A 72,089-nucleotide genomic window follows, 5' to 3' on the forward strand; every position below is an offset into this window, starting at 1 on the left:
CCTACTACTACGTGCAGCCCGCTGACGACGACCAGGAGTAGCTTAGGAGGATCCCAGGCAGGAGGCCTGCGCCTCCTTCGATCTGTATCCCAGTTTGTGCTAGCCTTCTTAAGGCAAACTTGTTTAACTTATGTCTGTGCTTAGATATTGTTGCTTCCGCTGACTCGTCTATGATCGAGCACTTGTATTCGAGACCTCGAGGCCCCTGGCTTGTATTATGATGCTTGTATGACTTATTTATGTTTTAGAGTTGTGTTGTGATATCCTCCCGTGAGTCCCTGATCTTGAGCATACACATTTGCGTGCATGATTAGTGTACGATTAAATCGGGGCGTCACAAAATGGTATGACCCATTGTTGGGGAACGTATCATGCAGTTTCAAAAAATTTCCTACGATCACGCAAAATCTATCTAGGAGATGCATAACAAGGAGACACGGAGAGTGTGTCCACATACCCTCGTGGACCGAAAGCGGAAGCGTTATGTTAACGCGGTTGATGTAGTCGAACGTCTTCACGATCCAACCGATCCAAGTACCGAACATACAGCACCTCTGTGTTCAGCACACGTTCAGCTCGATGACGTCCCTCGAGCTCTTGATCCAGTAGAGGGCCGAGGGATAGTTCCGTCAGCATGACGGTGTGGCGACGGTGTTGGTGATGTGATCCGCGTAGGGCTTCACCTAAGCACTATGACGCTATGACCGAGGTGGTAAACTGTGGAGGGGGGCACCGCACACGGCTAAGGAACAATTGATATGTCTCCAAGGGGTGCCCTGCCCACGTATATAAAGGAGGGAGAGGGAGCAGGCCGGCCCTAGAGGGCACACCATAAGGGGGAAGTCCTACTAGGACTCCTAGTCCTAGTAGGATTCCCCCCCTCCCTCTTTTCCTTCTCATGGAGGTGGAAAGGGAGAAGGAGAGGGATTAGGAGAAGGAAAGGGGGGTGACGCCCCCTTCCCTAAACCAATTGGCCTCCTCCCTTGTGTGTGTGTGGGGGGGCGCACCAGCCCCTTGTGGGCTGGTTAGCCTCCCTCCTATGGCCCATATGGCCCATATCTTTCCCCGGGGGGTTCCGGTAACCCCTCCAGTACTCCGGTATGTACCCGATACACTCCGGAACCCTTTCGGTGTCCGAATACTACCTTCCAATATATCAATCTTTACCTCTTGATCATTTCGAGACTCCTCGTCATGTCCGTGATCTCATCTAGGACTCCGAACAATCTTTGGTCACCAAAACACATAACTCATAATACAAATCGTCATCGAACGTTAAGCGTGCGGACCCTATGAGTTCGTGAACTATGTAGACATGACCGAGACACATCTCCGGTCAATAACCAATAGTGGAACCTTGATGCTCATATTGGCTCCTACATATTCTACGAAGATCTTTATTGGTCAAACCGCATAACAACATACATCATTCCCTTTGCCATCGGTATGTTACTTGCCCGAGATTCGATCGTCGGTATCATCATACCTAGTTCAATCTCGTTACCGGCAAGTCTCTTTACTCGTTTAGAAATGCATCATCCCGTAACTAACTCATTAGTCACATTGCTTGCAAGGCTTATAGTGATGTGCATTACCGAGAGGGCCCAGAGACACCTCTCCAATACACGGAGTGACAAATCCTAATCTTGATCTATGCCAACTCAATAAACACTTTCGGAGACACCTATAGAGCATCTTTATAATCACCCAGTTATGTTGTGACGTTTGATAGCACACAAAGTGTTCCTTGGTATTCGGGAGTTGCATAATCTCATAGTCATACATTCTTATGGAAAAGATAGTGACAAGCATTAAGCATAGCAAAGTCATAGCAACATTAATCTTAGAACATAGTGGATACTAGGCATCAAGCCCTAACAAAACTAACTTGATTACATGATATATCTCATCCAACCCATTGACGTGGCTTAGGCTGTGTCGGTATTTCCCCAAAGAGGGAGGGATGATGCAGCACAGCTACGGTAAGTATTTCCCTCAGTTATGAAACCAAGGTTATCAATCCAGTAGGAGAACCAAGCAACACTATGTAAACGGTACCTGCACACAAAGAACAAGTACTTGCAACCCGACGCGCAAGAGGGGTTGTCAATCCCTCTACGGTAAAAAGATAGATTTAATTGTATGAGATTGGATAAATAGATCTAGCAAAAACAAAAAATAAAATAATTAAAGAAAAGGTGCAGCAAGGTATTTTTAGGTTTTGGGAATAATAGATTTGAAAACAATATGATAAAATATAGACCCGGGGGCCGTAGATTTCACTAGTGGCTTCTCTCGAGAAAATAGCATACAGTGAATAAACAAATTACTGTTGGACAATTGATAGAAGAACAAATAGTTATGACGATATCCAAGGCAATGATCATGTATATAGGCATCACGCCCAAGATTAGTAGACCGACTCCTGCCTGCATCTAATACTATTACTCCACAGATCGACCGCTATCCAGCGTGCATCTAGTGTATTAAGTTCATGGAGAAACGAAGTAGTGCAATAAGAAAGATGACATGATGTAGACAAGACCTATTCATGTAGGAATAGACCCCATCTTTTTATCCTTAATAGCAGCGATGCGTATGTGCCTTGCTACCCCTTCTATCATTGGGTGATGACACTTCAAGATCGAACCCATCACAAAGCACCATTTCCCATTGCAAGAAAAATCGATCCAGTTGGCCTAATTGAACCAAAGATTCAGAGAAGAAATACGAGGCTATAACAATCATGTACATAAGAGATCAAAGAAAACTCTAATAATATTCATGGACAGATCTTATCATAAACTCGAACTTCATCGGATCCCAACAAACACACCGCAAAAAGTCATTACAACAAGTAGATCTCCAAGAAACATCGAGGAGAACATTGTATTGAGAATCAAAAAGAGAGAAGAAGCCATCTAGCTACTGCTTACGGACCGATAGGTCTATGGTGAACTACTCACGCATCATCGGAGGAACACCAATGAGGATAATGAACCCCTCCGTGATTGTGTTCCCCTCCGGCAGAGTGCCCGAATAGGGCTCTAGATTGGATCTCATGATTCTGGAACTTGAAGTGGCTGGAATTGTGTTTCGATCGCTCCCCTAGGGTTTTTGGAATATTGGGGTATTTATAGAGCTGAGAGGCAGTGGAGGACCTCCATGGGCGCCACCACCAATCAGGGCGCACAAGGGACCTCTAGCGCCCTGGTGGGTGGTGGGCCCCATGGGCCTCCCCCAGGTGCTTCCTTGGCTCCCAACTTGCCTTCTGGTCCAAAAAAATCTCCAAAAAGTTTCATGGCATTTGGACTTTATTTTCTACTGATATTCTGCGAAGTAAAAAACAACAACTGACACTAGGCACTATTTCAATAGGTTAGTCCCAAAAAATGATATAAAGTTGCTATAAAATGATTGTAAAACATCCAAGAATGATAATATAATAGCATGGGACAATAAAAATTTATAGATACGTCGAGACGTATCAGCATCCACAAGCTTAACTCCTGCTCGTCCTTGAGTAGGTAAATGATAAAGACATAATTTTGGATGTGGAGTGCTGCCTAACATGTTCATCACATATTCTTTTATTTTGTAGCATGGACATTTGGACTTTTAGATGGTTCAAAGCAATAGTCTATATTTGACATGAAGACTTCAATACTAGAGCATATCAACGAGCAACCATGTCTTTCAAAATATCAACACTAAAGAAAGCTATCCATAGCCCATCATGCTCAATCATTGATCCATTCACGAAACACACTCGAATATTAGTTACATCCAATGCACAAGTATGATCATAGTGCTCCCTAGTTGGTGCTTTATAAGAGAAGATGGAGACTGGAATAAAAATAAAAAATTGCATAAAGTAAATAGATAAGCCCTTCGCAGAGGGAAGCAGAGATTTGTGGAGGTGCCAGAGCTCAAAGCTTAAATTGAGAGATAAAATAATTTTGGGAGGCATACTTTTCCCGTCAACGAAAACGACCGAGTAGTTCCCAATACTTTCCATGCTAGATACATAATAGGAGGTTCCCAAACATAAAATAAAGTGTATTCCTTTTTCACCATTCTTTCACAATCCATGGCTAGCCGTATCCACGTGTGCCTTTCCTATCAACACTTTCCAAGGAATTTATTATTTGACAACATAAAGTAAATTTCTTTTTCATTTTGGGACTGGGCATCCCTATTACCGCCACAATCTCGTGCAATGACAAGTGAATAAACACTCATCTTTAGAATAACACATCTAGCATGGAAAAATATTGGCCACCCCCTGCTGCTTCATGAGCGGTACGTGCACACAAAAAGGAAATTCACTTTGAAAATTAGAGTTGGCACATACAAATTTACTTAGAACGGCACGGAAATATGGCATATAGCTAGGTATGGTGGACTCATATGGCAAAACTGGGTTTAAGGACTGTGGATGCACAAGTAGTATTTCCACTTAGTACAAGGAAAGGCTAGCAAATAGATTGAGAAGCAACCAACCAAGAAACCAAAATTCTCATAAACGAGCATTGAGCATCACTAACATCGAATAATGCACCACAAGTAGGATGTAATTTCATTGCATAACTATTGAATTTTGTGCTTGCACAGGGAATCACAAACCTTAACACCAATATTCTTACTAAAGCATAATTACTCACCAACATGGCTCATATATTACTATCATCATATCTCAAAACTATTACAAAGAATCAAGTTTATTTTGTCCAATGATCTTCATGAAAGTTTTTATTATATCCCTCTTGAATATCTATTACTTCAGGACTAATTTCATATATTGCAATTGCTTTTGACAAGCTCAAACAAATTTAAGTGAAGAACATGAGCATAAAGATTTTCATCTCTCAAAATAATATAAGTGAAGCATGAGAAAATTTCTTTTAAAATTTTACCAACTCTCAAATTAATCTAAGTGAAGCATGAGAGAAGTTTTTTTTCAAAAATTTAAAGCACACCGTGCTCAAAAAGATATAAGTGAAGCATTAGAGCAATTTCATAGCTCAAATAATTTAAGTGAAGCACATAGAGCAATTCTAACAAATCATAGCACAATTTTAGCTCTCTCAAATAGGTGTGTCCAGCAAGGATAATTGCTACAAACTAAATGCAAAATAAGCAAAGACTCATATAATACAAGACGCTCCAAGCAAAACTCATAATATGTGACGAATAAAAATATAGCTCCAAGTAAAATTACCAATGGTTGATAGAAGAAAGAGGGGATGCCTTCCGGGCATCCCAAGCTTAGTTGCTTCGTTCTCCTTGAATATTAACTTGGGGTGCCATGGGCATCCCCAATATTAGGCTATTTTCACATCTTATTCCTTCAACCATCGTGATCTCACCCAAAACTTGAAAACTTCAATCACACAAAACTTAACAAAACCTTTGTGAGATCTGTTAGTATAATAAAGCAAACACCACTCTAAGTATTGTTGCAAACCCCTTCATATTTTATTATTGCATTATACTGATACGTCTCCAACGTATTTACTTTTCCTAACACTTTTCCTCTTGTTTTGGACTCTAATTTGCATGATTTGAATGAAACTAACCCTAGACTGATGCTGTTTTCAATAGAACTACCATGGTGTTGTTTTTGTGCAGAAATAAAAGTTGTTGGAATGGAACGAAACTTTGTGAGGATTTTTGATACAATAAATAAGAATTTCTTGAGCCAAGATCCACTGGATGGGGGCACCTAGGTGGGCACAACCCACCAGGGCACCCCCCTCCTGGCACGCCCAGGTGGGTTTTCCCCACCTGGTGGCCCTATAGACCCTGAAACCGATGCTATAAAATCCTGTTTTTCCAGAAAAATTCAAGGGAGAAAGAATTATCGTGATCTACGAGATGGGGCCGCCGTCACCTCCTGTTCTTCATCGGGAGGCCAGATCTGGAGTCTATTTAGGGCTCCAAAGAGGGGGATCTTCGTTCTTCGTCATCACAAACCCTTCTCCATCGCCAATTCCATGATGCTCCCCACCGGGAGTGAGTAATTCCTTCATAGGCTCGCTGGTCGGTGGGGAGTTGGATGAGATTCATCATATAATCGAGTTAGTTTTGTCAGGGCTTGATCCCTAGTATCCACTATGTTCTAAGATTGATGTTGCTATGACTTTGCCATGCTTAATACTTGTCACTTTGGGCTCGGGTGCCATGAATTCAGATCTGAACCACTTATGTTATCACCATTATATCCATGTTCTAGATCCAATCTTGCAAGTTATAGTCACCTACTACGTGTTATGATCCGGCAACCCCGGAGTGACAATAGTCGGGACCACTCCCGGTGATGACCGTAGTTTGAGGAGTTCATGTATTCACCCTGTGTTAATGCTTTGTTCCGGTTCTCTATTAAAAGGAGGCCTTAATATCCCTTAGTTTCCAATTGGACCCCGCTGCCACGGGAGGGTAGGACAAAATATGTCATGCAAGTTCTTTCCATAAGCACTATGACTATTTACGGAATACATGCCTACATTATATTGATGAACTGGAGCTAGTGCCATATCGCCCTAGGTTATAACTGTCTCATGATGAATATCATCCAACAAGTCACTGATCCAATGCCTACGAATTTATCTTATATTGTTCTTGCTAAGTTACTACTGCTATCGTTACTATTGCTGCTGTCACTACTATCAAAACTACCATATTAATTTGCTACTGATCACGTTGCTGTAGATAATTAATCTCCAAGTGTGGTTGAATTGACAACTCAGCTGCTAATACCCTCAAATATTCTTTGACTCCCCTTGTGTTGAATCTATAAATTTGGGTTGAATACTCTACCCTAGAAAACTGTTGCGATCCCCTATACTTGTGGGTTACCAAGACCTTTTTCCGGCGTCGTTGCTGGGGAGCATAGCTATATTTGTTGAGTCACTTGGGATTATTATCAATTATTCACTATGAAGAATCTGAAGGATGCTAAGACTAAGATTTTTCCCTCAAAGACGAGGGGAGGTAAGGAAGTGCCATCCAGTTCTGCTTTAGATTCACCTTCTGTTATAAGTAAACTTGCAACATCACCACATGCTATCATTTCTGATATGTCGCAAGTTATTAATGATGCTACTTTTGCTATGGATAATGCTTATGATGATGCTAGTACCTTGCTTGATAATGATGATGTGCCACTTGGTGATTTTCTTGATGAACCAATAAAAGGCAAAAATTAAATTTATTCATTGGGTTGCCTCCCAACAAGCGTTATCATTTTACGCCCTTAGCTAGTTATAGATTCAAGTATTGTCATCTTTGGTTTTCGGCCCATAGGTTTCCCTCATGATTGATTCATATGGTGGCTTAATTCTTGTTCTAGGGAAGTGTCTCATACCCTTTATTAGTGGAAATTGAAATTTAATATTCCCTTCTTTCATATCTATCAAGCATTGTCAACTTGTCCTCATGATTTTAATGTTCAATTTGGTTATGTCAATCAAGTATCTCATGATAGTTATTTTTTTTGAGTTACTCCCACTACAATTAATGAGAATAAATTTGCTTATGTGGAGAGTAATAAAATGTCTATGCTTGTGGATCATGAAAAGAATGCTTTATGTGATAGCTATATTGTTGAATTCATTCATGATGCTACTGAAAATTATTATGAGAGAGGAACATGTGCTTTTTCATATCTCAATAATACCAAGTTTCCTCTCTATGTGTTGAAAGTTTTGAAGTATTGCTTGTTTTGCCTTCCTATGCTAGTTGATTCTTGCTCCCATGAATTGTTTTCTCACAAAATCCCTATGCATAGGAAGTGGGTTAGGCTTAAATGTGATAGTCATATGTTTCATGATGCTCCCATTATGTTTCAATTCTTATCTTTTATGTGAGCATCAATGAAATCACCATGCGTAGCTAAAAAGGCATTAAAGAAAAGCGCTTGTTAGGAGACAACCCAATATCTTTACCTAGTTTTTTGTGTGTTCACATGATTAAGCTAGTGTAGTAATCATGTTTTATAGCTTCTGTTTCAATAAAGTGCCAAGTAAGGCCTTTGGGATAGTGTGGATGATAGTTGGCTTGATTCTGTGCAAAAACAGAAACTTTTGCTCCCAGTTCGGGAATTACCATAATTCACTGCGATGTGATAAAATTCTGAATTTTTTACACCTGATTGATATACAAATTGCATACATTTTCCTAATTGTTCAGAATTTTTGGACTTACAAAAGTATGGTGATTGTTCAGATTATTACTGTTTGTTCTATTTATGACATATTCTGTTTTCGATGCATAGTTTGCTTGTTTTACAGTTTCTATGGCTTATATTGGCCAATATAAATCATACATATGATAGAGTATAGTAATCATTATGTAAGAACAATTATGAATCTTGTATTGACAGTACCAAAGTGAATGATTTGCTCTTTATCATACTAACCTATCTCACGAAGTTCGGTTAAGTTTTGTGTGATTGAAGTTTTCTACTTTTGGGTGAGATATCAATATGGGGAGAATAAGAAGTGGCAAGACCCTAAGCTTGGGGATGCTAAAGGCACCCCAATGTAATATTCAAGGAATACCCAAGCAGCTAAGCTTGGGGATACCCCAGAAGGCGTCCCCTCTTTTGTCTTTAACATTATGAGTAACCTCACTTGCACTACAGGAATCAGGAACTTTTATTCGTCACATGATATGTGTTTTGCTTGGAGCGTCATTTTTTTGTTGAGATTTGCTTGTTGTTATTAAGGATAATGTTTTGTATCTTTTATTTCAATAAAATTGTCAAGTATAGCCTTTACCATGCTTATTTTGCAAGTCTATATGTTGTTGTTTGAAACTAGAGATTTCTATTATTGTCTAAATTCTTCAGAAAAGTCAGAACATGATAAAATCTTGAAATTTTTATGCAGTAAGATATGATAAATTTTCTACAGTGTGGTTATTTTTCAGAATTTTTGGAGTTAAAGAAGTATGACTCTTCTTCTATCCTTTACAGACTATTCTGTTTAGACAAGTTGATGTTATGTTTGCATATGTTTGCTTGTTTAATGATTCTATTTGAGGATAGGAGTATTAAATATACAGAGGCATTTAGTATGCAATTTTAAATAATAATTTTAGTAATTTTTTACCATAGAGAATGATAAGATTTTGAATTGATTTATACTAACTTATCTCACGAGTTCTTGTTGAGTTTTTTGTGGATGAAGTTTTAAGATTTAGGGAAACTGTGATATGAGAGGAATTAAGGAGACACAAAGCTCAAGCTTGGGGATGCCCAAGGCATCCGAAGTTAATATTCCAGGAAGTCTCAAGCATCTAAGCTTGGGGATGCCCCGGTAGGCATCCCACCTTTCTTCATCAACAATTAGCGGTTAGTCTCGGTTGAGCCTAAGTTTTTTGCTTCTTCGCATGAGATGTACTATCCTTGGATTGTCATTTCATTTTGTTTTGTTTGTTGTTTGAATTAAATACTTAAGACCTGAAATATTTAAAAGAGAGAGAGCCCTCACGTGCTACTCAATTATTTAACTACTCATTTGATCTTCACTTATACCCTTTTTGAGTAGTTTGTCCTATGAGTAAATTGTTGAATGAATTGAATATCATAGAGTTGAAATTATATGTGCTTCATATGTTTGTATCATGCCTAGTAGTAGTTTCACAATGGGTTTAGAAAGTAAAATCTATTGAAGTTTGACAATCACATTATTGGTCATACAAGCAATTCATAAATGATTAGTATATGAAAGAGAACTTTCACGCATAAGTATATTATCTTGGAAATCTTTTATAATTGTGAATACCCATTAATTATTTTCAAACTAAGAAAATTAGTTGAAGTTGGACAAGGAAGACAACGTAATGAGTTATGGTTGTGTGTATTTATATAGAAGTTATATTGTTATGGATCCTCCAACATGTGGTGCTTGTTTAGAATCTTTTGCCAGCCAAAATTTCTGTACTAAGCGGGAATACTGCTTGTGTATCCAAATCCTTGAGCCAAGTTTCTTCCATGAGTGTCCACCATACCTACCTATATACGGTACTACCCTGCCAGTCCAAGTAAATTTGCAAATGCCATATCTAAATCTTCAAATAAGCATCTATTTTGTGTGCCCGTAGCGCTCATGAAGCAGTAGGGGGTGGTCAGTATCTTCCATGCTAAGCGGATTATTCTCACGATGGGTGTTTATTCACTTGTCATTGCACGAGAGAGGCTGGTAATTGGAATGCCCAGTCCCATGATCAAAATGAAAAATAATGAAACAAACTCCCCCCGAAAGGTGATTGTATGAAGGGCACACCCGAGGATTCGTCTAGCCATGGCTTGTGTTTGAATGGTTGAGGGGGAGTAAACTTTACCTTTCGGCTTGGGAACTGATATGTCTCCAACGTATCTATAATTTTTTATTGTTCCATGGTATTATAATATCAATCTTGGATGTCTTCTATACACTCACAAGCAATTATATATCATTTTTGGGACTAACCTATTAACTTAGTGCCCAATGCCAGCTGTTTTTTTGTGCCTATTTTTGGTTTTCCAGAATATCAGTACCAAACGAAGTCGAGATGCCACAAAACTTTTAGGAGATTTTTTTGACATAAGAGACCATGGAAGCTTCGGGGCGGGACGAGAAGATGGAGCAGTGGCCCATGAGGCACCAAGGCGCGCCTAGGGGGTAGGGCGCGTCCTGGTGGCTCGTGGGGCCCAAGTGGCTCCGCTTGACCTAATTGTGCCTCTATAAATCCTCTAAAATCATGAAACCAACAGAGGAGTCCACGAAATAATTTTTGTGCTGCTGCAAGTTCCTGTTCTCGAGAGATCCCATCTGGAGGCCTTTTCCGGCACTCTGCCGGAGGGGGATTCGATCATGGAGGGGCTCTACATCAACCTTGCTTCCCTTACGATGATGCGTGAGTAGTTTACCACATACCTACGGGGTCCATAGTTAGTATCTAGATGGCTTCTTCTCCCTATTTTATCTTCAATACAATGTTCTCCTCGATGTTCTTGGAGTTCTATCCGATGTAATCACTTTTTGCGGTGTGTTTGCTGGGATCTGATGAATTGTGAGTTTATGGTCAGATTATCCATGAATATTATTTGAGTTCTCTCTAAACTCTTTTATGCATAATTGTTATAGCTTCGCATTTCTCTCTGATCTATTGATTTGGTTTGGACAACTAGATTGATTTATCTTGTAATAGGAGAGGTGCTTTGTAATGGGTTTGATCCTGCGGTGCTCAATCCCAGTGATAGTAGGGGACATGACGTGCATTGTATCGTTGCTATTAAGGATAAAAAGATGGGGGTTATTCATGCGTGAGTTTAATTTGTCTACATTCATGTCATCTTACTTAAGGCGTTACTCCGTTCTTTATGAACTTAATACTCTAAATGCATGCTGGATAGCGGTTGATGTGCAGAGTAATAGTAGTAGATGCAGGCAGGAGTCTGGCGGCATGGAACTTGCGATCTATGGGGCAGGGCAGCCCCTTTGCTGGTTCGGCAAGGGGTGGCGATCAACGCAAAGAGCAAACACAACAAGGAGCACACGATTTTACCCAGGTTCGGGCCGCCCGGAGGCGTAAAACCCTGCTCCTACCTTTGGGTGTATTGATGGTGCTGGGCGCAAGTACACGGAGCGCTCCCCTCGGCAAGAGGTGGGAAGAGAGCAGCTACACGAGTGCCTATGCGTGAGGATTGCAAAGATTCGAACCCCTTCTAGTGTTGCCCTGGCCCTCCTTTTATAGCTCAAGGGTTACCACAGTGGCAAAAAGGTCATTACGGGGGTGATTAGACTGATACAGAGCTATCATACCTAACTCTGGCAGTTAGGACAAGATGCATTAAATGCACTGCTAGGTGTCATGTGGAGAGGTAGCCCTACCAAGGTTGTTGTGCCTCTTAACCAACTACCTCCTATTAGCGCGACACGCCATCAGGAAAGGTGCCATTGAAGGTGAATTATCCTTTCAGCAAGCTGACATGCATGGGTTATGTCCACCTAAGCACCTGCGGGCTCGGCACCTCACTAATCAGCAGCCACCTGGTGAGAGAGGCAAAGCATTGGTGTTGGCGGGGAACCCATGCCCGAAGGGCTTGCCGGGGCCTGATTTGCCGACTCACCCCTGCCAGAGTTGGATGCTTTATGGAATTCGTGTCTTGTTCCAATGCTTGGTCTCCCTAATGCTCTCATTGATCTCATGAAGAGCGGCTTCTCTGGCTTAGTTGCGTATGAGACTTGGTACTTGACACAAGGATTTGCAACGCGCCTGTGCATAAGTCACGGCGGCAAACACTCATGTTTGTTGCACCGATAGGAGCCCCCAGGCCTGGCCCATACGTGCCGCGGGGTGCTACTTCTTGAGCTTGCGTCGATTTTTTTCCTTGAAGAGGAAAAGGTGATGCAGCAAAGTAGAGATAAGTATTTCTCTCAGTTAAGAACCAAGGTATCAATCCAGTAGGAGGCACAAGCAAGTTTCCAATATATGCACCTGCACAAACTAATAAACACTTGCACACAACGCGAAAAAGGGGTTGTAAATCCCTTCATGGTCACGAACAAGAGTGAGATCTAATAGAGATAGGTATAAAAGATAATCAAAAGAGCAAACTAAAGTAAATATAAATAAATTGCAGGAAGATATTTTTGGTTTTTTTTGGTTTATAGATCTGGAAATATATGATGCAAAATAGACCCCGGGGCCTTATGTTTTAATAGAGGCTTCTCTCTTGAAGATATCATACAGTGGGTAAACAAATTACTGTTGAGCAATTGATAGAAAAGCGCATAATTGTGACGATATCTAAGGCAATGATCATGAATATAGGCATCACGTCCGTGACAAGTAGACCGACTCCTGCCTGCATCTACTACTATTACTCCACACATCGACCGCTATCCAGCATGCATCTAGAGTATTAAGTTAATAAGAACAGAGTAACGCCTTAAGTAAGATGACATGATGTAGAGGGATAAACTCAAACAATATGATATAAACCCCATCTTTTTATCCTTGATGGCAACAATACAATACATGCCTTGCTACCCCTTCTATCACTGGGTGAGGACACCGCAAGATTGAACCCAAAACTAAGCACCTCTCCCATTGCAAGAAAAAACCAATCTAGTTGGCCAGACCAAACTGATAGTTTGAAGAGAAAGATAAAGATATCTTAATCATGCATAAAAGAGTTCAGAGAAGACTCAAATAATATTCATAGATAATATGATCATAAATACACAATTCATCGGATCTCAACAAACGCACCGCAAAAGAAGATTACATCGAATAGATCTCCAAGAACATCGAGGAGAACATTGTATTGAAGATCAAAGAGAGAGAAGAAACGATCTAGCTACTAGCTATGGACTCGTCGGTCTGTGGTAAACTACTCACGCATCATCGGAAGGGTAGCAAGGTTGATGTATAGGCCCTCCGTGATCGAATCCCCCTCTGGCAGAGTGCTGGAAAGGCCCTGAGATGGGATCTCACGGGAACAGAGGCTTGGGCGGCGGAGAAGTATTTTGGTGGACGCTTATGATGTTTGGGGAATATTTGAGAATATATAGAGGCGAAGTTAGGGTTAGGGGACTCCCGAGGGGCCCACAAGCCTGAGCCCCCCTGAGGTGCGCCCTGAGGGCTTGTGGCCTCCTCGGGACTCCTTTGGCCCTCCCCCCAAGTCTTCTGGGTGTCTTCTGGTCCAAGAAAAATAGATCCATCAAAGACCAACATCGACCGAATCCTGCGAGGTAGAATGGACATACACCACCACCCATCCATTTTGACGATGCTAGATGCACCATCAGGGCTGGGAGACACTATACCTACCAGGGGACATCATCGCTGTCATACAACCCCAACCGAGACGATGAACCAAACAAGAACGAGAGCGGGGGCCCTCCCGCTGACAAGGGGTTGGGGTCCTCCGCACCTCCACGATCCAAAAGCCATCAAAGGTGGGGCATATGGACGACGACGCTAAGGGGAGGAGGGGAAACCCTAGTCACCTGTGAGTAGTTTCTCGGGGAGGGAGATGCACTAAGCTTTTAGACCACTAGTGAAACATATTTCATATCCCTTGGGTATTGGAGCATATAGTTCTATAGACATTAGAAGAAGATTTAAATTAGCAAGGTATTCCATTGACTCTTTCATGCCCTTAGTGGCATTTGGTTTGAGGGAAGGAAGGGGTTGGCTAGGGATACCCTCAGCCAGATGGCTAGGGATATCCTCATTCTTGCTTGGTTGTAAGGATTAGAGATCGATGGGTTAGTCAAATATTTTTGTTTAGTTGGAGGGATAAGAACTAGATGGGTTGTTGTGAAAACCTTTTCCCATTAGATGGTAACATTACCTGCACATAATCAATTTTTGTCCAAACTAGATGGTTTCGGGCCATGACTGGCCCTGCCGCCCCGTGCGACCTGGCTGGCCCTATCGCAGCGCCATGGTTGGATCTGCCACCCAACGCGCCCTGCCATTGTGTTGTGGCTCGCTCCTGGAGGCATCTACTACTCCCGTAGGAGTTGTTGGGATTCCCCTAAAAGGAAGGGTGATGTAGAATAGAAGCAAAGCATTTCCCTTAGTTAAGAATCAAGGTTTAATCGAACCAGTAGAGTCAACTAGCTAATAAGATAAACGTCGCCTGCACACAAACAAGATAAAAAATTGCACCCAACGTGGCAAGAGGGTTGTCAAGTCCCTTGTCTTGCTAGTTACAAGATTAAAACAAATAGAGTTAGATAGTGGTAGTATAGTGAAACAAAAAAATAAAAATAAGCAGTTTTGTAATAAAGTATTGATGGAGAATGGACCCGGGGGCCATAGGTTCACTAGTGACATCTCTCTCGAAAACAGGCGAATGACATGGTAAACAAATTACACTTGGGCAATTGAAAAGATTGCAATATTTATGACTATGATCATCCATGGCATAATCTCATATGGGCATTACGTCTATGATATATAAACGTTAATCCAACTGCATCTACTACTAACACTCCACCCTAAAACCGCTACTCAGCATGCATCTCAAGGTATTGAGTTTGCAAGAAATAAAGTATCACAATAAGAAAGATGCCATAATGTAGACACGAAGAAGTCGATCAATATGACAAAACCCCACCGTTTTATCCTTAGTATGGCAACAATATAATACTTGTCTTGGCCCATATTGTCACTGGGTTAGAGCACCACAAGATTGAACCAACTATAAGGCACTAGTCTCACTGAAGATAAATCAATCAAACTTGGCCAAAGAAGATAGATAGACCGAAGAGCATTACAAAGCTATTTAATTATGCAACAAGAAAACCCAAATAGATTCAGTTGAATTTAGTGAACGATCTGATCATAAAGTGACAATTGATCATGTCCCAACAAACACACCACCGATAAAATCAATTAGATCTCAATCAAGAACGAGAACATTGTACTGAATATCCAAAAGAGAGAGAACGATCTAGCTATTACTATGGACCCGTAGGTCTTAAAGGAACTACTCACACATGGTCATGGAGGCAACAAGGTTGATGAAGATCCCTCCGGCAATGGATGCCCCCTCCGGCATGCTCTGGATGGGATTTTTCGGAACAAAGGCTTGCAACAACGATAAAATTCTTCTAGAGGTACCACAAATGGTTTTGATATTTACAAGGAATTATGGCGGTGGAATCAGGTCAAGGCGGTTGATGTGGACCCACCCCTAGGCTGCGCCACCTGCCCTTGTGGGCCCCTCGTGGCTCGTCTCAATCTCTCCCGAAGCTTCCTGCATTTCTCGTCGCCCAAAAATGTGTTAAATTGGCAACGTATCTTGACCTCCGTAGATATTGATTACGTGCGAAAACAAAAAATAAGCAGAAGACAAGAACTGACACTGGACACTACATTAATAGGTTAGTTCATAAAAAATTGCTATAAAAGTATATAAAAATTGATAATATAATAACATGAAACAATAAAAAAATTATAGACACGTTTGAGACATATTGGCATCCATCACTGCTCAAAGTCTAGCCACCACTCTCGCGCTTGATCTGCCAGTGTCATCGCTCTGGGTCCTACCACCATCACACATGTTCTGTTCGGCCGCACCACATGAGGGGATGGAACCAAATTGATGAGGACATCAATACCATTGTTACACCCACAACCCCTACTGCTACATATATTGGACCAATTACTAGAGCTCGCGCACGCCAATTAAATTATCAGGTACTTCTGTTTCTTGGTAATGATTCTAATGTTCATGAGAATATGATGCTACCTAAATTGGATACATTTGTTTTGCTTACAAATGAAGGGCCTAGCTTGGAGAAGGATGGACATTGGAGCACGAACAAGCATGGAGATGATGGCATGCGCAAGGGGAACAAGAACGGAGTTACAAGTGATGATTTCAGGACTTTGAAGCCACCATAATGGGTGCATGAAGCCTTGGACGAAATATACAAGATGCCACTTCATAAATTTCGTCCCGAGGCTATTCTAGGTGCCACGTCACCTTATTATTGGGTCAGGCCCCTGTAATTTCGAAATACATAAGTATAGGCTATTTTTAGAGTCCGTATGTGTGGGGAAACAAGAGATAGGGTTGATTTCGGACCCCTCCACCAAGGGCCACGAAATTCCCCCCCTCTTCCTCCATATATATAGCCCTTAGGGCACCGTTTAGACTTTGGGTTTTGTTTAGATTAAAAGTTCGCCATAGCTGCAACTTCGCGTACTTCGTTTGTGTTCAACGACCAAACAAAGGCGTCACAGAACCCCACCTTGATCAATAAAGCTTTCATCTTATATTCGCAATATCTAGATTGCAATCTCAGTTTCTTGCTTGTTCTTCGTTTGCTCGCAGGAAACAGACCCTCGTGGTCAGGTTGATCGTGCTCCGGCGTGGTCAATAACCTCTCGGAGTTGGTTTAGCGATTGCTAAGGCGCGACGTTCTCGCACATTCGTAGTTGGATCGTCAAAGTCGACTTCCACCAAAGCGAAATCCATCATCTCATCGAAAGACGGGACACCTTTGCCTCTATCACAAATGGGGAAAATAGAGGTGAGAGAGAGATGCAAAAAATGATTTGCAACTGAAGGTAGTGGCTCATGTGTTGGTGGTTGGCCATATTCGCGAGATTTTTGCGGATGTGCTCAACCGCATTTTGAGGGGATACTGTAGAATCTTCGCTGCCCATGGCCCTGGTTATCCCTAAACCAAACATCCGACGATCATCTAAAAAGTAGCGATCCCTTAACCACCTTAGGGATAGCCAGCTAACCAAACACCCTTTTATATTTGTGTTTATAATGTTTTTTTTAAAAAATTCAATCTATTCATCTTCAATCACGGCAGTACAACAGACATCAAAAATATAAACATTACATTCAGATTCATGGACCACTTAGCGACGACTACAAGCATTGAAGTGAGACGAAAGCGCGTCGCCGTCATCGGTCCTTCCTCACTGGAGCCGGGCAAAATCTTGTTGTAGTAGACAGTTGGGAAGTCATTGTGCTAAGACCCCATAGGACCAACGCAACAGAACAACAACCATCGTAGATGAAGAGTAGTGTTGATCGAAAGGATCCAACCTGAAGACACACGAGCGTAGACGAACTACGACCAGATCCTAGCAAATCTACCAAGGACAGATCCATCGGAGACACACCTCCACACGCCACTGACGATGCTGGACACACCACTGGGATGAGGGCTAAGCGGGGAGAACCTTGTTTCATCTTCAGGGAGTCGCCGACGCCTCGTCTTCATGAGTAGGACACGAACCCTAACAGAACCCGAAGTAAACATCTAAAAATAAAGCCCTCCCGTCGGAAAGGACCGGGAACCACTACGCTGCCTTGGATCTAAGGCCGATCGGCGCCGGCGCGGGTGGGAGGCAAAGAAACCTTAGACTTTTCTTAGGGAAGGAGGCGTTCACTATTCATACAAATATGAATATGAATGTTAAATCGCGAGTGTGTCCTAATCCTGAACTCAAATGCTCCCGCATTGAACAATAAAAATACACAAAATAGAAGAATTAAAAAAATCTATTTTTTTGCAAGAAACATTGCTTAGTTTTTTTTATGACTGCAAATTTTCGTAATGAAATCACATTTTTGGAGGTCTGGGCAAAAATAACAAAATCAGCGCCCCAAAATACTTTTAAAGAAATCTTTTTGGAGCATCAAATTTGTTTCTTCGCGCAGGGCATTAGGTATGCTTTTTCTTCACAGACATCTGCAAATATGTAGAACATTCAACAATGTCTGTTGCAAATACAAATCAGTCTTTTTTATGATTTTATTACTGCCCATGAGGTCGATTTGAGCTCGGGAGCAGTAAATACTCCCCAAATCCTCTCTTTTGGTTCTCGTCCCCTTCCCCTCTCCTTCCCCCGCAAGCTCCCCCCTCGTACCCCCGACCCCTCCTCCATCTCCCCCTCCGGCCGCCGCAATGCCGGTCTACCGCATCCGCGGCGTGGACGTCGACTTCCCCTACGATGCCTACGATTGCCAGATCACCTACATGGACCGCGTTCTCCAGTCACTGCAACAGGTGGCTAACCAATCCCAAAAACCCCAGCACCAAACCCTACCCCGCGCCGCCCATTCCTCCATTTCTTCTTACTCGTTTTCACTTCATCTCCTTATCGATGTACAGGGTAATAACGCGCTGCTCGAGAGCCCGACGGGGACGGGGAAGACGCTCTGCCTGCTCTGCTCCACGCTCGCTTGGCGGCGCACCTTCGGGGAGTTTCTGCGGGGCGGTGGCGGCGGTGGGGGCGGGGGAGGCAGCCAGCCATCAGGGAGCCAGCAGTCTGGGGCATCCGCGACCCAGTCATCGTCGTACCCCGTGATTATCTATGCCTCCCGGACGCATAGCCAGCTCCGGCAGGTGATCAAGGAGCTCAAGGCCACCAGCTACAGGTCGATACCATAGTTTCTGAGCAATTACCCTCTGTCCGTGATTGCACTCTGTTCTTATTGGAGGACTGATTGTGTGGAAATGTATGCTGTTTAGTAATTTACCATGAATGTCCTGTCGTCGAGGTCTGGAGCTGCAGTTAGTTTCGGCTAAATTTCATAGCCCCTTCACTGTCAGTGGTTGATTTTTGGTGCATAACGTTTCACAGGCCGAAAATGGCAGTGCTGGGCTCCCGTGAGCAGATGTGCATCCATGAAGAAGTGAGCAAACTCCAGGGAAAAGCACAGAACAATGGTTGCCACTACCTCTGCAAGAAGCGCTTGTGCCGTCATAACAACATTGTCACTGGTAAGTGCAACTGCATCTTTTCTTGGTATACAGGTCCTTAAAATTGGTTCTACACAAAAATAAGCGGCAGTGATGGAACTTTGCAACCCTGCTTCCAAGTTTTTAAATTTATACTAGGTGTGTTGCTGTAACTGCTACAACCTATAGGCTGATGTATGTAACTGCCCTTTAATACAGATGCTATGTTCTTTTTGTTATGTTGGTTGGATATTTTTATGCAATCTCCCTTTCTTCTCCTTGCTACCTTAATTTGTTATGGCCCATTAAAAAAATGAATGTTGTTTGTTAATTAACCATATGATTACACACGATGGATTCTTGTAGATTACATGAAAAACAACACCGAGATTGGGAGTGAGCCTTTTGACATTGAAGACTTGGTTAATATTGGGAGAACCAAGGGACCGTAAGTTTTATATTTCATTCTTCCTAACTTGCATACTATACACTATACAGACACTGAACCAGACATGCATATGCATTCTTCCAAATAACATTTGTTGTTTTTACTGTAGTTGCCCATATTACATTTCCCGGGAGCTTTCCAAGTCGGTTGATATTTTATTTGCTCCTTATAACTATCTCATTGATCCGGGAAATCGGCGTTCCTTAACTGGCATATCATGGGACAATGCAGTACTTATATTTGATGAGGCACACAATCTGGTAAGGAAATATGCACATAATTGTTTAAGTATATATGGATTGCTCAACCTTCTCCATAAGTTTGGACTTTTGGTTCTACTGGTTGGTGTATGAAACTTAATATTGTATCAGACCCAAGAGGTCTTGGGTTCAAGTCTTGGCTTTTGCATTTTCATTTAAATGCTCGCCCTCCTTCCATCCATGTTTAGGCCTTATCAAGCCACACATGAGAGGGGGTGTTATATGTGGATTGCCCAACCTTCTCCGTAAGTTCGGACTTTTGGTTGTACTGGTTGGTGCACGAAACTTAATATGTTATTTAACTTAATAACTGAACTCTCTTGATGCACTTTAGCCTTGAATTTTGAAGAACCCAGTTGCAAAAACATATATTCCTGATATCCATTTTGAGACAATATTCTTGCAATATCCTCGTGGTTTGTTTTGAATTTGCAATCACTTTTTTATTCAGGAGAGTATATGTGCAGATGCTGCCTCTTTTGACTTGCTTACCAGCAACCTCACTTCTTGCATCACGGAAGCTCAAGAATGCATCCAATTGTGTTCATTCAAGAGGTCCATTGAAAACTCTGCTGAAAAACAATTTGACCCAGAAAACTATGCTATCCTCAAAGGTTACTCAAAGTTCTCACATCATTTACCTTTCAGTTTGATGATTGTGAAAGTGAGTTTTCCTCATGTTAATAGTGGAACTCTTTTTCCAGCTCTTTTAATGGCACTTGAAAAAAAAATCGGTGAGCTTGTAATTGATTCCAAGGAGCTGGGTTACACAAAGCCTGGGAGTTACATATACGAGTTCCTCTCTGAACTGAATATTACGTCTGAAACATCCAAAAAGCTTATTGAGATTATCGATAGTGCTTCTCTACTGCTCGAGGAAGGTAATTGTCTGTTGTATGATTCCTTTTTCCATTTGAATCCATTTCATTTTCTTTGTGGTTAGTTAACACCAAACCTGCCAATCTTTCCAGAGTCTTGTTTTGTTGTTTCAGTTGACCACATTGAAATTTCTGTAGATTTTCATGGTTTATGCAGTAGCTGAGCTCCATTGTTTTATTCCTACATATTCAGGAAATTCTGGTGAAACTAAAGCTGGTGTTAAGGCAAAATCTACTGTGTCTAGATTGGAAACAATTAGAGATATGCTTGACATAATATTTAAGGGTGGTGGTCAAAACCATGCGAAGTATTATAGTGTAAGTTTCTCTGCCTTGTGTAATTGTTACTTCTCTCATCTGTTACTATTGGGTGATGAATCATACACATCCATGTATGTATGATGATGATATATGCATGACTTCTAGTATGGCTTCACTCGTAGTCTTGTCATCCGTTCTCTTTCCATGCTTTGCAGTATACGCTTGCGTACTTTATTGGCAATTGTGTGCTCTTACAACCAGACTCAAATCTTTTGTTTCCAGTTTCATGTGAATGAATCATCTCGACAGACATCTGGTGACTCATTGCAAGTTTTCGGTAAGTACAAAGCATACCTATTATTCTATACTGCACGTGTTCATTTTTATCTGATTTTATTTGGTTCCATGACTCATAACCATATCTGGTACTGAATACGTTCACCTGAAATGTTTTTTTGCTCTCACTTATCTGTTCCTTTTTTTTTGAAGGACTTATCTGTTCCTTTCTTATATCATATCTGTAACATAAGCATACTTATAATCCCTTTATCTAAATAATGGTGGTGGGAGCCGCAAAATCCGCCATCAAGATTTGTACTAAAGCATGGAGCATTTAGTCTTTCTCTGTCACTTGATTAATTCTAAGTTACATGCATAACTTCCATTGACTCCAGGCAGTTTCATAATTCCTTGTAACCATAGAATTATAGAAAAGCACATTTAAGTCATTAATATGTTGACGTCAGTTAGTCTCCTTCAATGATCAACTGGTTGTATTGTCTGCTATGAACATTTTCATGTATTTGCAGGTAAGGCTTCAAGGACTCTTAGTTGGTGGTGTTTTAACCCAGGGCTTGCTATGGAGGAATTTCTGAAGTTGGGTGTACGCTCCATTATTTTAACTTCTGGAACTTTATCTCCCTTAGACTCGCTTGCCATGGAATTAAACCTGTAAGTAAAACTCTAGTTTAATTCTCCTTTACTTGTTTATTGACTTGAACCTTTGCCTTTATGTTTATTTCTCTATTTGATGTCGATGCAATATGTTTCCATGCATCCAGTGAGTTCCCTGTCAGGCTAGAGAATCCTCATGTCATTTCTCAAGATCAAATCTGGGTTGGAGTTGTGCCTGTGGGGCCATCAGGACACCCACTTAATTCTTCTTATCGGACACGTGAGACTGTAAAATACAAACAAGAATTGGGCACTGTTATAGGTAGGCAGTTCAAAGTTTGAACAGTATGCAGCTGCTTGTATTTTGAATTAGCTGCTGTATGCATTTGATGTTTGTGCTTGTTTTGCAGTTAATTTTGCCCGTATTGTGCCAGATGGTCTCCTTGTTTTCTTTCCTTCATATTCTATGATGGACAAGTGTATCGACTACTGGAAAAATAGGGTCTGTGTAATTGCCATGAGTTAATCCCAAGCGTCTGTGCTATTTGTCCTTGAGCATTTTGAATCCCTTGCAGAACCATGAACATTCAGTGGATGATAGCACAATATGGCAGAGAATGTGCAAGCATAAGCAGCCAGTTATAGAGCCTAGGCAGTCTTCAAACTTCCCAAATGCAATTGAGGTTTTGAGATCATTTATCAGTTCCCACTTGAACTTTGAACTTTTCATAAGCTCAGATAACTCTATACCATGTGATTTGCAGGATTATGAGGCCAAATTACGCGATCCTTCTACTTTTGGGGCAATTTTTTTCGCAGTTTGTCGCGGCAAAGTTTGTTCTTGTTCATTCTTACAGCTTCTGTTTTGTATTGTAGCTTCTGATGAAATATTGATTTTAGTTTTCTTTTGCTAAAAGTTTAACGTTTCTTTCTGTCAAATCATTCCTTCCCAAGTCTAATTGTGCTACTTGATCTATTGTAAATTTACAATTCTTAATTTCAATAATTTTCTATGTGTCAGAAGACAACGAATGTTTCAGTTTTCAGCGACTATAAAGAAAGAATGCTGTAGTGCTAATAGAAGCTGTATTATTGTTGGATGACTGTCTTATGAACAATGTAATGTCATACTAAAAGTCTAAAACAGAATGGTTAATAGGGAATGCTCATTTGTGGCACGATGAGTATGAGTAAACAGACAAGCTGTTTGACTGCGGTGCTACAGTTAACTAAAGCGTTATTCAAAGGATGGATTTATTGTTATGTTAGGGGTGCACATTTCAAATTGTAGCTGTTTAGTTGACATTAAAAGATTGCATATCCATTATTTATGCATTTTATACTTTTACAGGTTAGTGAGGGTCTTGATTTTGCTGACCGTGCTGGGAGAGCTGTAATAGTTACTGGAATGCCCTTCTCCACCCCGACTGATCCTAAGGTCTTCCTTGTCTTGTTTCCCCGTCCTCATCATTTTTTCTGTGGATTCCCATCCTTAGCATAGTATAGTAAGAGGGGATTACTAGTGAAACTCTAATTGGTTGGAGAAAGCATGACAAGCTATTAACCACATTATTTTACTGGAAGGGTATGATGCCTACTTTTTCCATCTTACAACCAGTGAAGGTTTTTTCATTTTCCACTGGTAATTGTCTTCCAGAAGAGTTACCTATGTGACCTTCAACATTGGGTTTGGTGCATGCGTTCAGAATATAATCCCTCCGTTCCATATTTGTTGTCGCTGATTTAGTACAAAGTTGTACTAAATCAGCGACGACTTATATGGAACGGAGGGAGTACTTCATTTTCCTTTTTGTAAAACTTGAATTGGTGGTGTAGCTAGGCTGGAAATATTTTCTGATCTTTTTTTTTCTGAGAAAATATCTTACGTTCCGGAGTTTTTGAATCTGCATAAGCTTTTGACACCTTGTACAGAAATAAAAGAATTGTTTGTCAGCTACTCGTCTCCTAGCCTACAAATACAGTCATGATGTGAGAACCTCCATTTTTCTGTTCGGGGAGACATATAACTCTCAAGTTTCAGAAATATATAATGTTTGTGTTACCCAAAAAAAGTAGTTTCATTGCCCTTTATTGCTTTAGTAAATCTTGCTGTTTTCCCTTTGTGATTGTTTCAGGTTCGGCTCAAGCGTGAGTATTTGGATAAGCAGGCTAAACCATCTAACAAAAACCCAAAGGTTAATATTTTCTATACTAAATTTTGAATTTTCTATGGTTGATTCTCTTAATATTATTTTATATGTAATATTAAATGGAGGAATGTTTCTCCCCTATTTTTTCGTCCATCACCGAAGTTGCGGAGTTGCTAAAATTTACCCCTTATGCCACCAGTAATCTCTATCTCTACCTAATACTAGTTGACTGCCCATGCATTGCCAGAGAATAATAAACTCGGATATAGAGACATGGATCAAACATCATTGTAATTCACAACGTTTACATCGCTACCGACAATAGAGGTCTTGTCTCCGTGCTCCCCTGCCGGGCTGACCATGTTGATGTGAAGCTCATGTTTATTTTGCCCTCTTTAATCCTCTCCTTAGTGTCCTGTCTAGTCCCACCCGCCATGGCTGTCGTGTTTCTCAGTCACCTCAAGCACCACGCCATCCCAAATCATTCGTCCTTCCGCTTGTTTTTTGAGAAGAGTTGTTGTGTTGCGCTTGCTGTGAGCATTTAACTCACACCATCCCAAACCTGGTTTATGGAAGTAGACGAGCGTTGGTTGATTTGTTTAGTGCATATAAGACTTCATGGGGATGCGCAAAGAAGAAATTGCTGAAGTCACCTAGTGTACAAATCGAAACATCTTCTCACCACGCGGGCCTCAGAGTTGAAAGGAAATTTATGAAGATTTTTCTGAAAAAGAAAAAAAATCTTATATAATTGGTCCCTTTGAAGCATTGAATCACCGTGACTTAATTGGAAATATTATTTTGTTCTGGTACATTTTACTAAGTTCATCGACTGGCAGACATATACGAAAGTAAGTAGAGATAGAGGTAAATTGTGTGAGTACTCAAACTTAAATATATTCAGTTAGCACGTGTACATCGTAATGAAAGAGCTTAAGATGAACAAGCTAATCAAACAATCCAAATTATTGATATGCTGATAGCTAACACTTGTCCTTGAAATGAATGTATCTAGCACTAACATTGGTGCTAGATACATCCATTTGAGGGACAAGCTTTTTCGGACGGAGGGAGTACCATACAACACAGAATGCGCACACATAGTGTCACCCGAGAATGTAACATGTGTAAGTACCGTACATCTCGATACAACCACACACAAAATCAGATCACACAACTCCAAACAAAATTCGTCCAACATCTCTAAAAAAACTACACAAAATTACACTCAGTAGCGTCACCTTGCTCCTCATGCCCCCCCCCCTCCCCGCGCGCGTGAAAGTGCCCTCCTATCCTGCATTCCCCAAGAAGTATAAAGAATATCAACGACACGTTAGGATGGGATTATCTCGATTTTTTCACCTAAGCGAATGACACGATGACCTGGAGTTCACCTTCGACGGCATTGGCCAACTGGAGGATGGCGCCCGCCGACTTCTTCCACTGTGGGGGAGGCACACAAGCGAATTAAGATGAGTGTCCCCCCCCCCCCCCCCCCCCCCCCCCCCCCCCCCCCCCCGGCGGATTTTGTGCCTTAACGTGTTGCGGGGATCTGGAAAACATGGGAGGACGTATGTGTTGCATGTATTTTTCTTACCATGCTACAGGGATACGTGTGATTGGGAAAGGTGGATATGTTGGCAAAGTCAGAAGTGTACCTCAAGATTATAGATAATCAAAATGATCTAAAATAGTAATTTTGTCACTGTCAAAATGTGTTGTCACCTTAGAAGTTAGTGGAACCAAGGTCCGCCTCGATGTAATCAAAATGCCCTCCCTTAGCCCCCCACCCCCCCGCGCGCAAAGGTATAAGCAGATCAGTACACATTGAAATCAAAACTTTTATGCTGCACAAACACCAGAAACCATATAACATCCTGAAAATTATATACAGACCAATTGTGTTTCAAATTTCTACCCTCCCACGGGGGGGGGGGGGGGGGGGCGGCTGGGGGAGTACTGTTAGTCTGGCTGATGCGCACGATGATGTGAAGCCTGAAATCTGGATTCGAACTGCATTGCCGATGAAGTCCATCCTTGATCATGAATCCCTACAAGCTCTAGAGCATGGTAGTCTGGCTGATGCGCACGATGATGTGAAGCCTGAAATCTGGATTCGAACTGCATTGCCGATGAAGTCCATCCTTGATCATGAATCCCTACAAGCTCTAGAGCATGGTAGGCCCCTTTTTTTGAATCAGGCAAGGGTCAACGAACTTGAATCCTTGACAAATACCCCCATGGTAGCATGGCTGGCTCAAGAAGGTACCTGAAACTACTCACTCTCGGGGTAAAAGGACTAGCGTCCAACACTACCCTCTACAGGTTTTAGGCAGTTCACATCCATGAGAATATATATCCAAGGGCTTGCACAAGTTCATTTTCAGCATTTCCTATGTCTAGTCCTCGATAGGTGGAGTCTGACGGGCTTCCAGCAATATTTTCTTTGATATGGAACCTTTCAAATAAATTTGTGGTAGAAGTTATCACTCTTCCTAATCTTATACATGATCAATAGTCTAAGTGCCATTTAGGCCGTCTTGCTTTAAAAAATAAACCTCCGCCGAAAAAGTTCCTTAGTCATATTGTTGTTCCTTTAATCAATTAGATGTGTTTATATCGGGAACTTGAAACAAATGTACTTTATGCATGCAATGTAATTCCATCCCTGTGAAGCTGGTAGTTGGGGACTTAGTTCTTAATGTTATCAACGCTTATGCCCCGCAAGTAGGCCACAGTAAGAACACCAAGAGGTAGTTTTGGGAATGCGTGGAAGACAAGGTTATGAGTGTACCTATTGGCGAGAGCCTCTTAACAAGAGGAGACCTCAATGGCCACGTGGGTACATCTAACACATGTTTCGTAGGGGTGCATGGTGGTTTGGCTAAGGCATCAGGAATTAAGGAGAAGATGTCTTAAGCTTAGCTGTAGCCTACGTCATGATCATAGCTAACACCCTCTTTAAAAAGAGACATGCGTGCTTTCCGAGATTGTAAGGTGATACCTGGAGAGAGTGTTGTCCCTCAGTATAAGAAGGACCTTCATATGGTGTGATGGCGACATTGGACTTCCCGATTAAAATAGGACTGCACCAAGGGTCAGCTTTGAGCCCTTATCTTTTCGCTTTGGTGATGGATGAGGTCACAAGGGATATACAAGGAGATATCCCATGGTGCATGCTCTTTGCGGATGATGTGGTGCTAGTCAACGATAGTCGGACGGGGGTTAATAGGAAGTTAGAGCTATGGAGGAAACTTTGGAATTGAAAGGTTTTAGGCATGAGGTGTGGTTTCAATACTACTAGGCACGAGGAGGTTAGCCTTGATGGGCAGGTGGTATCTCAGAAGGACACCTTTAAATATTTGGGGTCAATGCTGCAGAAGGATGGTGATATTGATGAAGACGTGAGCCATCGAATCAAAGCCGGATGGATGAAGTGGCACAAAGCTTCTGGAGTGCCACAAAAGCTAAAAGGCAGGTTCTATGGCACGGCGATTCGACCCGTAATGTTGTATGGCGTTGAGTGTTGGCCGACTAAAAGGCGTCATGTTCAACAGTTAGGTGTAGCGGAGATGCGATTTTCAGATGGATGTGTGGCCACACTAGAAAGGGTCGGGTCCAGAATGATGATATACGTGAGAGTTGGGGTAGCACCGATTGAAGAGAAACTTGTCCAGCATCGTCTGAGATGGTTTGGGCATATACAACGCAGGCCTCCAGAAGCTCGAATGCATAGCGGACGGTTAAAGCGTCTCCAGAAGCTCGAATGCGTAGCGAACGGTTAAAGTGTCTCAGAAGCTCGAATGCATAGCGGACGGTAAAGCGTGCTGATAATGTCAGGAGAGGTCGGGGGTAGACCAAACTTGACATGGGAGGAGTCTGCAAAGAGAGATATGAAGGACTGGAATATCACCAAAGAACTAGCCATGGACAGGGGTGTGCGGAAGTTAGCTATCCACGTGCCAGAACCATGAGCTCTAGTCTACCCCAACTTGTTTGGTACTAAAGGCTTACTTGTTGTTGTTGTTGTAATGTAATTCCATCCCTCTGCTTACATACTTGGAATTTAAAATGAATTTTAAACATCTTGTAGACTTTGACAGGAGAGGAGTGGTATGTACAACAAGCAGCAAGGGCTGTCAATCAGGCTGTTGGACGCGTCATCAGACATCGCCATGACTATGGAGCAATTATTTACTGTGACGAAAGGTCTAAATCCAGTTAAATGTTCCTTGCAAGGAGTATATGCATAGTTTTCTGCTAAACCTCCCAATGGGATAACACCACAATAAAGTGTTTTCAGTGTTCCGCGTTTACTTTGTGCATTTCCTCTGTTTACATGTCTGCTGTTTTAGCATTCCAGATGACATTTCTGCAGCAACCCTAGCCCTTACATTGTTAAAGAGCTTAACCAGTCAATGAGAAATGTGCCAAATGTCCCTTTTGAAGGAGACAATCCACCTAGCATAAGAAGACACTTCCAATAATCCTTGAAAAGGATCACCTTGAAATATCAAGATATCCTGTTTGGTTCTGTTATCTAAGGTCAACTTAACATATAGAATTCCAAGGATCACATGGTTACACTATGTCCAATGGCTTTTTATCTTGAATCTCATGTGGTCAGAAAGCTTTTTAATGAATTTTTAAGAGCTATCCTTTTGAATTAAGTGAGATTCTTGACACTGCACATGATTTGCAGGTTTGTGTGGCCAAATTACCAATCCCAGATGTCCTACTGGCTCAAACCTTATATAAAGGTATGCTTGTTGATTTTGTCCTGCTTCTTTGAGATATCTCTACTAATATTTCCTTGTGTATAAAGGTATGCTTATTGATTTTATCCTGCTTCTTTGAGATATCTCTACTAATATTTTCCCTGCAGTGCTACTCTAAGTATGGGGAAGTAGTTCAAACATTGACAAGATTTTTCCGGGATAAAGTTTGTGTAGACCCAAAAGAGATGGACTGTAATGGTAAGGACCCTGTTTTGAATCTTGAGATGATACTCTTTGTTTGCTTTTGTCATTCTTTTAATGCCAGTTGACGTCCGCTGAAATATTTAATTGATTGTTATTTCAACTTTTGCCTGGTTTGCTTCTTGATGGTTTGATCTTTGAAGCTTGCTAAACATGGGCTTAAATGGTGACTAAACCGGTTGTTGAATGCTGATTATAGGTTGGTCCATGTTGTACAGCACAACAATGGAAATGAACAACATGACATTTCTTGCTGTTCTGGTTTATATGCTATGAATTGCTGTGTTTAATTACTATTATATTGAATTTGGGCTGTGCATGTTTGACTTTTGAAAAAACTTAATACACCATATATTTTGGAACGGAGAGAGTATTGTATTTGGGCTGATCTGCAACATTGTTTATGCTAATTTCTTACTTTATTGATATTTTTTAGTTACCATTTAAGAATTGCAAAAATGCTGTTGCATGCAGATAGCGTTACACCGCCTGCAGACAAATGTCTGCCGCAGGAGATTCTATCTGACTCGGTATGTCTATATACTTTGCATTCACTTCGATAATCAGTATTCCGTTTAGTACTTCCGGTTTATAGATGATATTCTATCTCTTGCTAGCCTGCCACAGCAGTAAATGAGCACCGGGGAACTACAGCATCATTGAATGCAACCACCAGAAAAAACAACTATATGAAGTTTACCCAGATCACTCCTGCCAATCGCACTACCCTTCCTATGAAACATGGCTGTTCCACTTCTTCACAGCTCGCATCCTCAAGGGGCCAATTTTCTCAGGATTCTCAGGTTGTTGATTTGACCGATAATGCGACCATGCATGGACAATTGAAGGAACATACCTTAAAGTCTATGAGGCTTAAGAAGGCTAAAATAGCAGATGTCTCTTCACAATTGAAACATAATGTTGAGTCGAGAGCTTTGACTGGAAACCGAGGTCAACAATCTACACCTCCATCAAAAAGAAGTACCATTGAACAAGCATGTGAAAAGAATGAGGCTATTCAAGAAAGATGTGGAGGCCAGGAATCTACTACTGGACCGGCCTTCTTGAAGCTGGTATGCTGCTTGTGCTTGCTCTCTGTAATTTGATTTTGTCTTGCGCTTTGCGGAGTAACTGCTATCTTGTTAATGTGTTTATTTTTGCACTCATGTATGAGATAATAATCCTTAGCTTTGGATATTTCTATTAGGCTCGAGAAAAGCTCAGTACTGCAGAGTATGGAGAGTTTGTTGAATTTATGAAGGCCTTAAAATTGAAAACCATGCACATCAAAGACTCACTAGAAGCAATAGCGAAACTGTTTTCTTCTCCAGGGCGACTCACACTTCTTGAAGGGTAAAACTACATGTGCTGTAATCTTCATTATTTACTGTGCTCAGGACTGACAGAGAATTAACTACTCCCTCTGTCCCAAATTAAGTGACTCAACTTTAGTACAAAGTTAATACAAAGTTGAGTCACTTATTTTGGGACGGAGGGAGTATCAAACCTTTGAAATATCTTGTTTTCATCTGCTTACAGGTTCAGGGTCTTCGTTTCTAAGAATCATCTTCCATTATATGAGCAGCTTGTTCGAAAATATACCATGGCTAATACATAATGACATCATCTGTTGCACATATTTAAAGGCATGTTTCGCTCCACTCTTTTATTGTGATGTTATTTGTTAAATGATAGTTGCAGTGTACCTTACCCTGACTATTTGCCAACATAATACTTTATTATTCGAGATACTACCTCTGTTGCCAATAGATCTCGCCTTGGAATGTGCAGTCGAATTTTTAAAACACTGACCACTAATACAAACTAAACCTTGCCAACATAATACTACCTCCGTCCTAAAATATAAGACTTTTTGCACGTCTTATATTTTGGGACGGAGGTAGTACTTTATTATTTGTGATACTACCTATGTTGTTAATAGATCTTGCCATGGAATGTGCAGTCAAATTTTTAAAACTCTGACCACTAATACACACTAAGCCATTTGGATTTGTATGAAAATTGTGCTGGTAGATGTTAAATTGTTGCAGCATGTCATTTCACTAAGGTATGCATAAATGCACAATCATTTTTGATGAATTATTTTCTTGGCCTGTGCGCATGGCAGACTGAAAATAGATATCTTGAAACAGACGCAGTACTTAGGTTGCATGTCACTTTGGGCATGCGTGGTTGCATGCCACACCTAAATTACTCCCTCCAAAATGTAAGGCATGCTTGACTGTTCGCGGTCTTCGATGCACTACACCAAAGTATATGGATTAGGCGGATACGAATGGTATCGTTGTGTTTATCTTGCAAAATACCATGTCTTGATACTAACTTTGTAGACATACTATAAGAGATTTGGATGCGGCGTTCTCGGGTGCATCTGCACCAGAGGTGAACAGTAAATTCATTTAAAATGGTGGAAAAAATAAATGAATTTTTTTGTGATGCTAGATGCTCATGTGCATGAAGTCCGTGCCAAATTTCGTGGAGTTTGGACATTTCAGTAGCTCTCAGCAAAAAGGACAAAATTTAGGGCTGTAAGAAAGGTTACTGTTCATACTGTTTTGACCGATTTTTATCTTTTTTTCCATGAGCTCCTCGGATGTCCGAACTAGTTGAAATTTGGCAGGAACATCACGCGTTGGAACATCTTTCACCTAATTTTTCTCATAAGTTTTTGAAAGTATTTTTTTTGAATTTACTATTCACCGGGTGCAGATGAGCCCGGGCACCAAATTGAATATCCAGTAATCAAAGCCATACATTGAAGACTGAAAAGCCAAAAGCACCATTCATTTTGGGGATGGAGTAGCTTTTTAGTGTTCTTACAATTGGGATTTATGGCAATTAGTTAATGAGAGCTTGTTGTTTAATATTTCAAGGAAGAAAGAAGAGAATAATATATCTTTACTCCTTATTACAATCTTTTCTTTTTGAAGTGCTCTTATTAAATTTAGCATGAGAATCAGGTATGATGTTTAGAATATTTGTATTTACTACACAATGATATGCTTTTCTGTTTCCTACGTATTCTCGAATATCCATGACCTAAATGGTTCATTTCATTGATTATCTATATTAGCTGATAAGACTATTCGAGTTTCTGACCATGTTGTGCATCTGCAGATGAAATGTGGAAAAACCTCAAGCAGCAAGCCCAAAGAATTCCACTGAATTCATGCAATTAACGATGGATCTATTGAAGAAGTGTAAGTTCTTGAAGCTATCTGATGTAATAGTTGCTGAAGCGAAGCTTTGTTTAAATTTATCAAAAAGAGGGTTGTCAATTGATCTATATCATTGCTTGGCTAAAAAACAACTAATCTACATCTGAATCTGCAGGGTTCATCCCAATCAGTGCATTGCACATGTTGTGGAGTATGTGTAGGGATCTTCAACTGTAAATTAAACAATGTAATTATCCTGTATTATGTTTCTGGAAATAGGTTTATATAACGCATTCTCGGTACTTTGGTTCTGGTACATTTAGTTTAATGAGCATTTCCAGGTTTTCAGCAATGGGCTTAGCTTATGGTTGTTGTGTTGAACTTATGTTGTACGTAGTTTGCTACACGAAAGTGGAAGTTAATGACTTTTTTGTATGAACTAAATAACCTACCTAAATCCAGAAAATAAATAACAAAACTATGGGCGTGTTTGGCAACCGACAGAATGTGCAGCGAGATTTTTCTTCTTCAATACAATCCATATTGGATTGGGTTCCACTATCAATCTATCATCAGATAATTGAACAAATATAAAGCGTCTTGATGCAAAACGAGAAACAACCAAAAACGGAAAGACCTACAGGTTCCAGCCAAAGAAGAGGTGATTAATATCCTCATTCTCTGGGCAGAATCGGCACAAAGGGTCACCTGCCCAGTTTCTTTTCAGCATATTGTCCTTGATAGCTATAGCATTATGCCAAATTAGCCACAACCAGGTTTTTTATTTTTAATGGAATCTCAGTTTTACACAAATGCTTGAAAGATCTGTCCTGACCCATGTCATACAAATGGTTGTAGACAGATTTAACAGTGAATTTCTTCTTAATATTCCATGTCCATCTAGAAATATCCTCACCCACATCCCTTATAGCTACAGGAAGAAGAATTCTCCTTAGCCTGTTCGGCTGGATCATTTGATCAGCAATTAGCCATTTCCTACAACTGAGAATCCAGTTCCTATTAGCCATCTCCCCAACAAAGACTTTTTGTTCATGGCATACCTCATGCAGTTCAGCGAACTGATTTCTGAGAGTTCCATTGCTTTTTTTTTTGCGGGGCTAAAAAGAGTTTTATTCCAAAATGATAGAGTTGCAATTGAGAGGCAAGAAATCCTCGGTACACGGGGGCCCTCTATGTAGCCAGACAGCTGTGCTTCATTCAGTACGACTATATCTCGCTAAGCAATCTGCAACTCTATTTTGGGTACGGTGAAGCTTCTGTGGAATAAACTCCCGGCCCTCTCTCAGGGCATTGATCTCCAGGGCAAGATGGCCGTATGGTGACCGAAGAGAGATTCACCTTTCAAATAGATAGTGCCATAGACGAATCTGACTGCACGATGACTGGAAGCCTGGTGTGTTGTAGTGCAAGAGCCACGCCTTGCGTCATCGCATGTATCCCCGCTTTCAGTGCATTATTACAGTTGAACAATACCTGTACGCAACAAATATGACAGTCCCATCAATGTGCCGTAAGATCATCCCTGAGGCCGCAGTGCCATCCGATTCAGAAAAAGCGCCATCGACCGAGAGCGCCACCTTACCCACCGGAGGAGGCGTCCAGGCAAGTGTATTAGGAATCCTTGGCGTGGCCTTAACTGTTTCGATAATAAGTGGCATCTTGCCCTTTAGGATATCTTCCACGGAGTACCTTTGGGCTGCATTAATAGATTGCCAGTAGTTGCATAGATACTCTACAGACGTAGTAATCGGAGGTACCTCGTTCCCATGCACTATGTCATTTTGTACATGCCATATGCGCCATAATAATAAAATAATCATGCTCCGGGTGTCCTCTTGGCACTTATCAAGTACTAGCAATAGCCAATCCTGGTCCGTATCACAAAGTGTAGATTTTAGCGGCAACGGCCAAAACTACAAAGTGTAGATTTTAGCGGCAACGGCCAAAACTGGCGCATGCACTCCCATAAACCAACGGTGTGATCACATGTCACTAACGTGTGGAAAGATGATTCTTCATGTATACCACATAGTGGACATCTGTAGATGATGGATAGATTTATTTTTTGTTGTTGCCAATGCTCCGGAACTCGCTTTCCATGCAATAATGTTCATCTTTTGTGGAACTTTAGCTTGCCAAACTAGATTCCAAAGTCTCCTCGACCCATCCGGACAGGAGCTAGAGGCTTCATTACCAAATTGGTCCTCATGTGTACTCATGGCTACATGGTAAGCACTACAAATAGTAAACATGCCTGTGCGCTCTGGCTGCCAGGCAATAAAATCCTCCCGTTGCCTTGGTGACGCCCTGATTTTCAAAATTTCCTTAACATCCATTGGCCAAAAAGTTTGTGATAAAAGTTCAGAATTCCATACACCATGTTCATCCAAGAAGTCTGAAACATAGTTGAGCCTGCAACTGCCCTATGGTGTAATTGGTCTGAAGGACGGGCCTCTAGGGATCCAAGGGTCCCGCCACGTTCTAACAGACTGCCCATTACCAACTCGCCAAATCACACCCTTCTTGAGCAACTCAAGTCCATATTCAATCCCCTTCTAGACAGCCAACGAATTCCCAGAAAAGATTGTATCTAACAAATTACCCTCTGGGTACTTCGCACGCAATAAACGTGCACATAAGCTTTATGGGGTGTCCAACAGTCTCCATGCTTGTTTTGCTAGAAGAGCCTGGTGAAAAGCACACATATCACGGAAACCCATACCCCCTTTAGACTTTGGTAATACCATTTTATTCCAACTCAGCCATGCCATCTTCCTTTTGCCCTTCTCAACTCCCCGCCAGTATTGCTGCATCATACGAGTAAGATCATCACAGACCGATGCGGGCAAACGAAAACACTCATAACAGATGTGGGAATTACTTGGGCAACTGCTTTTATCAGAATTTCCTTATTACCAGAAGACATATACTGCCCACTCCAATCACCAAGACTTTTACTGAGGCTAACCTGCACTATTTCAAACATACCCTTATTTATTCTTCCATCGGGAACCGGCAGACCCAAATACTTTGGGTCGAACACCTATTGAGAGATATCCAAAACTCCTTCCACTTCATCCATCACCGCACTAGGACATTTGTCAGAAAAAAGAATGGAACACTTTGAGGGGTTTATGAGTTGTCCCGTTGAAAACGAATAAGTGCTCAACAAATCTTTAATCAACATTGCCTGTTGTGGTGACGCTTCAAAAAATTAAAGAGAGTCATCTGCGAATAACAGATGTGTGATAGTAGGGGCCCTACGACAAATAGTCACTTCCCTTAGGCCCATCTCCGCCACATACTTATGCACAAAAGTAGACAAGGTGTCAACAACAATTAAGAATAGAAAGGGCGACAAAGGGTCACCTTGACGAAGCCCCCTCGTGGGTATGAAAGAATCCAACAACTTCCCATTAAATTTAACCGAGTATTTCACTAATTTCACACAAGCCATGAGAAGATAAATCCACTATGGTGCAAAACCCCATTTGATTAGGGCGCCTTCCAGAAAGTCCCAATCCACACGGTCATAGGCCTTCAACAGATCCAACTTATATGCACACAGTGGTGAGCTTCTCTGTGTATGGATATGATGAATGCATTCAAATGCAATTATAGAATTATCTGAAATAAGTCTCCCTGAAATGAAAGCACTTTGATTTTCAGAAATTAACTCGGTCAGGTGAGTCCTGAGACGATTTACTAGACACTTCGAGACAATCTTGTAAACCACATTACAAAGGCTAATTGGTCTGAAATCTTTCATCTCTTTTGGGTACTACACTTTGGGTATTAAGACAATTGCAGTAACATTCGCTCCCTCTGGCATAGACCCAGTTTCAAAAAAAAATATATCTTAAAACCGCCGCTATAATTTCCACCTTAAGCATCGTCCAATTTCTCTGATAAAACCTAGCGGGGAGACCATCCACCCCCGGTGCTTTTAGAGGCCCGATCAGAAATAATGCATCTGACACTTCCTGTTTAGTAAATGGTGCACATAATGAAATGTTCATATCAGCGGTTACCTTAGAAGCCATACAATCCAACATCAAGGTTGGAGAAATAGTGGGGGTCTTTAGTATAAACCTCCTGAAAGTAAGAAGACGCCATCCTCTCCATGCATGTGGGAGCTGAACACCATGTCCCATCTTGTTTTCTTAATCTCTGAACAAAATTTCTCCTCGCCCGCCATACAGATCTACGGTGGAGGTATTTTGTCCCCTTCCTTTAGCCAGGTTATCCGTGATCTTTGAAGCCAAAGCATCTCCTCGCGGTAAAGGAGTTCATCCAATTGATTCATTTTTTCTCTTGAATCTTCGCCCGATCAGCATTAAGTAATTGAAGTGATTCAAGCTCAACTCTTAATTTCTCTATATCACGAAGTACATTGCCAAAATTCTTGGAGCTCCACTCCTTCAAATCCAGCAACACGCTCTTGAGCGATTTAGCCACCGAACCAAGGTCTCCCCTCGGGCGTACTCTCACCAAGGCATCAACAATGATAGATGGGAAGGGTCGGGTCACGCTCCCACATGATCTTGTACCTCGAGGAACGATGGTTGCGCACACGGCTATAGGATCGAAAGTATGTCTAGAGGGGGGGGTGATTAGACTACTTGACCAAATAAAAATCTATCCTTTTCCCAATTTTAGTCGTGGGAAGATTTTAGCAATTATGACAAGTGAAGCAATCAACCTACACATGCAATTCTAAGGGTATAGCAGCAGAAAGTAAAACATTGTATATGAAGGTAAAGGGAAGGGTTTGGAGAAGGCAAACATAATGGAGACACGGAGATTTTTGGCGTGGTTCCGATATGTGGTGCTATCGTACGTCCATGTTGATGGAGACTTCTACCCACGAAGGGTAACGGTTGCGCGAGTCCACGGAGGGCTCCACCCACGAAGGCCCACGAAGAGAAGCAACCTGTCCCTAGTCCATGATGGCCATCTCCCATGAAGACTGGCCTTACTTGGAGATCTTCACGACGTAGGCGATAATCTCTCCTTGCCATTACAAACTTCTTGGTTTCAACTCCACATCATGTCAGAGGCTCCAGCGACATCACTTAAACAATAGGCGGACCACCGACTCTCCACGACAACGTGAAGAAGGCATGGTTTTGCATCTCGGTAGTAGGCACTTCAATTAAGGCGTGTTGGTAGGCTGGCTATGTCAAAACGAACTCCGGATGCCCTGGGATGGGGAAATATCGTTGCGGTGGGACCTGAGTGGAATTAGGTTGACATATTTGGATATCGAGAAAGGTGAGGGGTTTGGAGTTTTGACCGTCGTAGCAATTCACTAAGCCACATTGAGCAAAGGTATACCATTAAGCCAACACCTCATCCCCTTTTAATAGTATTGGCTTTCCCTATGGACTCAATGTGATCTTGGATCACTTAACAAAAATGTAGAGTCTTGAGCTTTTGCCAATCCTTGTCCTTATCATTTTGAGGGGTCCACATCTCTATGTCATGTCATTCCAACCATTGAACATCCTGAAATATTTATCTTGAATGGATATTAGTTCAATGAGATATATGTTGTTATGAATTACAAAAACCACCCGGGGATTAGTTACACTTTCAATCTCCCCCCTTTTGGTAATTTATGACAACATATAGATCAATGCTTCAACAAATGGTTAAATGAATTGAACACATCGTCGCTTTGAGAAGTATGTGATAAGGAAGAGCTCCCCCTAAATTTGTGCATTATAAAAAAATTGTGTTTGAATGGAAATGCACAACCGATTAGGATCATGGGTCACTCTACCAAGTCACATGCATCTTGGTGGAGCGCACAAAATGATATGAGTGAAATAACATGCACGCATCACCAAAGACATAAGTGAATGATCATACATAAATAGTGATAGAGATAAGCATTAAGCATCACATGAAGCATAATATGATCAATCACACACCAAAAGCGTATTATCTCACAAGCATAACGATCAAGTAGCACAAATCAAACGAACATAGTAGAAAGAACTCAAGAAAAACCAAGGAGCAAAAGCGAGACTCTCTCTCTCTCTCTCAGCCTAATGATCTATACAATTTCTCCCCCTTTGGCAACAAGTACCAAAAAGCTCGAAAAGGTATAGATCTATGCATCTTTCTAGGCACGATCCTTGGGAGCTCCTGAAGGTGACTTCTGGCTGATGGCTTCGGTGTGCGCATATGGCATCGAGATAAGTGCGTCTGCAAATGCTTCTGACGATGTCTGCTGGACTGGTGGAGTAGAAACTGGAGGTGGTGCTGTGGCAGTAGCGGCAGGTGCAAAATGAGTGGTCCTCGTATCTACAACTAGCACGACTGAAGATCTGGGTGCCCTAGGTATAGTCTGAAACCTCTGAGTAGTAGGTCTATCATCTCCACTGTCAGCATCATCTCTAGGTTTCTCCATGATAGTTTGAACCTCTCTGATCTTCACATCAAGATCATGAATCTTTGTCTCAACAATCCGCTCTAGACTCTCCTGGTTCTTGAAGATGTTGGCAGATTCCTCTCAATCCTTAGGGTTGCCTCCAGCAGATATGTCAAATCGTCATTCTTTGACTTGAGGTTGGCTATTGGAGCATTGGGTGTTGTGGCCTCTTGAGTTTCTCTTGAGCCACAATTGATGTAGGGTGTGAGGGATCCATCACCACCACATTATCTTCAAACTCAGGCTGAAGAGGGAGATGTTCACGATCAAGTAGATAAGTGCTCATTCCGACTTTGGAGTTGATGAGCATCTGAATATGTGGAGCATATCCACAAGATCTCTTATGATCAGCAGTTGTCCTCTTGACCGTCTCAACAATCAAACTCATGACTTTGAACTTCTGAGGGGTGTCAAACAAATGGAGCAAATTGATGGAGTGACCATGTATCATCTTGTCATCTCCGAACTTGGGAAAAAGAGTATGCCTCAAGATTGTGTCTGTGGTGGCCAAACCAGCTAGCAAGTGCTTTACCGAACCAAGCTTTGACTCTCAAGATCCTTGGGAGGGGTTTCCTTGTACATATTTTCAATAGAGTTGTGGTCCATCCTGGGCTTCTCGTACACATCAATGTTGTTCTCTTCTTCCTTAGGGGCACCAAGGAGTGCAGTCCACTCAGAAATGGTTGACTGGTACTTGGAATCCTCAGTCATCCATGCAATCCTCACATCTGGATAGAAATGAGTTGTGGAGTAAAATTGAATGATCATCTCATCGTTCCACTTGGTGAGCTTCTGACCAACAGATTTGTCAACACCTGCAAGTCTAAAACTCTCATGAACATGGGGAAAATAGTCTTCCTTTACATCAATATATTTCTGGTCCACCCACTTCATGCCACTGACGATGGGCTTCTTATCAAGCAAAATAGTCTCATAGAAATCTTGTTGTTCTCTGGTGTGAAAGCGATAATCGCAAGCAGTCCTCCTTGTGACAGAATAGGGGTCAATCTTCCTCCACTCTCTCAATCCCTTATCCTTCCTGAGCATCATGTTTTCAGCTACAGGATGAGCATTGTCATGATCTAGGATCTTGGGCTTGAGCTTCCTGAGCACTAGTGGCTCATCATCAACCTCAACCTCGGGCACTGGGGCCTTGTTCTTCTCAGCAACAGAGATATTTCTTGTAGAACTCTTAGGAGCAGAAACCTTGGGCTTGGACTTGGGCTTGGAGGGAGTAGTTGTCTTCATAGCATCTGACATCAGTTTTTGTGTCTTTGCTGGAGGTGCTTCAACTTGTGGTTCTTCCTCCTCATCATGATCATCTTCCCTCATGGAAGGTTTGCCAATGACCACATCAGTAGTCTTTCTAGCCCTCTTCTTCTTCTTGCTGGCATCAGCCTCTTCATCACTTGGCTCCTCAAGTGTGAATGTCATTGTATCCTTTGGAGCTGAGGCTTTGCTTGCCCTTGACAGTGGCACTTTTCTGACAATAGTCCTTTCCTTGGCACTTGGACTAGTACTAGCAGAAGTACCATATTCCTTCCTAAAAACAACCTTCTTCTTTGATGTGGCCTCACTATCCACAAAGTCTTCATCCTCATCATATGAGGTTCTCTTCTTTTTAGTTCTGGTGGCATCCTTTGGCAGATCTAGAGAACACCTAATGCCCTCATAGTAGCTCTCATTGGGACTAGAACCCTCACTGAGATCAACATTCTACTCTGATTGATTCTGACTGTCACTTGCACTTGACATCTTGCAAACAAACCCTATGAATAGATGGGTATGGGCAGAGTAGACAAGTTATCACAAAAAACAGATAGTTTTTCAAACTGTACTTCTAGGTTTTCGCGGAATGCATTTCGGAGCTACCAAGTTGGTCATTTCGGTGAAAGCAAAGCACTCACAGAACCAAAACACTCCATTTCGGTGGGACCGAGATGTGGTTCGGTGGCTCCGAGTTGCTAGGGTTTCACTGAAACTTTACTTTCAGTCTCACCGATTAGTACGTTTCAGTGGAACCGAGTTGTACTTGTGCAATGGCCAGGGCCAAATCGGTGGGACCGAAAATTCCTATTCTGTCGGTCCGAGATGTGTTCGACGGAAACCTAAACCTAATTTTTTGCTCGAATCTATTCTAAGGAACTAATCTGGTGGATAGAGGCATTGCAATCATGGCAAGATACATGGAAATATCCTTGTGCATTGAATCAGAGAAAAGAAGCACGAGGAGATCGAATCTCACCCTAACTCGATGGAGATCCTCTACGGCGGCAACGACAAAGCAGATTCCATTGACGGCAGCGGATTCCTGTGACGAAGGTGCATAGGAGATGATGGCGAAGATCCGGAGACCAAGAGGGCGGCAACAACCGGGCGCGGGTTCGTGATGTTTGAAGTAATTTTCAACCGTACGGTCCATTGGATATATATATACCCGTCTGCTGTCTGTGGCACCGGGTGGAACAAATCGGTGGCACCGAGATGTGCAACTGCATGCAGTCACAACAAATTGGTAGCGCCGAGTTGGTCCAATCGGTAGCACCGAGATGAAAACCTAGATCAATCTTTATGATTTCGGTTTGACCGAGTTTGAATGTGTTGGTCTGATCAAAATGCATGAAGAAGGTTTTGGAGGTCAGCCTTTGACGGATCGGTGGCTCCGAGTGCTCCTCAGGCGGAAGGTCCGAAAAAGACTTGTTCATTTTTTGTGATATAGCATGAAAATAATTTGAGACAAGAAGAGCATATATAGCTAGAGGAGGTTCTTAGGCATTCTTGTACATCCACTTGTCCAACAAAAACCAAGACAATCAAAACAACAAATGGATGTCCTCGAATGGGTAAAATATGCAACCAACATGCTCACACAATAAGATAGCAAATGAAATAGGTGTCAAAGCATGCACAACCAATCCTAGCATCTATCAAGAAATTGCCATTGACTAGGTCATCTATATATGAGTGTATTGACTTAGGAGTCAAATGAGAACATTTGATCACATGTCATACTCATCGTTTAAGCACAAGTGGGGTTACCACTTTTACATAAAGCATTAATGTGTTCACACCATTAGAGTTGCTTTAGCTCAATTTTTAGAGCAAACCTCCCCCTAGATGTGATATCCCCCAAAGAAGGGATGAACTAAACTTGGGTTTTGTCGATGATGACTTCATGTACATAGTGAAGATGTGGATGCTCATTGTTGATGTAGATCATTTGGAGCAATCCTTTGGAGTGTTGCACTTTCAATACCTACATGGGTTAGTCCCACAAGGAACATACAAGGATATCCATAGACATAGAGTGAATTGCACAAATGATGATGTCCATGAAAGCATTAGGTTACCTTGTCCCTTGTCTTAGCAACAAGAGGGTTTATGACTCCATGAACTAGTGCAAGATATGAAAGTTGATTGCACAAGTACTTGACAAAATGAATATGAGTGAAGTATGTTGGCGGAGTCACCCTCAAGAACACTCTAGTTCTTCTTCTTTGGGACCCACATCAACTTGATGGGAATCCTTGGAGTTGTAGTTGAACTTTACTAGGTAGAGCTTCACGTTGTCTTGGGAACCCACTTGACCATGGCCTTAGGAGCTTCTTCAAATGAGTCAATCTCTTCTTGAAGCTTGTCCTTGCCTTTTAGCTTGTGATCTTGGTGGTGGAAGATCATATTGAGCTTGTGTTCCCTCAAAAGAAGTGGGGTCATACTTCTCTTGTTGAGGAACAAACTTCGTCTTGGGGGTATTGATCTTCTTCCCATTCAACTCCATTGGCATTGAACTTTCGTTCAAAACCAACACCTTGATTCTTCCGGTGTCTTCCTTGCTTGCGTACTATTTCCTCAAATTGCTTACTCCCGGCAAGACTCTTGGAAACACCTTTCTCTATAATTCCCTTCAATAAGCTATTTTCTTTCTCAAGTGTAACTTGGCTAAGATAATAATTAGTGTAATCAAGAGAACTACTAGAAGCAACAATATTCGATTTAGCATGGTTATTGTTACTACTAGAAGAAGAATCTTTCTTGCTCTTGTTACTAGATTTTACTTGTGGCATATAAGTAGACAAGAGGAGACATTTGGCAACGTAAGAAGAACTCCCTTTTGAAGATCATCATTGATAGCTTTCAAAAACTCATGCTCTTTCTCTAAATTTAGCTTTCCAAAGCGTAGCTTCTCATGAGTTCTTAGGAGCTCTCTATGATCCTCTTGAGTTGTTTCATGAGCTAACTTAAGAGTATTTAATTCTTTAGTTAGACACTCAGTCTCCTTCTTATCATTATCATTCGTTTCATCTTGATTAGCATGATTACTAGCAAGTTCATTATAGTTTTCATTACTAGTTTTGTCAACAAGTAAATCAGAATCACCTAGCAAATCATCTTCATCACTATCAAAATCAAGATACTTGGGATGTGATACCTTGGAGCCTTTAGCCATGAAGCATCTTCCAATTTATTCATTTGGTGAGTCAAATATGTCATGGGAGTTGGATGATACTAGTGAAAGACCGGCAACACCTTCATCTTGAGTATATTTGGAGTCAGAGTGGTAGATTCTCTTGGAGTAGTTGTCAGAGTCGGAACCGGATACCCATTCACCAACGTGAGCTTGATGTCTTTGTCTTGTGTGCTCTTTGATGACTTGTCCTTCCTTTCCGAATCCTTGCTTCTACGAGAGGGTCTTCGTTCATAACGATCATCTCTACTCCTCTCTCTTGGAGGTGATTCATCTCTTCTACTTCTTATTTTTGGTGAGTCTTCTCTTGTAGGGAGCCGTACACTCATTGGAGTAGTGTCCGGGTCTTCCACAATTGTAGCAATTACGATCACGACTAGAGGATCTTTTGTCATTGTAGGACCTTGACTTGGAGGTTCTATCTTTGCTTCTACTCTTGTAGAACTTGTTGAAGTTCTCACCATTAAGCTCAGTTCTTCATTGGAGACTAGCTTGTCACTTGATGTTGTAGGAGGATCACTTGAAGCTTTGTATGCACCACTTGACTTGTTGTGGAGCTCTTCCTTATCCTTGAGTGACATCTCATGAGCAACAATTCTACCAGTGACTTCCGTGGGCTTGAGATCTTTGTAATTGTGCATCATTTGGATCAATCTGCACACGGTATCATATTTTCCATCCAAGGCTCTAAGAATCTTCTTGATGATGAATTTGTCGGTCATCTCTTCACTTCCTAAGCCGGCAATCTCATTTTGTGATGAGAGCAAGCCTAGAGTACATTTCGACGACTCCTTTGATAATCCCCAAGTGCAAGGAATCATCATAGAAATTTCCAAAGGTGGAAGTGATAAGTATGGAGTGTCGAACCCACAAGAAGCTAAAGGTAAGATCAATATTCTCTCTAGTCCCATCTGCCACTGATACGACTAAGCGTCCACCGAATGTTTGCTTCCATCTAGAAACGGGAAATAAAACTATGTTGTGGGTATGAAGAGGATAGCTTTGCATGGTATCGGAGAACTAAAATATAAAAATAGGTGTTGTTATCATAAACTTAGAATGTATCACAATATATTGCAAATAGCGAGTGTGGAATAATGATGGATCAGTGTGTGGAATTGTCCTAGGAAATTGTTAACAAGATCAGTAATCATTATTGCAATTTTATATGAGGGAGAGGCATAAGCTAACATACTTTCTCTACTTGGATCATATGCACTTATGATTGAAAATCTAGCAAGCATCCGCAACTACTAAAGTTCGTTAAGGTAAAACCCAACCATATCATTAAAGTATCAAGTCCCCTTTATCCCATACGCAACAACCCCCTTACTCGGGTTTAAGCTTCTGTCACTCTAGCAACCCACTACAAGCGAATCATGGACGTATTACAACACCCTACAATGGGAATCCTTCATGTGTGCGCGGCATGGAAGGCACCATAGGACAACAACAAAATAAACATACAACTCAAACCAATCTAGACCATCAATCAACCCCAAATACAAAAGAAATCTACTCAAAACATCGTAGGATGGCAACACATCATTGGACCATAATATGTTGCATAAAGCACCATGTTCAAGTAGGGGATTACAACAGGGTGAGGGAGAGTGGACCGCTTAAAAGAGATGAGGAAGGTGAAGAAGATGGTGATGTTGATGAAGACGATCACCGCAGCGATGGTTCCCCTGGCGGCACTCCGGCGCCACCGAGAGAGAGGGGAAGAGAGTCTCCCCCTTGTGCTTCCTTCTCCATGGCCTCCGGTGATGAAGGTCCCCTCCATCAGGGTGCCGAAGAGGGCCTAGATTGATTTTTTGTGGTCATAGAGGATTGCGGCGGTGGAACTTCTGATCTAGGGTGCTTTTCAGAGGTTTGGGTATTTATAAGAATTTTTGGCATCGGTCTCACGTCAAGGGGGTTCCCAAGGGGCCCACAAGCCCGGAGCACCCTCCCTAGGGGTAGGGCGTGCCTAGAGGGCTTGTGGCCTCCCCGTCCACTTCCTGGCCCAGCTCTTGTGCTTTGGGGGTCTCTTTTGGTCCACAAAAAATGACCGTAAATTTTCAGCCCATTCCAATAACTTTTATTTCCGCACAAAAAACAACACCACTGTAGTTCTGCTAAAAACAACGTCAGTCCGGGTTAGTTCTAATCAAATCATACCAAAACCATATAAAATTGTTGAAAAAATGGCATGAGTACTTCATATTATAGATACGTTGGAGACGTATCAGCATCCCTAAGCTTAATTCCTGCTCGTCCTCGAGTAGGTAAATGATAAAAGAAATAATTTATGAAGTGTGAATGTTGGCATAGTGCATATATTTGATCAATGATAGTTCCAAACACTTTTTCTAGCATCATTATATATCATAAACAGTAGCTCATCTCATAAAACTTCTCATGATCAAGTAACAAGCTATTCACATGTTAAAGTATAGAGCATAAAGTTTCTTGAAAACTAACAAACTATGCTTTCAGTCACCAAACAATTGCAATTCATCTTATTTTCAGGAAGGGTCTATGTAAGAGCTTTGATTTAGCAAATTCCACATACTCAACTATCACATAGTCTTCCATGGTTGCTAACACTCAGAGCATATTTTTAGAACAAATAGCACCCGTCGAACACAGAGAAAGATAGGGGCTTAATGTTTCGCCTCCCAACTTATTTATCATATAGATGATTGTCAACAATAATAATTCATGGTCAAATATATTTGAATGGCCATATATGCTTGGATCTTTCCCCACCACATGATGCTTGCCAACTAAAGAATACCCGAGGTTGAACTAAGAACGAATACTATAGATTCTTGCATAAAAGTTAATACATGAAAGTAAAGGATAGTCCCTTCACAAGGGAAGCAGAGGTTGTCATGCGCTTTTATTTTTGGATGTGCAAACCCTTAGTGCAAAGGAACTGTAGCGACCCGACCCAAATGGATCGAAGTCTCTGTGCTTAAGTGTCATCCCTGGATCGGTATGCTGACACAAAGTACTCGAGGATTTATAACAGAGGTAAATCACATGTATAAAGTAACGTAAATACTATTACCTCAATCCATATAGTGGAAGTAACAACAAGGTTGTGGAGTCCCAAAAACACCAACGACAAAGTTGAGTGTAGACATCATAACCCTAATGTATCACTTACTCGTCGTAAGGTTCCTGCAACATGAGACATTGCAGCCATGTAGGCCAGTACGTTGAATGTACTGGCAATTTCACACCATAGAATAATAATGAGAATATCTATCTCTATATGCATATTTGGCTGGTGGAGGCTCTAAGTTTAATTTTGCATAAAGCTAATTTTTCCCTACAACAAAGGAATAATTTTATTTACTACTAAGTTAAATTACCCATATTGAGAAGGTTCCTTCAACTCAATCCCAAAAATACCAAGTATCAATAATAACCCAACAATTTCATTAAATAGAGTGATGAGATCAACCAATAATTCAAATACCAGATGCTCAAGATGTCCATAACCGGGGACGCGGCTAATCCTGATTAGTTTGTACAGTCTGCAGAGGTTTGCACACTTTTCCCCACAAGACTCGATCCTATGTTGAATTTCTTGCACTGCATGATGTTTGAGAACCGGATGATCGAGACATAGTCTTTCCGAAGAGGTCTCCTTAACCGATAGATAGGCCGGTACACCTACAATCCCCTACACCTGCTAGCCTATCAAGGAAAGGTTTCCCACAACTTACTCAACTATGCCAGAGCCCATAATGGCTTGTGGCTGCACACGTAAGTTTCTAGGCATGAAATATCATATGATCCCTTTGAGCCTGGGTGTCATTCCATAGGGTGATCACACGGGTACTCCGGGATCCCCTTGGGAAAGCACTGGGTTCTCCAGGTGCCCGGGCAAGCCACTGGTTTCCCCAGGGTGCCCCAACCATTCCACCCAGATGTGTATTAAAGTGGCCACCTTAAGTTTCCCTTAGTTAATATTACTCTCGCAACTTTCATGATTCTTCACATACCAATCCCCGTCTACAAGCATGGCTAAGCATTATATAACACAAAGAATATTCCCGGGGTGTTTCAAGGATCATAGGTTCCTACCTCATGAACTACATAGAAAACCCAATTCCCAATCCTACTCATGCAATCTTTGAGGGTAAAACTAATGCATAAAAACTGGGTATGAAAAGTATGATAAAAGTGTGAACTTTCCTTGTACTGTTGATGAAGATTCTTCACACTCATAACTTCTGATAGTTCTACTCATCACACTCCGATCAATCTATCGTGAGCAAGCAATTATAACCACACATAAGCAATCACTCAAAGATCCAAAAGAACGAAAGAAAATACTTTGGAAAACTTTAAAACCATCAAATAAAGCTTCTAGACAGAAACATATTTTTAATAATAGCAAAATTATGTGATTTTGATCTTAACAGAAGGTACATGTCGAGAGCTACGATTTGCAAAAAGAATCGAGTAAATCAGAGTTATAAAACTCAAGTTATAGCCAAAACAAGTTTGAATTCAAATATGATCTAATTCAAATTTTAAAATTTCAAAAAGTTGATTTCATAAGTTCTTTGGATATTTGAGATCATGACAAAGAATTTGGCATTGGTTTCACCGAATTTGGACAAACGGGCAAGAAGTTGTGATAGATTAAAAAATAGGGACTGATGTGTAAGAAAATTATTTGCTACTGGGTCCCAGGCTACAAGACAAAAACTAAAGAACGAACGTCTGCTACAGAAGCTTAAGAAACGAAAACGTACGTTGCAAAACCCTAAACAGAGAACGTTCGGTACTTAGAGAATAACAGTTTGAAAGGAAAATAACAAGTCCTCATCTAATCTGGACCATAGATCTAAGATCGGACGGACGATATCGACAGCGGCTTACCGCGACGGCGGTGGTCGTCGACGACGGAGAAGACGGGCGGCGTCGGCTTCAACGGGGCGGCTGCTCCGGTTGTCGGCAACGACAACGGAGTTGTCATGGAGGGGCGACTCGGTGAGGCGAAGACGATGGAGGCGTCGACGGCGGTCGAGGGCAGCGGCTTCGCGAGTTGGCGGCGGCGCGGATCTCGTCGGAGTTTTGGAACTCCGGCGAGGTTTGTGCGAGGCTGTGGAAGGCGATGGCGGCTTCGACTTGAGGAAAAAGGGCCTGGGGTCGGGGCTTATAAATACGAGGGAGGCGTTGGCGTGAATTGGGCGAGGGGCAGGGCGAGGGAGGAGTCCGGGTCGAGCTCAGTCGTGGCCGGCAATGGCGTGCAGGAGGCGGAGTCCCAATCGCGTGGGGAAGAAGGTCCCGACACATGGGCCCCACCTCTCGATGGCTGGCGAAGTGGGCGTCCGAGAGGAGCTGCGAGCGGGCGAGCGAGGCGGAGGCGGTTCGGGCGCATGCTGCTGGGCTGCGGCTGGCCTGGCCCGGTTGGCTGGGCCGGCCCAGTTCGACGGTTTCCTTTTTTTTAAAACACAGACATAACAAGAGGAAACAAAACCAAATGAAATAAAAATATAATATAGGCATATTATATATTAAAATTTTCAGAAAAATATTTTCTAAAACATGAACATATTTTCAATGGCAAATAAATTTCACAAAAAATTAAGTAAAGCAAACACTACTACTGGTTCACTTAAAAACCAAATAAAAATATTTTAAAATACCAAAATGATTTCAAACTCATTTATCCCCATTTTTCTATGGTAGGGAATCATTTATCCTATATTTCCATATATTTTATTTTTGGAGAAAAATAATTTGAATAAAAACCAAATAACTCCAAATTGAAAATTGGGTTTCAAAATAAATACAGAAGAACTTTCAATTTGATTCTTTGAAACTTCCAACTCTCTTTCTTAGCATTTGCAGAAGTCATTTTATCTTCTCTCATGAAACTCATTGAGTTGCATAAAGTTTCCGAATTTGGAATATTTCCAAATGGAATTCAAATCTTTTCAAAACCCTTTTCATTTATTTAAATGGAAGAAGTCATATCATCTTCACTCTAGGGTTTTGTGATGAATTGAATTTTAATTCATGGAGATAATAAATGCAAGGTGAAAGTTTGGGAAAGTCCTTTTATTCCCTCTCATTTAACTTTCAAAAAGTTTCAAATTTCACTGAATTTCACACAACAAATCATAGAAGCAATCATTATTACCTAATGAATATAACATTCCAAAATTTAGAATATTGGGATGTTACAAACCTACCACCCTGAAAATGAATCTCGCCCTCGAGATTCGGAGAGGCTAGCAAGAAATAGGTTAGGTTCGGGGGTCTCCTCAAAATCCATCGATCGTCACAGGGGGTCTGGGATGCTACCACCCTTAGAAGCATTGTTACGGTTCCATCAAAACTCATATACTCCATTCTTATTGTTGACAGTGTCGATCTTCTTAGTTCTTCAGGAAAATTCCTTCTCTAGCTCTTCCGGTAGTGGCATAACCTTTTTCCTCAATTACTGTGTCCATTTCACCTTGGTACGGTTCCTCTGTGACCGGGCCTTCTGACGGGTCTGGTGCCAATACTAAACAACTATCGATATCTCATGGTGGTCAACAATTTATGGTTTCTCCTGCAGGAAATGGGCCTGGGCTTCATTCTCGCTGTATGACCTACGATTGGCAACAACTGCCTTGTACAAGGGGGAAAATTGTCATACCATTCAAGGTTCAATCAGGCTTAATATCACCGTCTCTCTACTATAGGTAAGTCACTCAGATTTACCATCCCAAATAGCAAAGGCGAGTAATAAGAGTAAGCCGGCATGGTGATCAATCCATCCCGCACCCAAATCATTTCCTTGTATATGGTTCAGTGAATCTCGCATTCTAACACTCAGTCATCCTCACAAGCATTGCAGAATTTCTCTTGTCGACGAACCAAGTTCGGATAAATCCATTGATTCTGCAAGCCAAATGAACATCTATCGTTTCTTCACATGTCTTAGGTTTTGCGTAAACTCCTATAAGATCGTCTGTTGATAAAGTCGTAACTTCTTCTAGTGTTTTTCCTTCAGCAAGAGTGTGCTTGCTTCTTGGCATGTCCTGGAGCCTGTGGGTTATGGGCTCACCTCATCACATTTATAGCTTCAACTCATCTTGGGGTTACAATTGCTCCATATTACCAACATTATACCTCCTTTATGTCCAATAGTACTTCATCCCTTCATATTCTTGGGGTATCCCACATATCAAGATAAAACTCGTACTTAATTTGTCCAAAGTCCACTCAGTGGAACGTCATTATCTTTTTCCAGGGGTCAAGTGTCCTCATAGGGTACTACCACCCTTGAAATGCACAAATTCTTCCATAGACCATATTTCTCATATCCTTGAAAATGGTCAAAATCTTTCTTCATAGTGTAACAACTCATAAAATTCAATGTATGAAATCATGACACATGAACTTTATTGATTTCATGAATTTATTACAATCTCTTGCATTTCCACTACATGCCTCAACTCAACACCTCAATATAAAAAGAAATGTACCCACTGCTACTATTATATTTTTTGTTGCAAACTCAACTATTTAGCACAAGTCTCCTTCTCACTGGGACAATCTCTGGCAAAGTGCCCTGCTTCATTACAACGGAAACATATTACTTCTGACAAGTCTCGAGGTTTCCTTGTGATTACATAGCCTCCTTGGGTCCTCGACTTTATTTTTGGGCAACTGCTGAAGTAGTGCCCTGAATCTTTGCACCTAAAACATGTGATATGACTTAGGTCCTTCTTTGTAGAAATTGGGTTGTTCTTGGAATCCAATCTATTTCTCTTCCTGGACTTTTCCGTGCCAATCAGGGCTTCTATTTCCTGTGGGTCATACTTTACTTCCTCTGCCGGGAATTCTACTAGATAGTCCTTCCGGTAGTTCTAGGAGATGTGTCCTTCTTCTCCACATGAATAGCATGACTTGGTGCAAGGTTTAACTGGGTCTTCTTCATGTGTGCTTTGAACATCTTCCTTCATTATAGGTTCTTCTAAAATTTCCATGAGGTCTCCTTTCATTGCTTCTTTCTTCTGCTGGATGGTTCTTCGAACCACAGGGTAAATGTGACACTGAGCGGGGTAGTGGGTAGTCTCTTCACACAAGAAACGAGTAATCTGCCTAGTTGGGCATTCTTCAACTGGGTGACTTTCTTCACAATGAGGGCATTCATCCTTGTGTTCTTTATGGTTGTGTCCTATTTCTCCATAGAGCTTGCATGCACAAGGTTTCTTCGTATTATTTCATAAGGCTTCAATTTCTGGGACACAAGCCAAGACTTTAGAAGAGTCAACTTAAATTCTTCCCAAGTGGTTACTCTTTGCTATCCATTGATGGTTTGGTACATCCTCCACCAAGTAGCAGCACCTCTTTCAAAGCACTGAAGAGCATGCTGGGTCATATCCTTTTCAGCTATAGTGTTATTCTTCATGTGATCTTCCATGTTCTAAATCCATCAGTCCGTCTCCAATTGAGTCATCGGTCCAGAAAATATGAGTTCATCTCCATTCATCCTCTATTGGTTTCAAGGGTTTTGGGGTGAGATAAGAGAGATAGAGAGGGATACACACAATACAAACAATAGTTTTGAAGAGACATATTTTATTTTGTGGCTGCCGGAAAAACATCAAACAAATGACAGCTCACAATCGTCGCATCTAACATAAGTATATAACAGGGGTTTGGTCTTCTAAAGGTCAATAAATCTTCAAAGTCGTCAAACTCTTCAAGTCTTCGAAGTATTCAACTGTTGTAGCTTCAACACTTCTAATGCATGGTGAAATCCTCTTTACTCCGAAGTGGTCATGAGTTATCCGATATTTTGTCCTTCTTGGAGTGGTCTCATTAGTTGATCCTCTGTGTGGTCAAAGGGGAAAGGGTATTGTCCAACTAAAAGGGAATATTTGATAAAGCTCAGAAAAGGAGAGAGGTAAAAGATCTTTTTGAAAATAAAGTTTTAGAGAAATCATTCCTAAGGGCTTGCCAATTTCTATTCGAATGGATCAAGTCTCTGTGCTTAAGTGTCATCCCTGGATCGGTATTCTGACACACACAGTACTCGAGGATTTATAACAGAGGTAAATCACATGTATAAAGTAACATAAATACTATTACCTCAATCTATATAGCGGAAGTATCAACAAGGTTGTGGAGTCCCAACAACACCAATGGCAAAGTTGAGTGTAGACATCCTAACCCTAATGTATCACTTACTCGTCGTAAGGTTCCTGCAACATGAGATGTTGCAACCATGTAGGTCAGTACGTTGAATGTACTGGCAATTTCACACCATAGAATAATAATGAGAATATCTATCCCTATATGCATATTTGGCTGGTGGAGGCTCTAAGTTTAATTTTGCATAAAGCTATTTTTTCCCTACAACAATGGAATAAATTTTATTTACTACTAAGTAAAATTACCCATATTGAGAAGGTTCCTCCAACTCAATCCCAAAACTACCAAGTATCAATAATAACCCAACAATTTCATTAAATAGAGTGATGAGATTAATAAATAATTCAAATACCAGATACTCAAGATGTCCATAACCGGGGACACGGCTAATCATGATTAGTTTGTACACTCTGCAAAGGTTTGCGCACTTTACCCCACAAGACTCGATCTCCTCCATTGAATTTCTCGCACTGCATGATGTTGGAGAACCGGATGATCAAGACATAGTCTTTCCGAAGAGGTCCCCTTAACCGATAGATAGGCCGGTACACCTACAAGCCCCTACATCTGCTAGCCTATCATGGAAAGGTTTCCCACAACTTACTCAACTATGACAGAGCCCATAATGGCTTGTGGCTGCACACGGAAGTTTCTAGGCATGAAATATCATATGATCCCTTTGAGCCTGGGTGACATTCCATAGGGTGATCACATGGGTACTCCGGGATCCCCTTGGGCAAGCACTGGGTTCTCCAGGTGCCCGGGAAAGCCACTGGTTTCCCCAAGGTGCCCCAACCATTCCACCCAGATATGTATTAAAGTAGCCACCTTAAGTTTCCCTTAGTTAATATTACTCTCGCAACTTTCATGATTCTCACATACCAATCCCCGTCTACAAGCATGGCTAAGCATTATATAACACAACGAATGTTCCCGGGGTGTTTCAAGGATCGTAGGTTCCTACCTCATGAACTAGATAGCAAAATCAATTCCCAATCCTACTCATGCAATCTTTGAAGGTAAAACTAATGCATTAAAACTGGGTATGAAAAGTATGATCAAAGTGTGAACTTGCCTTGTACTGTTGATGAAGATTCTTCGCACTCATAACTTATGATAGTTCTACTTGTCACACTCTGATCAATCTATCATGAGCAAGCAATTATAACCACACATAAGCAATCACTCAAAGATCCAAAAGAACGAAAGAAAATACTTCGGAAAACTTCAAAACCATCAAATAAAGCTTCTAGACAGAAACATATTTTTAACAGTAGCAAAATTATGTGATTTCGATCTTAACAGAAGGTACATTTCAAGAGCTACGATTTGCAAAAAGAATCAAGTAAATCGGAGTTATAAAACTCAAGTTATAGCCAAAACAACTTTGAATTCAAATCTGATCTAATTCAAATTTTAAAATTTCAAAAAGTTGATTTCATAAGTTCTCTGGAAAGTTGAGATCATGACGAAGAATTTGGCATTGGGTTCACTAAATTTGGACAAACGTGCAAGAAGTTGTGATAGATTAAAAAACAGGGACTGATCTATAAGAAACTTATTTGCTACTGGGTCCAAGGCTACACAAAAACTAAAGGACGAACGTCCGCTACAGAAGCTTAAGAAACAAAAACGTTCGCTGCAAAACCCTAAACAGAGAATATGCGGTACTTAGAGAATAACGGTTTGAAAGAAAAAAACAACTCCTAATCTAATCTGGACCATAGATCTAATATCGGACGGACGATCTCGACAGCGGCTTACCGCGACGGCCGTGGTCGTCGGTGACGGAGAAGACGGCGGTGTCGGTGTCGGCTTCAATGGGGCGGCTGCTCCGGTTGTCGGCGGCGACAACGGAGTCATCATGGAGGGTCGGCTCGGTGAGGCGAAGACGACGGAGGCAGCGACAACGACGGTCAAGGGCGGTGGCTTCGCGAGTTCGCGACGGCGCGGATCTCGTCAGAGTTTTCGAACTCCGGCGAGGTTTGTGCAAGGGTGCGGAAGGCGATGGCAGCTTCGACTTGAGGAAAAAGAGCCCGGGGTCGGGGCTTATAAATAGGAGGGAGGCTGTGGCATGACTTGGGCGAGGGGCAGGGCAAAGGAGGAGTCCGAGTCGAGCTCGTCAGTGGCCGGCGATGGCGTGCAAGAGGTGGAGTCCCAATCGCGTGGGGAAGAAGGCCCCGACATGTGGGCCCCACCTCTCGGTGGCTGGTGAAGCGGGAGTCCGAGCGGAGCTGCGAGCAGGCAAGCAAGGCGGAGGCGGTTCGGGCGCAGGCTGCGGCTGGCCTGGCCCGGTTGGCTGGGCCGGCCCAGTTCGGCGGTTTCCTTTTTTTTAAAACACAGACATAACAAAAGGAACTAAAACCAAATGAACTAAAAATATAATATAGGCATATTATATATTAAAATTTTCAGAAAAAGATTTTCTAAAACATGAACATAATTTCAGCGGCAAATAAATTTCTCAAAAATTTAAGTAAAGCAAACAGTACCACTGGTTCATTAAAAATCCAAATAATTTTTTTAAAATACCAAAATGATTTCAAACTCATTTATCTCCATTTTTCTACTATAGGGAATCATTTTACCCTATTTTCCATATATTTTATTTTTGGAGAAAAATAATTTGAATAAAAACCAAATAACTCCAAATTGAAAATTGGGTTTCAAAATAACTAAAGAAGGAATTTTAATTTGATTCTTTGAAACTTCCAACTCTCTTTCTTAGCATTTGAAGAAGTCATTTTATCTTCTCTCATGAAACTCATTGAGTTGCGTAAAGTTTCCGAATTTGGGATATTTCCAAATGGAATTCAAATATTTTCAAAACCCTTTTCATTTATTTAAATGGAAGAATTCATATCATCTTCACTCTAGGGTTTTGTGATGAATTGAATTTTAATTCATGGAGATCATAAATGCAAGGTGAAAGTTTGGGAAAGTCCTTTTATTCCCTCTCATTTAACTTTCAGAAGGTTTCAAATTTCACTCAATTTCACACAACAAATCACACAAGCAATCATTATTACCTAATTAATATAACATTCCAAATTTTAGATTTTTGGGATGTTACAGGAACGTCAGGTTGTATTGCCATTTGTGATAGCAACCTTTATTATGCAGTCTGTCGCTTTTATTTCTTTACCATCACAAGTTCGTACAACGCTTCCCTTACAATAAAATATCATACATAATTAAGAGCAATTTTTATTGCTTTTTGCACCGATGACTACTTACTTGAAGGATCTTATTCAATCCATAGGTAGATATGGTGGACACTCATGGCAAGAAATGAGGTTTAAGGATTTTTGGATGCACAAGTAGTGTCTATACTTGGTACAAATTTTTGGCTAGCAAAAGATCCTAAGCAAGCACCACATGTTGGAGGATCCATAACAATATAACTTGTATACAAATATACCCAAACATAACTCATTATGTTGTCTTCCTTGTCCAACTTCAACTAATTTTCTCAAGTTTGAAAATAATTAATGGGGCTTACAATCATAGACGATGTCCAAGATAGTATATTTACATGTGAAATTTCTCTTCCTTCCATATTCTTCCATGAATTGTTCAAGTGACCAATGCGGTGTTTGCTAACTTTCAATAAATTTTAACACCTATAATTCTTATATTTGAAGTCATTACTCCCCATGGGATAAGCATATAAAACATATATAATTTCAGATTTACGATATTCAATTCATTCAACCATTTACTCATAGGATATAAGTGAAGCACGAGAGTAAATGACAAAACTACTCCAAAAACATATAAGTAAAGATCAATGCGTAGTGAATTAGTTAAATAGCCATGTGAGGACTCTCTCATCCAAAATTTCAGATCCAATGATTTTATTACAATAGATAGTAAAATGTAAATATGCTCCAAGCAAAACACATGTCATGTGACGAATAAAAATATAGCTCCAGGTAAGGTATACCGATAGTGTTGAAGACGAAAGAGGGTATGCCTTCTGTGGCATCCCCAAGCATAGCTGCTTGAGTATTCCTTGAATATTACCTTGTGTTGCCTTGGACATCCCCAAGCTTAGGGTCTTGCAACTCCTTATTCTTCTCATGTCAACATCTCACTCAAAACTTGAAAGCTTCAATCACACAAAACTTAACGGAACTTCGTGAGATGGGTTAGTATGATAAAGACAAATCATTCACTTTGGTACTGTAAAGATAAGATTCATAATTGTTCTCACACAATGCCTACAGTACAATATCATTTCTATAATTTATATTGAGCAATATAAGCCATAGAAACTAGAAAACAAGCAAACTATGCATTGAAAACAGAATCTGTAAAAAACAAAATAGTCTGTAATGACCTGAACAACAACCATACTTCTGTTACTCCCACAAATCTGAAAAATTAGGACAGCCTAGTAAATTTGTATATAAATCTGTTTAAAAAAATTCAGATCAAAATCACGCTTTTATGATTTTTTAAAATTCTGGCAATGAGCGCAAAAGTTTCTATCTTTTAGCAAGATCAAATCAACTACCACCATAGATCATCCCAAGGTCTTACTTGGCACTTTATTGAAACAAAAGCTATAAAACATGATTACTAGAGTAGCATAATCTTGATAACACACAAAGACAGTAGGAGTAAATATTGGGTTGTCTCCCAACAAGCGCTTTTCTTTAATGCCTTTATAGCTAGGCATGATATTTTAATGATACTCTTGCAAGCCCAGTTTTGATGATAATTTATTCATACTCTAAAAGATATAAGTGAAGTTCATAGATCAATCTACAATTAATATAGATTGACTAACATCCAAGCTCAAAATATATAAGTGAAGCACATGAAGCATTCTATAAAGCCATACTCAAAAGATTTAAGTGAAGCACAAAGAGTATTCTATAAAGTCATACTCAAAAGATTTAAGTGAAGCACATGAAGCATTCCATAAATAAATGAAGGACTATCATACTATCATGGTGCATAAAGGAAAAGAAAAGAAAAATAAACACAAAAGAGCATATCATGTGAACAAAACAAAAGCCGAGGTATATCGATAATTGTTGAAGAAGAAAGTTGGGATGCCAACCGGGGCATCCCCAAGCTTAGATGCTTGAGTATCCTTGAAATATTTACTTGGGGTGCCTTGGGCATCCCCAAGCTTGAACTCTTGCATCTCCTTATTCTTCTCATATCAATAACTCCTCGATCTTTGAACACTTCATCCATACAAAACTTAACAAAAAACCTTGTGAGATCCGTTAGTATAATAAAGCAAATCACTACTTTAGGTACTGTTGTAAACTCATTACAATTTCATATTAGCATTATATCTACTGTATTCCAACTTCACCATGGTTCATACCCCCCGATAAAACCCATAGATTCATCAAAATAAGCGAACAACACATAGAAAACAGAATCTGTCAAAAACAGGACAATCTGTACCAATATGGAAATTTCATATACTTATGTTAGTCCAAAAATTCTGAAAAATTAGGAAAAAAATAAAAAAATAATATAATTATTGTGTATAAATTTCAAGATTTTATCACGCTCTAGTAAAAAATGTAATTTCCATTGCTACAGCAAAAGTTTCAGTTTTTGCACTACACATAGCAAATAAGAAATCTAATCATCCTAAAGCCAAATCTTGGTGCATTATTTTTATAATACAATGGATATATACAAGGGGATAATTATTTTTTGAGAAACTTTCATGAAAAATTGTACATTCTTTCCATGAGCATGAATACAAGTGTTCAAGGTCGGCCCTCACTTCTCCAATGCATAACCTTCCAATCACTTCTCTTTTTGAAAAAGGTTTTTAGGCATAAGAGGCAAGTAATTTTTTTGTATTTTGAATTCTTTTAATAATATTTTGTTTGTTTCACACACAACTAAAAAAACAAAAACAAAAGGGAAAATAATATCTACTTAGTGAAGAAAGCAAACAAGCACACACGAGAATATCAACCCCACACTATTGGTCCCCGGCAACAGCACTAGAAAAGAGCTTGATAATCCCCAAGTGCAAGGAATCATCATAGCAATTTCCAAAGGTGGAAGTGATAAGTATGGAGTGTCAAACCCCCAAGGAGCTAAATGTAAGATCAATATTCTCTCAAGTCCTATCTGCCACTGATACGACTCTACGTGCACCGAACATTTGCTTCCATCTAGAAATGAAAAAAAAACTACGTTGTGGGTATGACGAGGATAGCTTTACATGATATTGGAGAACTGAAATTATAAAATTAAGTGCTGCTATCATAAGCTTAGAAAATATCACAATATATTACAACTAGCGAGTGTGGAATAATGATGGATTGGTGTGCGGAGTTATCCGAGGCAATTGTTAACAAGATCGGTAATCATTATTACAATTTTATATGAGGGAGAGGCATAAGCTAACATACTTTCTATACTTGGATCATATGCACTTATGATTGTAGCAGCATCCACAATTACTAAAGACCATTAAGGTAAAACCCAACCATAGCATTAAAGTATCAAGTCCCCTTTATCCCATACGCAACAACCCCCTTACTCGGGTTTATGCTTTTGTCACTCTAGCAACCCACTATAAGCGAATCATGGACGTATCGCAACACCCTACAACGGGAATCCTTCACGTGTGCACGGCACGGAAGGCACCATAGGACAACACCAAAATAAAACATACAACTCAGACCAATCTAGATCATCAATCAACCCAAAAGACAAAAGAAATCTACTCAAAACATCATAGGATGGCAACACTTCATTGGATCATAATATGTGGCATAAATCACCATGTTCAAGTAGGGGATTACAGCAGGGTGCGGGAGAGTGGACAACTTAAAAGAGATGAGGAAGGTGATGAAGATGGTGATGTTGATAAACGATCACCGCGGCGATGGTTCCCCCGGCGGCACTCCGACACCACCGAGAGAGAGGGGAAGGGAGTCTCCCCCTTGTGCTTCCTCCTGCATGGCCTCTGGTGATGATGGCCCCCTTCGGCACGGTGACGAAGAGGGCCTAGATTGATTTTTCGTGGCTACAGAGGTTTGTGGTGGCGGAACTTCTAATCTAGGGTTATTTTTGGAGGTTTGAGCATTTATAAGAATTTCTGGTGTCGGTCCCACGTCAAGGGGGTGCCTCAGGGGGGGTTCTTTTGGTCCATAAAAGATCACCATAAATTTTCAGCCCATTCCGAGAACTTTTATTTCTGCACAAAAAATGACACCACGGTAGTTCTGCTGAAAACAACGCCAGTCCGGGTTAGTTCTAATCAAATCTTACCAAAACCATATAAAATTGTTGTAAACATGGCATGAATACTTCATAAATTATAGATATGTTGGAGATGTATCATCCTTCACCATCCTTCATCATGAACTTGTCAAGTTGACTTTGAAGCACATCCAACTTGGATTCCTTGATGGACTCGGTACCTTCGTGCATATCAACCAAAGTATCCAAAATTTCCTTTGCATTCTCAAGGCGGCTGATTTTGTTGAATTCTTTGGGGCACAATCCATTGAAGAGAATATCACAAGCTTGAGCATTGTATTGCAACATCTTCAATTCTTCCATGGTCACTTCACGATCCGGTTCTCTACCATCCTGAAAGAATTCACCTTGCAAGCCAATACGAACAACATCCCACATGAAAGCTATGGAAATTATGCATTTTCATCTTATGCTTCCAACTAGCAAAATTTGTACCATCAAAATAAGGACCTCTACGGTTATAGTTATCCTCGCTAGACGCCATACTCTCCTAGGTTGTGAAACCAAGGCTATGATCACCAAAGCTATGGAAATCAAGGCTAATGGAGACCAAAGCTCTAATACCACTTGTAGGATCGAAGTATGTCTAGAAGGGGGGGTGATTAGACTACTTGACCAAATAAAAATCTATCCTTTTCCCAATTTTAGTTGTGGGCGGATTTTAGCAATTATGACAAGTCAAGCAATCAACCTACACATGCAATTCTAAGAGTATAGCAGCGGAAAGTAAAACATTGCATATGAAGGTAAAAGGAAGGGTTTGGAGAAGACAAAGGCAATGGAGATACAGAGATTTTTGGCATGGTTCCCATAGGTGGTGCTATTGTATGTCCATGTTGATGGAGACTTCAACCCACGAAGGGTAACGGTTGCTCGAGTCCATGAAGGGCTCCACCTATGAAGGGTCCACGAAGAAGCAACCATGTCTATCCTACCATGGCCATCGCCCATGAAGGACTTGCCTCACTCGGGTAGACCTTCACAAAGTAGGCAATACCCTTGCCCTTACAAACTTCTTGGTTCAACTCCACCTCATGTCAGAGGCTCCAAAGCGACACCTAACCAATCTAGGAGACACCACTCTCCAAAAGGTAATAAATGGTGTGTTGATGATGAACTCCTTGCTCTTGTGCTTCAAATGATAGTCTCCCCAATACTCAACTCTCTCTCATGGTGGAAGAAGGATTTGAGTGGAAAGCAACTTGGGGAAGGCTAGAAATCAAAGTTCAAATGTTAGGAATGGAGTCTCTTGATCTCAACACATGAGTAGGTGGTTCTCTCTCTGAAAATGAGGGATGGAAGTGTAGGCAGGTTCTGATGTCTCTCCTAAATGAGAAGAAGGGGGTGGAGGGGTATATATATCCTCCACACAAAATCTAACAGTTACACACTTTTGGTCCATCTCGGTGGCACCGATTAGTAAACTCGGCAGCACCAATCTATACAAAATATGAACGTTAGGAATATCGTTGGGACCGACGGGAACAAGTCGTTGGGACCGATGTGCTATGGCTTAGGGCAAACTTCATCTCAATGGATCGATTGCATCATCTCTGTGAGACCGAAGTGAATGCAATGAGCAACAGAGAATTAGTCAAGCCAACTCGATGGGACAGATTGCAACATCTCGGTGAGAACGAAGTGAATGCAACAAGTCACAAAGCGTTGGCAAGGCCATCTCGGTGAGACCGAGATCCGTATTGGTGTGACAGAATCATTAGGGTTTTGGCAGTGGCTATGTCAAAATGAACTCGGTGGCCGTTTTGGTGGGGCCGAGTTGGGAATTAGGTTTTGGACATATTTGGATCGAGAAAGTGGCTGAGGGTTTTGGAGCAATACCACTAAGCACTTTGAGCAAATAGACCATTGTGCAACACCTCATCCCCTTTAATGGTATTGGCTTTCCTATGGACTCAATGTGATCTTGGATCACTTAAAAAAATGTAGAGTCTTGAACTTTTGCCAATCCTTGTCCTTATCATTTTGAGGGGTCCATATCTCTATGTCATGCCATGCCAATCATTTAACATCCTGAAATATTTATCTTGAATGGATATTAGTTCAATGAGATATATGTTGTTATGAATTACCAAAACCACCCGGGGATTAGTTGCACTTTCAATCACTTAAACATAAATGTAGAGTCTTGAGCTTTTGCCAATCCTTGTCCTTATCATTTTGAGGGGTCCACATCTCTATGTCATGCCATGCCAACGATTAAACATCCTGAAATATTTATCTTGAATGGATATTAGCTCAATGAGATATGTTGTTATGAATTACCAAAACCACTCGAGGATTACTTGCACTTTCAACGGCCCTCCTCCAGCACCAACTGTACCATGACAGGAGAGTCTTCTGAGCATGAGGTTGCCAAGTGCAACACACGCCCCCCCCCAGAAAAATGTCTCGCCAAGCTTCATCAGCGCATGCCCTATCCAACCGTACATGAACATTGCGGTCGCCCATCTGGCCATTATCATATGCGTAAGGAGTCCCTGTAAAGCCTAGATCCTCCAACTCACAAACCATTAGCGTGTCCAGGAAAGCACTCATCTGACTCTCGCCGGGTTGTGTCCACAAAAATGCTCATGTTGCCATAGTAATCTCCACAAACCAACCAAGGATCATCCAAGATTGCACGGAACCGCTCAAGGTGCCACCACATGACATGACGGTTCTCCACCCTCGGTTATCCATAGACAAACCTGCCACTCCAACTCACACCCGTGCTTCCAACCACCACCATTACATCAATGTACCGCTCACATGAATCCAGGATAGTCACAGTCAGGGCCTCATCCGAGAAAAGAGCGAGACCACCACTCCTTCCAACACTGTCCACACCACAAATCCCTTGAGACCAAGTCTCCACTTTAACTTTTCAACTTTAACAGCAGCTTGTCTCTTCTCACATAAAAAGAAAAGCTTGGGGGAATTGGCATTTGATAGGACCCAGACCACACAAACTGTCCGGCGGTCCCCCCCACCCCGGCAGTTCCAACTTAACAGATTCATTGTTCCCAGTGGTCCTCCTCTAGGAAGCCGCCGATCCATCAACATTTACACCATCAGTTTCAATCCTTGCATGTTTGCTGCTAAACTACTAGAAGGGGACTTAGCCTCCAAGAGATCATCTCCTTTACCTTCAGTTAACGCCAAAACACCCATTAAAGAATATGCGGCAGTAGTTGCCCTATTCGCATCAACTTCAAGTGCTAACCTTTTCCTCACTGCCGGACCAACATTCGTGAAAACACTCCCTATCTTGTGTTGGCTTGTCGCCGTATCTGTAGCTTGCGGATCAGCTGGTTCCTGTACTGTGCCCTTCCCAACTTGCATGACCAGAGCAGTAGGTTTTCCATGACTCAAGGCTCCTCCATGGCCCTTCACAAACTGCACACCCGGTCTTGGCCTATTCTCCGAGTCTGTGTACAGCCATAAACCAAACTTTTTGCTTTTCTCCTCATGGACACCAGTACCACATTCTTTAAATTCATGACCCACCAACCCACAAACACTACAAAAATAAGCAAGCTTTCCATATTGAACAAAATAAACTTGTCACTCCTTTCCTCTAACTATGCTTACAAACTTTGTCAGAGGGAGACAAATATCATGGCGGACATGTATCCACACGTAGTCGCTCCAGGTGTTTCCAGTAAGTCTCATCTCTAGAATTTCGCCAACATCTTTCAGTAGTTTCTCAACAATTCCATTCTTACAGTATCCATCCAGTAATTTATGAATCTGTAGCCATATCGGTATAAGCATGATGTTCACATCCTCGGTCTTACCGAAGGCATCATACAGACACATCAAGACTACCCAATTTTGGAATAACCATGGACCTTGATCCATCATTGAAAGTGCAACTATCCCTAGGTGGTTTTGGTAATTCCTAACAACATATAGCTCATTGAGCTAACATTATTCCAAGATAAATATTTCAAGAAAAGCTCAACGAATGGCATGGCATGGATGAGAAAAGTGGACCCCTCAAAATGCTAAGGACAAAAGGATTGGCTCAAGCTCAAAGCTCAAGACTCTACATTTTATATTTTAGTGATCCAAGATCACATTGAGTCTATAGGAAAAGCCAATACTATCAAGGAGGGATGAGGTGTTGCTTAATGAGGTTCTTGCTTCATAGTGCTTAGTGATATGCTCCAAAACCCTCAACTACTTTCTCACATCCACATTGACCTAAACCAAAAGCCAAACTCGGCCCCACCGATCCTTTCTATCCAGCGCCACCGAGTTCAGATGTCATTGCCACTGCCACAAACCCTAGGCAAATCGGTCTCACCGATAGGGATCTCAGTCTCACCGAGATGGGATTGTAATCTCTCTGTTTCCCTTCGTAACGTTTCGATACCACCAAGATGAGCGATCGGTCCCACCGAGATTGCAATGTAAACTCCCTGTTTCCTTTTCGTAACATTTCGGTCCCACCGAAATGAGCGAACCGGTCCCATCGAGCTTACCTGACCAACTCTCTAGTTAGCTTATTACCAAAATCGGTCCCACCGAGTTTGTGTAATCGGTCTCACCAAGATTACGTTATGCCCTAACCCTAATCATATCGGTCTTACCGAGTTGCATGTCGGTCCCAAAGAAAATCCTAATGGTCACTAGATTTGCTGAATCGGTCCGACCGAGTTTCTCAATTCGGTCCCACCGAGTTTGGCAAGTTGTGTGTAACAGTTAGATTTTGTGTGGAGGCTATATATACCCCTCCACCTCCTCTTCATTCGTGGAGAGAGCCATCAGAATGAACCTACACTTCCAACTTGCTTTTTCTGAGAGAGAACCACCTACACTTGTGTTGAGGCCAAGATATTCCATTCCTACCATATGAATCTTGATCTCTAGCCTTCCCCAAGTTGCTTTCCACTCAAATCTTCTTTCCACCAAATCCAAATCCTGTGAGAGAGAGTTGAGTGTTGGGGAGACTATCATTTGAAGCACAAGAGCAAGGAGTTCATCATCAACACACCATTTGTTACTTCTTGGAGAGTGGTGTCTCCTAGATTGTCTAGGTGTCACTTGGGAGCCTCCAACAAGATTGTGGAGTTGAACCAAGGAGTTTGTAAGGGCAAGGAGATCGCCTACTTCGTGAAGATCTACAGCTAGTGAGGCAAGTCCTTCGTGGGCGACGACCATGGTGGGATAGACAAGGTTGCTTCTTCGTGGACCCTTCGTGGGTGGAGCCCTTCGTGGACTCGCGCAACAGTTACCCTTCGTGGGTTGAAGTCTCCATCAACGTGGATGTACGATAGCACCACCTATCGGAACCACGACAAAAACATCCGTGTGTCCAATTGCGTTTGAATTCTCCAAACCCTTCCCTTTACATTCTTGCAAGTTGCATGCTTTACTTTCCGCTGCTCATATACTCTTTGCATGCTTGCTTGAATTGTGTTAAGATTGCTTGACTTGTGCTAAGATAGTTAAAATCTGCCAAAGACTAAAATTGGGAAAAGGATAAGTTTTTATTTGGTCAAGTAGTGTAATCACCCCCCTCTAGACATACTTTCGATCCTACAAGTGGTATCAGAGCTTTGGTCTCCATTTGCTTTGATTTCCATAGCTTTTGGTGGTCATAGCCTTGGTTTCACAACCTAGGAGAGTATGGCGTCTAGCGAGGGAAATTATCACCATAGAGGTCCTTACTTTGATGGTACTAATTTTGCTAGTTGGAAGCATAAGATGAAAATGCATATTCTTGGACATAACCCCGCCGTTTGGGCTATTGTGTGTATTGGCTTGCAAGGTGAATTCTTTGATGGGAGAGAACCGAACCTTGAAGCTAGCATGGAAGAGTTGAAGATGCTGCAATACAACGCTCAAGCTTGTGATATCCTCTTCAATGGATTGTGCCCTGAAGAATTCAACAAAATCAGCCGTCTTGAGAATGCAAAGGAAATTTGGGATACTTTGATTGATATGGATGAAGGTACCGACTCCGTCAAGGAATCCAAGTTGGATGTGCTTCAAAGTCAGCTTGACAAGTTCAAAATGTAGGATGGTGAAGGTGTCGCTGAAATGTACTCTAGGTTTGCTCTTATCACAAATGAGATTGCCGGCTTAGGAAGTGAAGAGATGACCGACAAATTCATCATCAAGAAGATCCTAAGAGCTTTGGACGGAAAATATGATACCGTGTGCACATTGATACAAATGATGCCCAATTACAAAGATCTCAAGCCAACGGAAGTCATTGGAAGAATTGTTGCTCATGAGATGTCACTCAAGGATAAGGAGGAACTTCACAACAAGTCAACTGGTGCTTACAAAGCCTCATGTGAAGCCCCCACATCATCAAGTGAGAAACAAACCTTCAATGAAGAATTGAGCTTAATGGTGAAGAACTTCGACAAGTTCTACAAGAGTAGAAGCAAAGAGAAAAGCTCCAAGTCAAGGCCCTACAATGACAAAAGACCTTCTAGTCGAGAGCAAAATTGCTACAATTGTGGAAGACCCGGACACTATTTCAATGAGTGTACGACACCCTACAAAAGAAGAGAAGAATCACCTAAGAGGAGAAGTAGAAGAGAAGAATCACCACCAAGAGAGAGGAGGAGTAGAGATGATTGTTATGAACGAAGAACACCCCAGAGAAGCAAGGATTCGGAAAGGAAGGACAAGTCATCAAGGAGCTACACAAAATGAAGACATCAAGCTCATGTTGGTAAATGGGTATCCGGCTCCGACTCCGACAATCACTCCGAGAGAAGCTATCACTCCGACTCCGAATATACTCAAGATGAAGGTGTTACCGGTCTAGCACTTGTGTCAACCAACTCCTACGACATATTTGATTCACCAAATGAAGGACTTGGAAGATGCTTCATGGCTAAAGGCCCAAAGGTAACACACCCCGAGTATGTTGATTTCAATAGTGATGAGGATGACTTGTTAGGTGATGATGATTTACTTGTTGACAACTCTAGTGATGAATACTATGATGAAACATCAATTAATCATGCTAATCAAGATAAAACGAATGACAATGATAAGGAGAAGATTGAGCTTCTAACTAAAGAACTAAACACTCTTAAGTTAGCTCATGAAACTATCTTAGAAGATCATCGAGAACTTTTAAGGACTCATGAGAAGTTACGCTTTGAAAAGCTCAACCTTGAGCAAGAGCATGAGTTCTTAAAGGCAATCAATGATGATCTTCGTAAGAAAAGTTCTTCTTACATTGCCAAGCGTTTACTGTTATCTACTTACATGCCTCAAGTCAAGTCTAGTAACAAGAACAAGAAGGATTCTTCCTCTAGTAGTAACAATAATCATGCTAAATCCAATGTTGTTGCTTCTAGTAGTTCTCTTGATTCCACTAATGATTCTCTTAGCCAAGTTACACTTGAGCAAGAAAATAGCTTATTGAAGGGAATTATAGAGAAAGGTGTTTACAAGAGACTTGCCGGGAGTAAGCAATTTGAGAAAATTGTACGCAAGCAAGGAAGGCACCGGAAGAACCAAGGTGTTGGTTTTGAACGAAAGTTCAATGCCAATGGAGTTGAGTGGGAAGAAGATCAATACCCCAAGACGAAGTTTGTTCCTCAACAAGAGAAGTATGATCCTACTTCCTTCAAAGGGACACAAGCCCAAGATGATCTTCCACCACAAGACCACAAGCAAAAAGGCAAGGACAAGCTTCAAGAGGAGATTGATGCATTTGAAGAAGCTCCTAAGGCCTTGGTCAAGTGGGTTCCCAAGACTACATCAAGCTCTGCTTCATCAAGTACAACTACAACTCCAGGGATTCCCATCAAGATGATGTGGGTCTCGAAGAAGAAGAAATAGAGAGTTCTTGAGGGTGACTCCGCCAACATATTTCACTCATATCATTTTGGCAACAACAAGTGCAATCAACTTCCACATCTTGCACTAGTTCAAGGAGTCACAAACCCTCTTGTTGGTAAGACAAGGGACAAGGTAACCTAATGCTCTCATAGACATCATCTTGTGTGAGCATCACTCTATGTCTATGGATATCCTTGTTTGTTCCTTGTGGGACTAACCCGTGTAGGTATTGAAAGTGCAACTCACTCCAAAAGGATTGCTCCAAATGATCTACTTCAACATTGAGCATCCACATCTTCAACACCTACATGAAGTCATCATCGACAAAACCCAAGGTTAGTTCATCCCTCTAAGGGGGGATCTCACATCTAGGGGGAGCTTTACTCTAAGAATTGAGTCAAAGCAACTCTAATGGTGTGAACACATCAATTGATTATGTAAAAGTGGTAACCCCACTTGAGCTTAAACGATGAGTATGACCTATGATCAAATGTTCTCATTTGACTCCTAAGTCAATATACTCATATATAGATGACCTAGTCATCGCCAATTGCTTGATAGATGCTAGAATTGGTTGTGCATGCTTTGCCACATATTTCATTTGCCATTTTATTGTGTGAGCATGTTGGTTGCATATTTTAATCATTCGAGGACATCCACTTATTGTTTTGATTGATTGGTTTCTTTTTCTTTTGCCAAGTGGATGGACAAGAATGCCTGAACCATCTCTAGCTATCTATGCTTTTCTTGTCTCAAACTCTATTCATGCCACATCACAAAATTTGATCAAGTCAGATTCGAACCACTTTGTGTGAGGAGCACTCAGAGTCCCCGATTCGTCATAGACTTAAACTTCCAAAACTTCTTTGTGCGTTTCGGTCTGACCGATTCTCCATTTTGGTCATACCGAGATCACTAAGTCGATCTAGGTTTTCAATCTCGGTGCAACCGATTTGAACTTTTCGGTCACACCGAGTTGCTGTAACTGCTAGCAGTTATGCATCTCAGTGCCACCGAGTTGTTCCACTCGGTCACATCGACAGGGTTGGGCTATATATACCCATGGGCAAAACTTTGGAAATTTTCTCCGAACTCTTTTCGCCTGCGCTTAGCCCGCGCTGCCTCCAGGGTCTCCAGATCGTCCTCCTCGTCGCCAGCTGCTTCCTGTCGCTGGTCTCCACCGCCGTCAACGGGAATCATCCCCGCCGTTGCCGTCGTAGCGAGTTCATCACCGGACTAGGATATGGACTCGATCACTGTGCTATCCCTATCTGATTCCTAGCACATTGTGTTCGCCATGAATCTTGCCACGATTGAAACTATCTTATCTAGTCAAAACACTCCATAGATTAGAGATGATTTGAAAATCTAGGGTTAGGTTTCCGCTGAAACCATCTCGGACCAACCGAGTTGTAGAACTCGGTACCACCGATTCGGCTAAGGCCATTGCACATGTAATTCTCGGTCTGACCGAGAATTGCAAATCGGTGTGATCGAGTTCAAGACTTTGTGAAACCCTAGCAGTCTCGGTGCCACCAAACTGTGACTCGGTCTGACCGAGATCACTAGTTTAGGTTCCAAAAGCTGCTTCGGTATCACCGAGTTTACAAATTGGTAGATCCGAAATGCTTTCCGTGGAAAACGAAAACTAAGTTTTTGGCTCATTCTTTTGCAAAAACCTCTATATTTTGTGATGCTCATCCACTCTATCTCATCTTTATCTATTCACAGGGTCTGCAGTCAGTGTTTGCAATATGTCTGATCAGAGTGACAGCCAGAACAGGGAAGGGGAGCAGGTTCAAGTGAGTGAGGGCACTAGTCCCTCTAGCAGCTATGATGAGGGTAGCAGGAGCACACCAAGCAACTTACCCAAAGCTGCCACCAGGGCCAGAAAGAAGAAAACCTCAGAATCTAAGGATGAAGACTATGTGGCTGTTGAGGATGAGGCCACTTCCAAAAAGAAGGTGCTCAAGAAAGAATATGGCTCAGCTGCAGCCACTAAGCCAGGAGTGCAGAAGAAGGCACCTGCAAGAAGGATTCCCACTTCCAAACCTAGGATGGTTGCCACTAGGGAAACCATGAAGTTTACCATTGAGTCAGAAGATGAAGTTGTTGGCCAAGACAAGAAGAAAAAGAGATTCAGAACCACTACTGCCAAGGTTCTTGGCAATCCCTCTATGAGGAGAGACTCTGAAGAGGAAGAAGAAGAAGAGGTTGCTGCACCAGCACCCAAAGCTCAGAAGCTTATGGGTGATGCTATCAGGTCAGGGGCTGCTTCATCAAAGCCCAAAGAAGCACCCAAGACTGTCTCCAAGCCCAAGACAGCACCTAAGAGGAATACCAGGAACATATCTGCTGCTAAGAAGAACAAGGCCCCAGTGCCTGAAACTGTTGCTGAAGAGGAAGATGATGAAGAGCATGTCTTGAGAAAATTGAAGCCAAAAATTCCAAATCATAATGATGCCCATCCTGTAGCTGAGAACATGAAGCTGAGAAAGGATGCAGGACTCAGACAGTGGAGGTTGACTGATCCTTATGCAGTCAGGAGGAGAACTGTTGTAGACTACAGGTTCCATACAAAGGAACAACAGGATTTCTATGAGACAGTGCCGCTGGACAAAAATCCAATAGTGTGTGACATGAGGTGGGTGGACTGGAAGTACATCAAGGAGAATGAAGAACACTATCCTGGTGTGTATGATAGCTTCAGTGCTTGTGGAGTGGCAGACTTTGTTGGGCAGAAGCTCACAAAGTGGAATGATGAGCTAATAATGCAATTCTACTCCACAACACACTTCTATCCAGATGGCAGGATAGTATGGATGTCTGAAGGTACTAGGTACCAATCATCAATTGAAGAATGGGCTAATCTAATCAATGCACCTAAGGAGAAAGAGGATGACTTGGATGTCTATTCCAAGAAGATGGATCACAACACTATGGCACATATGTACAAGGAGATCCCAGATGCTACTATTGAAACACACAAGTTTGGATCAGTACATTACCTTCTGTCAGGACTGCCAACCATCAACTGGATCCTCAGGCACACTCTCTTGCCCAAGTCAGGTGATCACAACATGATCAGAGGCCATGCAATAAATCTGCTACACTTATTTGATGTGCCACAAAAGTTCAAGGTCATGAGTCTTATAGTTGAAACTATCAAGAGGACAGCTGCTGACCAAAAGAGAAGTTGTGGGTATGCCCCACAGACCCAGGAGCTGATTAACTCCAAGATGGGCACTGGCACATACTTGTTGGACAAGGATCACATGCCTATCTATCCAGATTTTGAGGACAACCAAGTGGTTATGGATGAAGATGAACCATCTTCTGTGCAAGCACAAGCAAAGAAGGAGAAGGCAAGGACTAAGAAGGCTGCCAAGATGCCAACAATGGAAGAGGCATCTCAGTACTTTTTGAAGAGCAAACAGGATCAGCTTGGCTACTTGATTGCATCCACTCTGAGGATTGAGAAGGGGCTGGCCACCCTGACTCAAAACCAGGAGAGCCTGGAGAGGATCATGGAGCAGAAGTTCTATGACTTGGATGTGAAGGTAACTGAGATCCAGTCTGTTGTTGAGCAACTCCAGGATGATATGCAGGAGAGGAAGGGCAAGACAACCACTGAGGCATTTGCCAGAGTGCCTAGAGCTCAGAGATCAGTTGTAGTGCCAGTGACAGACACCAGAGCCACTTCATCTACACTAGCTACAGCCCCAGTGCAACCAGCTCCAGCACCTACTCCACCAGCTCCATCCACATCTACTGAAGTCTTCGTCCAAGGAGCCATCTCTACACCACCACCTGAAGATCAAGCCTGAGAGACGATTTAGTGCTATGCATTTTCTATGAACTTTTTGGTAACTTGTTGCCAAAGGGGGAGAAAAATGTATAGATCATAGGCTTCGAGAGAGAGCATTGCTTTTTATTCTCTCTTGCTTTGGTGGTTGAACTTTATTTGCTTGTTTGAGATACTTATGTCTGTGTGATACTTGGATGATCATGTGTTTGATCATATGCTACATTAATGCTTGTTGGATGACATTATCCTTTTATCTCTATATGATCATTCACTTTGCTTGGTGATGAGTGCATGTATTCAATTATTATCATTTTGAGCGCTCCACCAAGATGTATGTGACATGGAAGAGTAACCCATGAGCCTAACTCTTTGTGCATTTGCAGTCCAAAGCAAATCTTAAACTATGCACAAATTTAGGGGGAGCTCTTGCTTATCACATACTTCTCAAAGCGACAATGTTTTTCACTCTTATTATCATTTGTCGAAGCTTTGATCTATATGTTGTCATCAATTACCAAAAAGGGGGAGATTGAAAGTGCAACTATCCCTAGGTGGTTTTGGTAATTCCTAACAACATATAGCTCATTGAGCTAACATTATTCCAAGATAAATATTTCAGGAAAAGCTCAATGAATGGCATGGCATGGATGAGAAAAGTGGACCCCTCAAAATGCTAAGGATAAAAGGATTGGCTCAAGCTCAAAGCTCAAGACTCTACATTTTATATTTTAGTGATCCAAGATCACATTGAGTCTATAGGAAAAGCCAATACTATCAAGGAGGGATGAGGTGTTGCTTAATGAGGTTCTTGCTTCATAGTGCTTAGTGATATGCTCCAAAACCC

At 41.5% G+C, this 72,089-nt stretch overlaps 1 protein-coding gene across 5 annotated transcripts; it reads left to right on the forward strand.

The window, feature by feature from the left end:
• Positions 1-18,359: 18,359 nt before the first annotated feature.
• On the forward strand, positions 18,360-32,624 carry LOC123070031 (regulator of telomere elongation helicase 1 homolog). 5 transcript variants are annotated; one of them, XM_044493042.1, is made up of 25 exons: positions 18,360-18,548; positions 18,654-18,919; positions 19,126-19,265; positions 19,590-19,671; positions 19,781-19,931; positions 20,383-20,545; positions 20,636-20,812; positions 21,003-21,127; positions 21,353-21,407; positions 21,880-22,021; positions 22,132-22,286; positions 22,375-22,466; positions 22,540-22,647; positions 22,729-22,797; positions 23,316-23,402; positions 24,100-24,159; positions 28,208-28,323; positions 28,817-28,874; positions 29,000-29,090; positions 29,568-29,623; positions 29,711-30,166; positions 30,301-30,446; positions 30,633-30,739; positions 32,232-32,314; positions 32,448-32,624. In XM_044493042.1, the coding sequence occupies exons 1-23, from the start codon at positions 18,447-18,449 to the stop codon at positions 30,709-30,711; spliced, it is 2,976 nt and encodes a 991-aa protein (XP_044348977.1). In that variant the 5' UTR covers positions 18,360-18,446; the 3' UTR covers positions 30,712-30,739; positions 32,232-32,314; positions 32,448-32,624. The 5 variants fall into 5 exon arrangements, with proteins under 5 accessions (XP_044348977.1, XP_044348976.1, XP_044348973.1 ...); XM_044493041.1 differs by having other exon boundaries at positions 20,383-20,812; XM_044493040.1 differs by having other exon boundaries at positions 18,370-18,919.
• The last annotated feature ends 39,465 nt before the right edge of the window (positions 32,625-72,089 follow it).

The sequence above is a fragment of the Triticum aestivum genome, chromosome 3B, assembly GCF_018294505.1.
Source record: "Triticum aestivum cultivar Chinese Spring chromosome 3B, IWGSC CS RefSeq v2.1, whole genome shotgun sequence".
NCBI classification, from domain to species: domain Eukaryota; kingdom Viridiplantae; phylum Streptophyta; class Magnoliopsida; order Poales; family Poaceae; genus Triticum; species Triticum aestivum.

What these genes read in the sequence shown, in the direction of transcription:
- LOC123070031 (XM_044493039.1), top strand. Translation starts at nt 18,447, where the DNA reads ATGCCGGTCTACCGCATCCGCGGCGTGGACGTCGACTTCCCCTACGAT. An exon ending in ACCATGCGAAGTATTATAGT is followed by an intron (nt 21,128 to 21,352) that starts GTAAGTTTCTCT and finishes TTTTGTTTCCAG; the next exon opens with TTTCATGTGAATGAATCATC. An exon ending in AGGAGATTCTATCTGACTCG is followed by an intron (nt 29,624 to 29,710) that starts GTATGTCTATAT and finishes ATCTCTTGCTAG; the next exon opens with CCTGCCACAGCAGTAAATGA.